Here is a 72,089-nt window from a genome sequence, read left to right as displayed (position 1 = left end):
ACGGAACACTTGGTCATCAACATCCCACAGATCAATTATGAATTGTAGTAGCTCGGGCTGAGCATGCAAGTAAGGCGTAAGAAAGAATTTCTTAAGCCCGCAGTCCCTTAGGGCATTCATGCACCCTTCATCCTCAAGGGCCAAAGCATCCTCGGCATCATGTTCTCGTTCCTTCCATTCTACTACCATTTTGCCTGCTTCTCTGCATCCACAAGAACATATAAATCACGATTAGATCACTGGTAAGCTTACAATCCAGTTAGATTTAAAATGCGTTGGGAAATCTTAAACGGAAAATTGAGTTGCGCGGTTGGCGCAACTGTTTCTAAAACAGTCGCGCCAATGAGCGCGACCCTTTTAGAAAAATCGCCCCATTAGCGCGGGTCCGTGCCGGATACCCGCGCCAATGGGCGAAGCCCTAAATTTTGCAATTCCCCCTTGCAGAGGCCAATCAGGAAGCAAAAAGCATAAAAAAATGTATGGAAATGGAGCTAAGGGAAGCACCTCTTACCTGGAACCGACGAAATCCTGAATGGTTGCACGGATTGGCCGTAATCACCGTCTGAAGTTCACTCCCCAAACAGACCACTGCTACTCTTCAGAGAGGTAAAAAGTAAAAGTGATTCTATTTTTACCATTTTCACCATATTTATAACTTTTTGACTTATACTTAGGTTTAAAAAGTTACTTTTTGAATATTTTAATATATCTTTGGTCGAAAATGGATTTTACGCTTGCTTTTTGTGCAGCGACAGGTCTTTTACGCAACTTCGATGGTGAAACGAGTTGTATTTTATACTTTTTCGGACTCAGTAAATACACGAAAAAGTCACTGTGGAGTCATCTTTCAGCTCTTTTCTAACTCGCTAAACATGAAAAGAGCACCGAGTTATCCCTCTTGACTCGTTAAACGTAAATAAGAGGTGGTCGTCTTTAAACTCTTTTCCGACCATGTAAAAACGAAAAGATCATCGGACCCTTGTCATTTCAGGTTTTTTAACGGTTACGAAGTGACGTGGTTTCGATCGCTTTTTTACTTTTTGAGGTCGAAATCACTACTTATGAAAAGTACTCCTCGATTGTAATGGTCGGGCGATTCTTTCGAGCATTTTTTTATACTTTTTCGGGCTCGAGAGACACAACTTTACGAAAAAGGACACCCTTGGAGTTTTCTTTTCTGCTGTCTTTTCAAACTCTCTAAACATGAAAAGACGTCGAGTTCTTCCTCTGTCAGACTCGTTAAAACTTGATGACATTGGAGTCTGTCGAGATGACGTTACAAGCATATTCTATCCCCGTCAATCTTGTTAACAAAAATAACTGGGGTACTCGCCAGAAATGGTGGGGGGAAAATGGAACCATAATTATTGTCGTGTCGGCAGTATGTCGCTCTTGAAAATGGCACTTGTCTGCTTTTGTGTCTGGGTGGGGACATATCATCTCGTTTTTCACTTGCCTCTGTGGATTTGGGTGATCCTGTTTTACCTCTCATCTGCTCATTGCCTCATCCCCATGACCTTTGATCCATTGATGTCAAATACTGCCAAGTTCACTGTCGTGCCGCCGATATGTTTAAGAGAAGTTGACCTCTGCAGAATAACAACCTCCCTCTGATAGCTCACATAATTCTGATTTTCCACAACATCCTTCCTCTGTCTCGTGTCGATGATGTGGGAAACACTATGGCCCACCTTCGATCAAGGTCACCTCCTGTCGACTTCAGCTCATTATCCAGGAAGTTGATCTAGAGACTCCCTTCTGGTGCCTTGGAGCCTGCATGCCTCAATGGTAGGTTCTTCATGTTCGACATGAGGTTTTCATCATTGGCCTCCGATCAAATGATTCTACGGGTGTTCAACGCCAACTCACTGATTCACATGCCATAGATTGTACCTATAGTACCTTGAGGGCCATTGTCATTATTGGTGGTACCTCTCACGTCTGTTAACAGTTTTCATTATTGACTGGTAATCAGACAATGTTCATGCATGTTCGACTTCAACTCATGTATTCACATGCTTGAACTTGTACTTTTGTTCGGGTCGAAATGGAGCGCAAGACCCTGGATTTTGTCTGTTGGAATCTAGGCTGCGATTTTGTGGATTATTGTTACATGACTCATTCACTGGATGGCTGGGACCATGCCTGAGTCTATTCATCGATCCTCACCGGATGGCTGTGCCCATACCTTGGATCTAGATTATCATGTACTCTGTTATGGATGGCTGCGCCCATAACACATATATCATGTACTTGAGCTATCAGTTGTACCTCTCTATGCAGATTCTCCGGCGGCAGCTGCATGTGTTCTTGTAAAGCATTTTACCCCTCTCTCTCTCTCTCGGGCCTCATGCTTTAGGGGGCATCTATTACACAGTAATTTGTCACCATTTGTCACCGTCCTTGTTACCCCTTTCCCGCACTTTGGAGGACTCATTCCGGGACCTGTGAGGAGTGACATAACTTAAAAACACTTGCATTATGTTCCCCTAAGTATGGACTTCATATGCCTTGAAGACATCTCCTGCAGAATATCCTTAAAAAGTCCCCTTTTTCCATTAGCGCGGATCCACAGTGTATTACCCGCGCCAATGGGGGAAATCCTCCAAAGAGGGCGTGCCAGTTGGTGCTCTGTCTCAGAGTTATACCCGCGCCAACCAAGTTTGGAAAAGCTTTTTAATAAATGCACGACCGAAAGTTTTTTCCTTTCGACTCATGAAGCTTTTTAAGGATAATGCCAATCTCATGGATGTCGAGATTCATCGTATCTCCCTTTCCTCTATCCATAATAGCTTTTTGAGGATAATGCCAATCCCATGGATGTCTGGATTCATTGTATCTCTTCCTCCTCCTCCATCTATAAAAGCTTGTTCTGTTGCATTTGACAAGCTAGTTTTGAGCATAGGGAGAATTATACTGTCAGAAGTCTGAGAGATTGCTGTAAGAGTCTTCTTTGCATTCATAATCAAAGAGAGAGAGGCTTGTTCCCAATCCCGACAAGCTTTGCAAGACATATGTAGCTGATCATCCAGCCAAAGGAGGATTTGACGTCAGAACTATGGTTGTATTCTCCTTTGTTGATTATCAATAATAGATGACTATCATTATGGTTCCATTCTTGTTTTTCATTGTGATGATGTTGGAGTTATATCTTTTCCGACCGATATATAATTGCATCTATTGGATTTTATGCTTGTATTCGTGTCGTTCTTTGCATGTGCAGGTGTCCATTCATGGAGATCATGAGGATCGTGACCGGCCAGAGCAAAGGAACGGGAGTGTCAACTCTTCTACAACACTAGCGTTGGAATCCAAGTAGGCTCTCATAATCCACCTTTAATTTGCAATTAGGAACTTGCGTGATAGCATTGTTTGATTGTTGCTAGACCCATTTTGGGCTAGTGGGGATCGCCTCTGTCCGCAGAGGGGATTTACCTCTCCAACAGTAGGTAGAAGAGGTTTTGAAATGCACAAGTTTGCTAGCTCAAATGTACCTTCATCATGCTTAAATCCTATGTTTCATGTGTAGGAGGAACTATCAAAGGAAAGAGGACATTCACAAAAAATTATGTATTACTTTGGGTATTTACCCTAAAATGTTCTATACGATTTTAGGCCTAAATACTAAAGCTCATTCACTAATTTCCCCTCATTTCACTCAACCCCTTACATGTCTAAATTTCCCTCCATTACCCCTTCATTACTTTTCATTCATTAATTTCCCCTTATTGATTCCAAATGACCCTTCCGTCTTCATTTCCCCTTGTAAAAATAACCCTTTCCCTTAATTTTAACCCTTTTACCCTTTGTTTCACACCTTTCCCTAGACATTACCCTTTAAAAATCATTTTCCCCTTATTAATTTTCCATTTTCCCTTAAAACCCAGGAAACCCCTTATCCTAAGTTTAAAAGGTTAAATATATTGAGCCCCATCGAAAACTCTCCCCGATAACCTTTTAACTCAACCTTTATGTTATTTTCTAAACTATAGTCCTACGTTATGTATATTAACCCCCCACTGTATAAATCCCCGACCCTCACTAAACCTTTGAATATATGTAACCCACCACATTATTTATCCCCAAGCCCTGTCAAACACACCCCGACTCCACCCTTGCAACTCCCTTGTGCGATAGCCCTCTGATCAAACACTCCTAGATTCGATGACCCATATCCATATCACGCAATCCCATTGCCCGACAGTTAAAATCTCAAAAGCATGCGAGATTTGCGGTTTTTCCCGAGCATTTTTTTTCTACGTGGCAACCCCATGCTATATCGTGTGCTCTCAAAAAATACCTCCCTTCACTCAAAAGCGGTGTGATATGCCATAAAACTGCCTCTCTGTGTAAAAGCAAACTGCCCACTGTTCATTTAATAATCTCGCGCCCAAATTTAACCACTGTTGGTTAAAAGCCAAAAAAGCCTCCTTTTCACCCTTTTCATTGTTATTTCATTGCAAAGAGCCTATGTTAACCAATTTTAACCCCCGAGAACTCTGTTCAACCGTTTAGCCCATTTGCAACTAGAACACGCTACAGACGCTAACTTGAAGTAGTAGAAAAGCCATTCAACCTTCAAAAACCTCCATTGATAGCACAGAACCCTGTCTGCACACCTAATCGTCATTTTTCCAAGTATTCTTGAAAGAACCAGAACCACCCTCTACTTAAGCTCTACACAGTAATTAATAAAAGGTTGATTAATTGAATTAATTAAAAATTGTGCCAAGCTAAAAGAAACCCACTATGCATTCAAAAGCCCTTTTCTGCACACTGTGTTAACCCTTCCCACTATTCCAATTCCCCTAACCCTACTCATAAATCTAGACAAAGATTAATTCAATAGAATAAACCAAATTATGGCTTCTCAAATCATTCTAAATGAGAAACCCCTGCAAACCCCTCATCTGGATGTTGAACACATCCCATTGTTTGACAGAGATTTCCAAATTAAAAACATAGTTTCCCCCAACCATCTATTGAAACTCCACTGCTAGAGTAAAAACAAATTCCTAAACCAAAATGATGACACTCATCTATGGGAATCAAATTTGCCCAAATATTTGTTCCCACAGGTATACCAGCTCCATGAGATCATCCATCTATGCCAAAACTATTACATCCCAAGCAAAATAGCCATAGTCTCTCCCAACTAGCAGATTTTGTTTACAATCACTGCAGAGTCAATAAACCAAATGTTGCATATCCAGTCAAACCAAAATGAAACCCCAGTTTCCATTGAAAACCTACTTGAACTCTACTTGAAGCTGGACCTTCCCAAGAGGACTCAAATATTTCAGACCTTCATCCTAGAAGAGTCTCATACTCCTACAGATAGTCCTCCATACTCTGCCACCATTTTCTCTAAGAGGGCTAGAAAAATTGTAACCATTCTCTCTTGTATCCTAGGATATACCACTAATGAGCATGTAGATGAGACAATACTTGATTTCCTCTCTATTTTTTTGCCTAGGCAAGCCTCTAGTTGCAATTATCATTTTTTCCCAGTGCTTGGAAAACAAGATCCATGATCAATTGACCAGAATACCAAATGAAAGAGTATTCAAATAATCTTCTGTATTGTTCCACATGTTCCTATATTTCCATTCAAACAAGTTTCCAGTCAACATCCAAAAGCTGGACACTAAGGGCTATCCCAGATCAATCATCTTTTGGACACCCTTAATCCAAAAGTATTCCACTATTTTTAGTTACAAAGAGTTCATTGATTGCTTTGTTCATCCAGTTGTAAATATTCTAAGCAGTAGAAATCAACCCAGGATCAGTGATGAGATCAAGAGAGTGTTGCAGTTATATAAGAACATTAGAATAAGAAACTGGTATATATACCAGGATCACACTAAAATTAGAATATATGGATGCCAGCTCACACCCTATAAGCTATCCAAATATCTTCCTATAGGATATTGCATTAGAATATATTAGGCAAATTATAAACTCACATGGTGTGAATTTCTTATCATCTAGGAACAAAACACAGTTCAAGATAAAAAACTAGCTTGGTCCTTTTATCTGTAATAATAGGGAGGTCAGAGAAGAAGTAGAGACGTTTTTATGGGAAATGAAGTTCAGTAGTAGTTTTAAATGGTATTATGACCCTTTAAGAGTCATAAAAAAACCAAGGCTCAAATTCAAATTGAGCCCTTTTATGCATGAGTGCATGGTAGACATTGAAAAATATGCCAACCAGTCATAGTGGTTGGAAAATACCTTTATAGATATGGAGAAACAAGCTGATACTATTTCCATTCTGCATTCTCTAGCCCTGTAGGACAAAATTACAAAAAGGACTAGGGAAGAATGTTCTTACTCAAGAATAGATACAACACATGATATATTTGAAATCATGTACAGGAAGAAGCCCAAGATAAATCCTATAAGTGAGAAAGAAGAGCAATAATAGGTCATTGAAATAGTTGAGACACTTCAAACATTGATAGAGAAATAGTGGTCAGAGAAAATATAGCTCCATTAGTTTCATAGGAAACTCATCATCCTTCCACCTCTAGTACTCATAACATTCATAAACAGCTAAGTATGGAGGTCTTATCATCAAAAAAAACAATGGATAAGGAAAAATACATAAAGGATAAGTATAAAGAGATCAAGTTGATAAATGAGGCATTAAAAGCTGAAACATATGCCCAGTATTTCAAACAGACTCTTAGCAATCATAATAGGTTAATGTTAGCTTTTGACATTAAAACTGGTAAAATGCAAATGACCTTTTTGCAGCCTACAATCCAGCAGCCTAAGACCTCAGCAAATTACAGGAAGACAAAATTTGAAGTTTTGGCTAGGGATGTTCATCCTATTGACCAAATTGAATTTCATAATTAGGCAGGAGAAATGATCTAATCAACAATGACCAACAAAGCCATGAGTGTTCAGAAACTACAAAATTCTCTAGACAACATCACAGTATATTTTAAGCTAGAGAAACCATCCTCACAGGCAAAGGATAACAAAATCATGTCAGTGGAAGACTTCGTTATTGAGATTGGATATAATCCAAATGACATCAAGGCTGCAGAAAAGCTCATAAAGAAGAAAAATGAAGACATTGCTGCACTAAAGAGGCAACTAAAGTTGCCTCCTTCTGAACATCCATAGACCAAGGAGGTTCTAGAAAGCCAAAGCCAAAAATCTGAAATGATGGACCTCATTCTTCAACTGAATGCTCAATTGAAAGAAATGGAGAATGAATTGGACAATTTAATATAGTTGAAACAGGTTAACATTGAGATGGATACTGCTACTATTATTCCTATAGTTATTATAGTAGTTCCTTCCACTTTGGCAACTTCATTAGCCCCAACAACTCCACTAGCTACAACACTTCCAACTGCATCAACAACTACATCAGCAACATGTTCAACAACAGCAACAACTCATCCTAGTGATGAAGCAACTAAACTGGTTAAAACCATGGAGGATATGTCCATCCAGACCACTGAAATAAATAGACTTAAGGAACAAATGAAAACTCTAGAGGATGAGAAGAAACTAGCTCAAATTATGCATAAGAATGAAGTTCAGAAGACAAACAGGTTGAATGAAAAGATAGGGAAGCTAGAGAAAGAATTAACACTAAAAGAGCCACTAGCCCAAGCAAAACAACTTTTATGGGCCAATATCATTGACTTGATCAATGATATTTGGTCGTCTATACAGGTAATATTTGAACAAAATGACTTGGTCAAAGAGGCTAGTAAGGCAATTCAAAGAGTTAGGGCTGAACTTGGAAATATGCCAGAAGAAGCCTCAAGAATAATCCAGTTCCTTAACTCAAAAAATAAATATGAATTGTAAGAACTTGGAATAGCTGACAAAACTGGGACCATACTAGAGGTTAAAAAGGTAATCACCAAGAGGAACCTTATGACACAACTTGAGGAGAAGTTCCAAACAATGGAGCTGGCAATAGGAAGGTTCATGGTGAAATTTGATGCTTTGAGGCAAAAAGGTCTACCTAATCCACTGGTAATTAATGACAGATTAATGCCACATGAAGACTATGATAAGAGAATTAGAGAAGTGGCAAAGGAAGAAGCCAACAATTCCTCCATGAAAGGGATGCCTATAGGAAAAGTTCTTTACCAGGCTTCTGAGAACCTCTTTTACCTCTAGCATGAGGAAAAACATCTTTTTGTAAACAAACCCACCTTTGCAAAATATACAAAAATCGATGAAGTCTGTAGGAGAATGGTAAATATTAAATTACCAGATGCAAAGACTTGGAAAAATTTGAATGATTTACTATAAAAATGCAAGGTAAACAGTGAAATACACAGCAGTTAAAGTAAAACACCATATCAGCTAAGTCAAATAGTATCAGATGAAAGAGTATCAGTCAAAAGCTAGAGTAAAAGGCCATCCAGTGTAGAGAAACAACAAAGGAGAAAAAACAGCAAAAGATCAAAGCATAAAACAACAAAATCAGTAAAATAAGGGATAGCTAGCCTTTTAGTTTCCTAGGTGTCTCTATCTTCTTGCATGAATATATTTATTTTCCTTGAATAATTCCTAAAACAGTTTAGGATATTTTGTAACTATTTTCTGTATAGATACTTCATAATTCAAAGTATAGAGGTGTGGATTGTTGAACATTTCTATAGTTACATTGATCTGAAAACCTGAGGGTTTATTGTAAAAAATTTCAAGTTAGCATACTGGACTGAGTAATAAAGGCATTGCATTACAGGATTCATGTGTTGGGCCACTTTAGTGAAGTATCTTTCATTTGTCAAATTTTTGTTTTCTTAAGTATTTCACAAACATACATGTTTTTTCCAATTTGAATGAAATAACTGGAATTTTACTTCAGAATTTGTTTAAGTACACTCTCTTGAATAGTTATTCATTTTTATGTTTTCTTCTGATATCCAGAGTAGGGAATTCTTCATTGCTCCCTAGTTTCGATTGACCTCTTTCATTTCCTTCATTATCTGGTTTGAGGAATCCTTAACTTCTCCTTAACCCCGATTGAAAAACCACTTCACCATCCAGCCTAAAAGATCTGAATTTACTCAGCTACCTTGCCCTATGAACACTATCTTTAGAACTTTGATTCAGTCATGTTTTCTTGACATTTGGACTCCATGGACCAATGGTAAAAAGACGCTTATCTATCCATCTTAATCACTGATTCCACCACCAAATCAAATCACAAACCAACCAAGCCTTAAATAACTAGCCTAAAATCAATTAACTCAACAATGTTAAATCATAAAGAGAGAGCCCTCTCTGAGCAATAGGAAGGTTAGATCCTGATCTCAAAAGTAGGTTTGTGGTTACCTCTATTATTTCTTTCATGACAACCCTAGGGAAATTTTATATTGATAACAACGCCTATAGGTGTGTTACATTCAAATAATCAAGGAACTTATGGGATTCCTCATCTAACCACTCCATATCCACCTTCACCTCCACCTCATACACCTACACCTCCACCTCCACTTCCCCCATTTAATATGGCTAATGTAGTAAAGATGCCTATTTTTAAGTGTTAGGGATCAGAGGATCCTAAGAAATTTTGGTTTGTCGCAGAAGATGTATGGAAAGTGCAACAGATAAATGATGAAGATATGAAGAAACCTCATCTTATCACAACACTATAGGATAGAGCGATGTCATGGTATATTAAGTACAATACATAAAACCTAGTTGCTTTGCTCACTGAGATAAAGAAAGCACTAAATGCAGAGTTTGAGAAACCAAAGTTGCAGCCACAGTGCATTACAGAGATAAAAGAGATTAAGCAAGTAGTCAACGAGACATCCTGGGAATTAGATCAAAGACTAAAATGTTTGTTGGGACAATTCAAATTTTAGATCTATGATGAGAAGCAAAAAGAGTGGTATATAGCTATGCTATTACCACATCTTAGATTATTGTTATCGTAGCAAAAGATTGCATCACAAGCTGAAGCATTATAAATTGCGATGAAGCTAGAAGCATCATTGGTAAAGAATAATCACATAGGAGTTTAATAGATACAAACCCAATTAGTGAGCTTACATATGGAGCTACAAGGATTGAAGAAGGGAAAAGAAATTTTGCCTGATACGCGCTCAGACGTTTGGTGCATAATGTGTAAAGTGGAAGGTCACTATAAGGACCAGTGTCTTGCCTATCGTAATTATCTGGCTGCTGGTGGTCCTAATACTCTTAAGCCAAAATATAATATGGGACCAAGTACCGGATCGAATGTTTGGTGTAGTATTTCCCAATTTGCAGGCCAACACCTAACTAACCACTGTTACCTATTACAGAAGTATGTGCAGGCGAAAAAGCAGTTATTTTGTAACTTCTGCCAGTCCGTAGGACATGATGAAAGAAATTGTCACAACTATGATTTAATGATAGAGAAAACTGTGACATACATAATGAAATATGAAGGTCACACTCAGGAAGATCATGGTTCACATTCGGCTCACAAAGGATTCCAGGGTCGAGGATGTGATCGAGGAGGGGAAGATGGACGAGGTCGAGGTTAGATTATATGTTATAACTATGGAGAAGCTAGGCATTTTGCACAGGATTGACAGAATCCCACCACCCCTTCTTGTAATTATTGTATACAGTTCGACCATTTAATAGAGGATTGTCCCGTTTTGAGGGCTAAAATGTGGGAAAATAATATTCATCATCCTATGCAGAACTTGCAAATGATGAGGGCTAAACCACATGAAGATGATCCAAGTGTTAACACAGTAACATGAAGTGGCGTAGCTACAGGATAAGATAAAATATAAGGAAAGAAGCCTATTGTGGATACATGGGTCAGGAAGGCTAGAGAAAAGAGTACCTGGTTAAATATGCAAAGGGAGAAAGAAACCTTCATGGAAGAAAAGAAGAGTTTCATGGGCCCAGGAGATTCAAAATCAAAGACACGGATGCAACTAGTACCACAAAAGAATAATCCTGAAGTGTTTACTATGATAAGAACCCTGATCCGACCATTTTAAAGTCCTTTCTCTAGACCTGTATGAAGTTGCTAAGGGATAAAAAAGTAGTGGAAGGATTGCAATAACTAATTGACAACTGCACTAGTAAAGAGAAGCCACATCCTGAAGAATGCACAGTAAACAAAGTCAACAAAAATAAGAAATGAATTGGCTGAGAAATCTGATTAACTACACAAATTGGAAAATTTGAAATGGATTAAGTAATTATGGACTTGGGATTGGATGTGAATGTATTAATAAATAATACTTGGGAGATGATGGGGCAACCAAAGCTACAATGGTCATTGATTCAGCTATGCATGGCCAATCAGTAGAAAATTATCCCGATGGGTCGATTTCGGGGCGTTGTTGTGGATTTTAAAGGATCAAGCATGATGGCATATTTTGAATTCATTGAGATCATGGATGACAATAATCCGTATATGGATTTACTTGGAATCGATTGGGATTGTTATATGGACGCCATAATCAATTTGATAAGGATAAGTATGATATTCGAGAAGAATGGTACCAGGGTCATTGTTCCTTTGGACCCCTATAGAACCTGTCCATGACAAATAACGCAATGAATATATTGACCATATAGATAAGTTAACTATGCAAGATGAGGATTAGATCAACCCCACCGCATATTGGAGGATAAGCTAGGAAAATGATAGTTCATGTGTGTCGAACTCTAATGAGGAATTGGAGAACTGGTAGAACCTGTTGCATGAAGTTTCTACTCTAAACTGTAATAGACTTATAAAATCTCTTCGTTGCATCTCAACAAAGGTACATAATTTTCCTTACTATGATGGGCTAGGTGATGTCAGCTTATTTCTTGATGAGTTTGAAAGGGATGTACTAGAAGAACAACAATTCCAAGGCTTGGATATAGCTTTAAGGGCTACACCTGCGTGATGGGGTGGCACACATAAAGATAATATAGGATATTAGAAGGAGTATAGCCGATTGATGAGGCTCAGGTTCGGTCATGCAAAAACATGGCTCATAGAGAGATACAATGGTAAGGATGATCCCTAAGAACACTTGTCTCATTGGACTATGGCACGGGGTGAAGAACCTCGACCAGAATGGGTACATACATTTGTCCACACTTTGGATGTGATACCGATGAATTGGTATCTTGAAACAAAGTTGCGCCATGGCACTTCCAATTGGTACAGTCTAAAGGAAAGCTTCATTTTGACCTTTAGCTTTCAAGATGGTTTTTAGTGTATCAGTGATGCCCTTCAGGAAATCATAGTAGAAATTTTTCGGACACCAAATGAGCCAACGAGTTAGTACAACCCGATTGGAACACGCAGTTACAACATGCAATTGCATGCTATAATATGACTACCGAGGAGGGAGAGGAAGATCCATGTTGCGACAGGTCCCCCTCAAGTCAATGTTTTGTAGTACTTTTTGTATAATTGTAAAATCTCCGCATTTTGAGGAAGCGGAGCACGAAGGTCGTAAGAGCCAAAGGGGGCTTTAGTCCCTTAGGTTGTTATCAGATAGGGAGTTTTGAGATGCGCCCATGGTCTACAGACCATGGTATTGTAAAATTGAAGGCTATATATAGAGGAGTCATAGAGAGTCTAGGAATTCATTGAAGAATAGAAGATCATTGTATGGGCAAGTGAGCTAAGGTAGGAATGTATGTTTCATGTACTTAGGCGAAGGGGAAGGCTCCTGTAGCTGATTGTGCAGAGACCTTGGTAAGTCTACAGTCTAAGTGTGGGTCCCGGCAGCTAAGTGCGCAGTGAAGAAGACTCAGTAACTGAAAGGATACATATAATAAAGATCGTTTTTATCCATAATCTGTGTATCTATATTTACTTCTGTAGTGTCTATATTTTCACTCTGTATATGAATTTATATGAATGAATGCTTAATTGATGTGTGAAAGTAGTAGATCAACTTAACTAATTGATGTTATTAAGGTTTAAAGGCCTCCGCGAAGGTATATATGTCATTTATACAAATTACTGCAATTAGGGTTCGCAAAGACTGGAATACGCCCTAGGAATCGCAGGAACCCATCACCCTGACCTCTAGATGTAGAAACATAGTTCTGTCATCCCCCAATACTGCTTTGAGTGAGACTGCAGCCTGCACTACATGGGTGTTGCTGAAAGGGCCAACAATTTAGAATTTTGTTCATTTGCTCAACTATTGTTGAACCTGGGTTAGGACCCATCGAGCCAACAAATGGTTATGTCACCATGACCGAGATCTATTTGAGGGATGTGTGATAAGTGGTTCCCCACTAAGAAGAGATTGAAAAGTGGATAGATTGGAAACTACGCGCATTTTCATCCCAGGAAAACAGGAATCTGCGCCTGTCAAAGGAAGAGTGGCTGAATGAATACCTATTCAGAAAAGAACACAAGTTATTCTTCTACTCTTTTCCATGTGAATCACATGAGTGGTTATCCAATTTGGCAAATATTCAAGGTATGTGTGTTATCAGGAAATCTATTGTCTATGCAGAGCTACTAGTCCCACTAAGGCTGGTAGCTACCTTAGAAATAAACAAATTAAAACCACTTTCGTTTCCCTTTATGAGAAGTAGATGAGAGAAGAATGAAGGAGACCAACCTCAGTCTTGCTCTTGGTTCCTTGCTTGATTCCTCTCCCTTCTGATAGATCTTTGCCACTCGCTTCCTTGTCTACCCAGCTTCAAAGAGCACCTGCATAATCAAAGCAGCATAACACTATCCAAGAACAGAGATCTACCATCATAAACAATATAGGACCAGATATATATTGACCACACAAATGCGTATAATATCAATCATACAATAATGTGGAGGAAAACTAGAATAGCTTTATTGATAATCAAGAAAGAGCAAAGAGGATTACAACCAATTGTTCTGACCCAGCATCATCCTCTCAGCAAGAAAGCCCTTCTTCACCTCATGAAAAGCTTAGATCACCCAACACTATGATATTGCACCAAGAAACCAACAACAATTCCTTACAAGATACAAAATTCCAGCCTCTGGATCTCTGGGATGAGGGATCCATATATAGATGCTTGCAAGGTAGGTGAGTCAGCTTTCGAGATTTGATTAGTGTCCTCTCTTTGATAGTTCTTGATTCCACTTGGAGATTGATGATCTCTTACTCATCCCTGGGCGAATGCAGAGAGGCAAGTGTCACAGGAGAAGTTTCTGGAAGATTCCATGTTCCTCCACCTTCCAGATTGACCCTGCCATTTGGCCACTCTCGCCCATCGCATCCCATAGAAGGGCTTTTCAACATGCATCGCACCTACTGTGTTTATTCAAGTGGGATGCAACGCACTTTGACCATGGAGCAGGTGAAATGGTCCAATTTTGACCAGTTCTGAGTAGTTTTTCATGGAGAACTTTTGGGAGATGTTGTAACCAGTTGACCTTGTTCTTTTAGGGGTTGGAACAACACTTTTAGAGACTTAGGAGCCCTTGTTTTATGGACATTTATGATTGGGGTTGCAGTGCCCAAAAATGTCTATAACAATTGCCCCCTAAAGCATGAGGTCGTTAATCTTTTGATGTCGGGTGAAATGCTTTATCCAAAGTTTTTTCAAGCTGGAAGGCGACCTGTAATAAGATACAATACAATACATTATCTTCATAATATTTTCAGGATCTAGCTGAGGCGGGCATTCCCATGCTCAGCTTTATAAATTCATTTTCATGTACATGAGACAGACAATCATATGAGTGTAGACTGATGATTCTGGTAGAGTCATCATCCCTTAGATTGGATGATTATCTGTGAAGCAATGATGTAAATTTGGTGTCTTTATTTTCCTGAATATATATCGCAGCCTAGATGGATGAAACTAGATCCAGGGTCTTCAATCTCGTTCGATCTTCACTCAAAGTACAAGTCGATCCATGTGAGAGATGTTCTGGAGTCGAACATGGAAAGACATCGCCTGATTACTAGCCAGTGATGTAAGTTGTTAACAGGCGCGAGAGGAATCACCGATAATGATGATGACCCTCAAGGTACTACAGTACAATTCACGTGGTGTGAATAAGGGACTTGGCATCGAACACCACGCAAAATCTTTCGGTCAAAGGCCATTGATGTAAACCTGTCGCCGGAAGTGAGAAACTTGACATTGAGGCATGAAAGCTTCAAAGTACTGAAAGGGTTGTCCCTAGATCGACTTCTTGGATAATGAGCTGATGTCGACAAGAAGCGATCCATCAAAGGAGGGCCTTATTGAATCTGACATCAATGACACGGAACGGAGCAAATGATTTTAATGGAGGTGAAAATAATATGATGACATAAGGTTCAGGGTGGCGGTCATGAAAGAATGGAGCATAAATGTATTGCAATGGGTGAGACATAGGTGAATTCTCTGAGCAACTTCTCTTGAACATATCGGTGACACTGACATGATGGATCAGTAGCATTAACCCCAAATATGGATGGTGTGATGGAACCATGGTGATGTGACCAGTGAATGGAACAACCCAACTCGACTCGGATGCGGAGTGAAAGTGTCATTTTCAAGAGCAACTTGCTACCAATAAAGTTTTCTTCAAGTTTTCTTCCTAATTTTCCCCAGTCATTGCTGATCAGTACCTCTTTATTTTTTTCAAGCCTGAGGAGGATAACATATGCTTGTTCTATAATTTTCCCTTCGGGCAAACCCATCGCTATGTTTTAATGAGCCTAGCGATAGTGAAACTCGTTCTTGTCTATTATGGACAAGTTTGTCGCTATTCGGTTTTAACGAGTTTAACGACAAGGATAACTCGGTCCTTTTCAATTATAGAGAGTCTGAAAAAGGGACATAAAGAAAACTCCAAAAAATCTTTTTTCATCATATAATCCCTTGAGTCTGAAAAAGTATAAAACAATACAAAAGGGATGAATCTTCGATACTTTTAACGAGCCGAACAAAACAAGCGCTCGATATTTTTGTGTAATAATCCCTCAAGTCCAAAAATATTAAAATCTAAAGGAGGGATAGCACTTCCGGTCCATTTAACGAGCTGGAGAGGCCAATTTCTCAGAAATCTTTTCATATTTTACGAGTTAGTTGAAAAGAGCTTAAAGGAGACTCATTTTTTGAGGAACGAGTGATAAATTTGGGTAGCAACTGATTCCAGGTAAGGCTTGGAATTTTCCAACCACGGCAGTGTCACAAGGATGGCTAACAGGATCACTCTTCGCAGTTGTTCCTCAAAAAGGGTAAACAATCAAATGGGGGTGAATGATCGGCCAATACAGAGTGGAGGTGAATTGGTTCATTTTTTAATGAGCTTAAACTCTGGATGAACATTTTCTCATTGCTTATGTTTATTTTTTAACGAGCTTGAATTCCACATTAAAATTGCTCTATCCAGTCATATAATAAGGATATCTCATCTAAGATGCCATTTTTTATGGAGCTTGCACCTTACAAAGATTTGCCTCGGATCCTTTCTTTATGCAAGTTAGGAAACGACCAATCCTACGAGTTTAAATGGATAGAGGACCAATAAATTAAAAAAAAAATGGTCGTTCTTTTCTTGCACGCCAAAAGGTTTGCATGCCCCCAGGTATAGCGAATTAGAGTTTCCAGGTTACCCCTCAATTTGCAGAAAAACATTTATTTTATCGGGAAAGGCCTACCTTTTCAGGTTACCCCTCAATTTGCAAACAAAATATTTGTTCTATCAGGAAAGGCCTACCTTAACAGAGGTATCTTATTCCAGTCTAATCCCATTTTCCAAAATGGACGGGTGTGTCAGGCCAATCCTGTCGAAACCTACCCTATACCCAAGGTTTTCCTGTCGAAACAAGCCAGGGTGCATGCCCCCTGGGTTTCAATCATATCTTCCAAATCACTCGCACTCATCGGGTGGACAGACTGGGGATTGATGAGACATTCCTTGCGTGAAAAGACCATTCAGGGTTGGTATATGACTATTTGCTATGTGTGAACCGGGGAATGAAAGCTGGTCTACGAGCTTGACCACTCTTCCTTCATGCAGAAAACACATTACTCGAAAGAGTGAGGAGACAATGGCTCCCATGCAATAAATATAGTCTTGTCCAAGGAGTAGATTATAATCCAGGGGTCCTTGGACTACCATTACATTCATGCGAACGGTTTTCCCTCTCAATGTTATCAGCACATTGGGAAGGATCCCTAACGGTCGACTGGTTCCTTTGTCAAAGCTTGTTATATTTCTCATCTCAGGCAAAAGTGATGGCGAACCAAGCACTTTCCAAGCAGTTGAGGAAAGGATACTCACAGAAGCCCCTTCATCTATGATGGTACCGGCCATGACCATTTTATATATTTGAGCAATGATTCGAAATGGTATGCTGGTCGGTAAACGGCGTCTGCCTAGTAGATTCTAGTCGAAGGAAACAACCAGGTTGCTTGGAGGTGGGACCGAATAGACGGCTGGATATGACTCTGACGAACTTCCTTCCTGTGGTAAAGGAACGGGTAGACTGCCCCCATGTTCATCGGAGTCTGTGCTTACGAAGAGAATTTTAACGGTGTCATTCTTGTTCTCTTCGGTGACTGTATCATCTGAAGATGGATCCTCTGAAGGAAAGACCGGGTCAACTGCCGCCTCAACCTTTTAACTTTCATCTGGTGTGGATTCAGATGGTTTATCTTCAATGATAGACGCTTCGGCCGACCACAAGGGCATGTCAGCCGGATTTTCAACTAGTGACGGACTCGGCAAGAGTTCCTTATATCCAGGAGGAAGTCGTAACGATGAAACCGGACGGTCGTTCAAAACTCTTTTAGCTTCGTCTAAGAAGGGACAACGATGGATGGCGTGATCACCTTCGCACAATTTATAAGGAAATTTATATTTTCCTTTTTTTCCAGGGGCTTCACTTTCACTAGTTGATGGTGTACTTCCAACATGATCATTTGAGGTTGATGACATTGGATTGTGCAAACGCGGAGACCAGTCCCTTAAAATTCGAGGGATGCAAGGATAATCTCAATGATAGTGGTCTCCTTTGCAAATGACACATGGCGATTTAGGCCTGGATAGTGCGGTGTGTGGATTTTCGCTAGACGATGCCTGGTCGCCCCTTTTCGCCTTTGGCTCCTTCTTCTTCTTCTCCTTCTTCTTCTCGGTTACTTGATTTTTGGCTTTACCAGCTTCATCAAGCGAAGAGGAAGGAGGAGAGGAAGAATTGGACGAAGTAGAGGGTTGGGGGGTGACTCTGGTATCATTTAGTTGCTGACTTGATTGTTCAGGAATCACGGTGTTCTGAATGACAGAAGTTGAGAAGAGCCATACGGGCAAGTCGATTGTCAATCCTAGAAGAGACAATGTGGCCATATGGGGTGCCCCAACATCTCCCCAAAGGAGAAGGGACTAGGATTTCCTCCAAGGGTAATTCCTTGGTTGGTAGACTCCATTTTTCTCAACTTAAGACCAACGTAGGAAAGGTGATGTTTATTCCGTTTAAAATAAATTTTAGACGCTTTGACACAACTTGTTTTTTCAATTTTTAAGAGTCGAGAAAAAACAAAATATGACTCTAGTCGCCTTCGATTTTTAATGAGCCTGAAGTGACAAGTGCTCAAATGGACCTTTTCCATTAAGGAGTCTGAAAAGGAATGAAAGGGACTGCTCTGGAAATCTAGACAAAGGGATTACCAAACCAATCGCAAAACTGTAGAATAATTTTTACGGTACGGCAGTCAATCTTCCCGAATGTTGTGTTCAGTGCATTGTAATCGATAGGGTGGCAGATGTGGCTTCCTATGGATAAAGGATATAGCCTATTATGGTATCCCAATATATACTCGACGGTACGTGGGAGAAAAAGTCTGTACTGGCACTTATCATCTCAAAGTGGAGGAATCACCCAACCAATAGTGAGAACAACAGTTACCAGGCTTTACGACGCCGAAATACGTCTCTAGCCTAGACTTCTAGATGTTGTGGGTTAGGTTCCAAAGCGTTTTTAGATTCATTAAATTTATTTTATAGTTGATATTGCTTAAGAAATTTTCCTTTCAGGTTCACCACATGATGTAGATGTACAATTCCTAAAATGCAATCTAAGATGATAAACAGTCGTTTAGTCTTCTTTTTGCAATGAAAATCCTACCTACTAAGGAAAGAGAGATGGTGTTCTTTCAATAAAGAGCAGAGAGCACACACTATATGCACTGTCCTAAATCAAACCAACAAATAGCATAAATGCAAATGCACGTGCATGTATTTTTTTTCAACCTTCTTAATGTGTGAATGATAAAAAGAAATCTAAGCGCAAATATGAATCGTTTTTCAAAGTGACAATTACTAACAAGCTTATTTTCAAAACAAAATGAGGACAATGACGACACTTTGCTATTTGGAATTGAAAACTTTCTTTCGACACTTGAAAAACTATTAATTCAAATCAAATACAAGAGTAATAGTGTAATCGACTATCAAGAACAATCAGATTCTCTTCTATGACTGAAAACGACACTTGTGACACTTTCAAATCAAGAAACGACAGTACAATTACACTACTTCTTTGTAAAGGATAACTGAAAATGACTCAAAATAAATAAAAAAATTTACAGTTCTTTGCACAATGGAGGTGGAATAATGGCAAGGAAGGGTGTTTCAATAGAGGTGTACTGACTAAAGGCAGCAAAACTCCTGAATAGAGCTGAAAAGAGTGAACACAGAAGCCAAAATCTAAGAGCAGAAGAGGTCTGATCAGCGCACCTGTAACACAGGGAAACTGAAATGCAATGCACCTACTACACTCGGGAAGTGCGATGCATTCAGGTTTCAAAGAAGACACAATGCGATGGACCAGGGACGAGACTTTAGCTGGGTTTCGGGTCACAGTTTGCAGCTCAGTTCAGGGATTTAGGCCGAGCAAGTGGTAATCAATAAATGAATCATAGGGGTAGATTTAAGGAAGTTACTAGAGCCACCACAAGGGCAATTAGAGAGTTTGTAAATCAATTGTTTAATTCATAAACAAAACCCGGAGATAGATTGAAACAACATTGATCTACTTTGCACTTGCATAGCAAATGCAGCTCAAAGGCTAGCGGGCTTAACTTTAGGCTTCGTCTGTAAGTTTATAAAGTAAACAAATGTAGATAAACAAACAATCTATTCGCTCCCCAGTGGAGTCGCCATTTTGTTATCGGGAAATCTAGTGTCTATGTAGAGCTGCTAGTCCCACTAAGGCTGGTAGCTACCTTAGAAATAAACAAATTAAAACCACTTTCGTTTTCCTTTATGAGAAGTAGATGAGAGAAGAATAAAGGAGACCAACCTCAGTCTTGCGCTTGGTTCCTTGCTTGATTCCTTTCCCTTCTGATAGATCTTTGCCACTTACTTCCTTGTCTACCCAGCTTCAAAGAGCACCTGCATAATCAAAGCAGCACAACACTATCCAAGAACAAATATCTACTATCATAAACAATATAGGACCAGATATATATTGACCACACAAATGCATATAATATCAATCATACAAGAATGTGGAGAAAAACTAGAATAGCTTTATTGATAATCAAGAAAGAGAAAAGAGGATTACAACCAATTGTTCTGACCCAGCATCATCCTCTTAGCAAGAAAGCCCTTCTTCACCTCATGAAAAGCTTAGATCACCCAACACTATGATATTGCACCAAGAAACCAACAACATTTCCTTACAAGATACAAAATTCCAGCCTCTGGATCTCTGGGATGAGGGATCCATATATAGATGTTTGCAAGGGAGCTGAGTTAGCTTTTGAGATTTGATTAGTGTCCTCTCTCTGATAGTTCTTGATTCCACTTGGAGATTGAAGATCTCTTACTCATCCCTAGGCGAATGCAGAGAGGCAAGTGTCACAGGAGAAGTTTCTGGAAGATTCCATGGTCCTCCACCTTGCGGATTGACCCTGCCATTTCGCCACTCTCGCCCATCACACCCCATAGAAGGGATTTTCAACATGCATCGCACCTACTGTGTTTATTCAAATGGGATGCAACGCACTTTGACCATGGAGCAGGTGAAATGGTCCACTTTTGGCCAGTTCTGAGTAGTTTTTCATGGAGAACTTCTAGGAGATGCTGTAACCAGTTGACCTTGTTCTTTTAGGGGTTGGAACAAAACTTTTAGGGACTTAGGAGCCCTTGGTTTGTGGACATTTATGATTGGGGTTGTAGTGCCCAAAATTGTCTATAACAATGTGGAAGCTTGACAACCCTTTTGTGTGGACCCTAGACCCAGTGAAACGATTGGAGGCTTCAGAAAACAAACTCGGGTGGGTTGTCGATTACTGGATCGATAGTATTCTGGGAGGATTCATTACTGAGTTCACAGTCGATACTTCCACCAGCTATAGTGAAGCAGAGTGCAGGTTTTTCAAGGGACCAAGAGGTAAGCACCTAAAATCCTTGAAAACCTAGATTAAAATGTTATTGTGCAAAAAGCAGGTTATGCCTTTAAATTGATGTTTAGGACTAGGCGAAGTGGGAGAGCATTTAGAAGGAACCTATATTCAGGCACTGAATATAGCCCATTGCTAGGATCATCTGATAGTGACGACGAAGGTAGTATTATGAAGACACCGTGAAGTGTGTTGCAGATCATGAGCCAGGGTATTAGAGGGATATTGCATCCATCCACTCCACCCCCACCTCCACCTCTACCTTATAGACCTACACCTTCACCTCCACCTCCACCTCCATCATTCAACATGGTGAACACGATGAATATTCCTATATTTAAGGGTCTGGGTACTGAAGAACCTGAAAAATTTTGCTTTGTAGAAGATGATGTATGGAAGGCACAATAGATCACTGATGAAGACATGAAGAAAGCGCAGTTGGTAATAGTGCTACAAGACAGAGTACTGAGTTGATATATCAATTTTTTCTCAGGTAAACCCAACGTGACTATGTTAGAAACACAATGTTATGAAACCAGCTCACAAAAAGATAGAAAAGATAGATCAACACCTTAGAATTCAGCCTCTTCGAGGGGGCAACCTCTATTGCATGACACAAATGAACAATTCTTGGATGATAAAAATGACAAGACCTCCTTTATATATATAGGATTCTAAGGGGTCATAATATAATCAGAGCCGACATAACAATAATAATGTAACGGCACAATAATAACAATAGTGGACTTCTATGGGGCACAAAAATAACAATATGTGGACTACATGGGCACAACAATACAATAATGGGGTTGTACTAATAATAATAAGGGGTTACACTAGTAGTATAGGGACCTAACATGCCCCTCTCTTTCAAAAAGTGTTGTCCTCAATGCTTGAGTAGTTCTTGATGCTTCTGTATAAAATTATTGTCCTCCCATGTGGAATCTTCAACGGGTAAGTTCTTCCACTTGATGAGATACTCTGAAATTGATCGATTTCATAGCTATTGGGTTCTTGTTTCTGTGACTTCTCTAGGTTCCAATATTATTTTTCCTTCCTTGTCGAGTTCTGGTAATTTTGTTTGAACTGGGATGTTCTGCAACTTTTGAATGAGTGGCCACACTTCTTCATGCTTCTTCCATTCATCCCTTGCTTCGTTTATCCAATCCGTTTAGATAATAGAAATGGCACAAAACAATGCTTCCACATCCTCATCTTTTCTTGAGAGTGCATCCGCAAAAACATTTTTCTTCCATTTTTTGTAGACGATTTCAAAGCCATAACCCAACATATTTGTGACCCATTTTTTTTGTTCTTCTAAAGATAATCTTTGTTCTAAAAAGTATTTAAGACTATCATGATCTATTTTTACCTTGAAGTGTCTTCCCATTAGGAAAGGTCGCCATTTCTTAAGTGCATGTAGTATTTCCAACATTTTCTTCTCATAAATAGCTTGCTTGAGATGTAGCCGTAAAAATACCCGATCACCTACATCAATTTTTTTTTCACTTCGATGTTGATCTGCCTATTGTTTCATTCAATTCTGCACCAAAGTGGTGTTATCCTTTAAAAGTTGGAGAACTTGTTCTTGATGCTCAATGTGATCTTTCACTACTTGAACCTTTTTCTTCTTGATATGTCCTTCTATCTTGAGAGTTTGAGAAGTGGTAATTTGTTCCAATGCATTACAAGATATGGTTGGATTCATTTCTTGATGCTTTATGTGATCTTTCAATTCTTAAACATTTTTCTTCTTGATATGTCCTTCTATCTTGATAGTTTGAGGAGTGGTAATTCCAGCCAATGCATTACAAGATATGGTCAGATTCATTTCTTCTTTCTCAATGTGATATTTCACTTCTTGAACCTTTTTCTTCTTGATATGTCCTTCTATATTGATAGTTGAGGAGTGGTAATTCCAGCCAATGCATTACAAGATATGGTCGGATTCATTTCTTCTTTCTCGATGTGATCTTTCACTTCTTGACCCTTTTTCGTCTTGATATGTCCTTCTATCTTGAGAGTTTGAGGAGTGGTAATTATTTCCAATGCTCTACAAGATACGGTTGGATTCATTTCTTCTTTCTCTAGGGTGGGCTCCTTGTGTATATCCTCTTCTTTTGATGTTTCTTGATCCTTTTCTTCCTCCTCTTCATAGTCTATGTAAAATAATTTCTTCTCAGCACACTTATGACCTTTAGTGTATTTGCTATCACAATTGTAACAAAGCCCTTTTCCTCTTTTTTCTTCCAATTGCTGTGGTGTAAACCTTGTAGGTTGTGGAATGCTAGGAGAAAAAACACTTCCATAATGATAGTCATGAGTGGTGGGATTCCTTGTTTCCTAAATTTCGCTTTCAATTTTTCTTGCCAACCTGAATGCCTTCTCTAATGAATCAAGTTCCCAAAGACAAACCTCATGTTGAATGTTATCCTTTAAAGTTCCTATGAAGACATCAACCATTTTCTTCTCTGGAATATCATTTACCCTTATATTCAGTTTTTGGAAGTCCTCAATGTGCTCTGCCATTGAACCCTTTTGTTTGAGATTTATCAATTGGCTAAAGAAGGTGTTTCTATTTGTATCCTCATAATGTGTTATCATTTCCTTCATGAAAATTGACCACGTGACAAGTGGTTTACGAGAAAAAAGCCCTTTATACCATAAAAATTGGTTCAATTCTAAATAATTAGATGTAATATGTACCTTTTGTAACAGTGGTACACCACGTAGATCAAAATATTTCTCCATCTGTAGTATCCAATTTACCAGATCCTTGCCATCAAACTTCCTCATCTCGCCAGATCTTATTGGGGGTGGTCCTGTCCCCCTGAAGCCAGAAAAAATCACCGGGTCAAGCATAGGAGTAACCTTATGGTGCTCTATTTGTCAAATCTCTGGAAAGTACATTATTGATAACTATCATCTCCTACAAACGTTTTTACAAACCCCATGATAGTTGTTTTTTACTTTCTGCAAATCGGTAGGACATGATGAGCACAACTGCCGAAGCTATGAACTGATGATGGAGTGAACCCCTACATATAGGATGCAGGTGGAAAATGGGCTTCAAGGTCAGGGAGTGGGTGTAGTGCACAGAGGATTCCAAGGTTGAGGAAGAAGGTGAGGAGGAGGAGCTGGAAGGGGTCGTGGATAGGTTATTTGTTACAACTATGGAGAGGTAGGTCATTTTTCACATGACCGTCAGAATCTGATGCACCCCTCCTATCAGTATTGCAGGAAATTTGACCATGTCATAGAAGATTTCCTAGTACTTATAGAAAATATGCAAGAAAAAATGCTCAAACACTCACACAAAATATCCAAATGATGAGAGTGGAGCCTCGTGAAGAGGATCCTAGCATTAATATCGTGACATGAAATGGTATAGCCATGGGAGAAGATAAGGGGAAGTAGCCAGAAGTTGAAGGATGGGTACAAAAGGCTGTTAAGAAGGAAGCTGGGTTTGATCTAAGCCACGCAAAGGAATCCTTTATGGCAGCTAAAAAGAGATTCACAGAAGCTTCTACAATAGGAATTCAAGAGAAGTCTGGAGGAAACACTAGTACACAAGGCGTAGACCCTTCACTGTTAGCAACATTTTTGAAGACTTGTATGAAGCTTCTATAAGATAGAAAGCAATAGAAGGGCTATAGGAGCTGATTGATAATTGTACAGGTAAGATTAAACCCCCCCCAGAACAACGTGTAGTACACAAAGTGGGAAAAATCAAGAAGCGAACAGGTCACGAGATGAGACTAACTATGCAAATTGGAGAGTATGAAATGGATCAAGTAATTCTTGATCTAAGATCTGATGTGAATCTTCTACCAAAGAAAATCTGGGAAATAATAGGGAGACCTATGCTACAATGGTCTTCTATCTAGCTACATATGGAAAATCAACAAAATATCATTCCTACAAGGTTCCTGTATGGGGTAACGATAGATATTGAAGGAGCGAATTTCCTAGCTGACTTTGAAGTGATCGAGATAGTTGACGATAATAACCCATACCCTGCACTACTAGGCATTGATTGGGCCTTTGATATGGATACGGTTATTAATCTCAAGAAGTGCAGAATGACGTTCGAAAGAAAGTAGCTCCGGGTTATTATTCCATTAGATCCAGCAGAAGGTGTGCGATATACTAAACCAGACTGTGACTATGAAGAAGAGGACAATTTGATGAGATCTATAATATCATTGTGCACGATGAGGACTGGATCAGCCCTACAATGGATGGATGGATCACATGGGATAGGGATAGTTCTTGCACTTCAGATTCGATGAGGACCTTGAGCATTGGTAAAATGACTTACATGAAGTATCCTCGCTGCGTTGTAACATGCTGACAAAATCATTTCAATGCGTATCCACTAAGGTATGGAATTTTCTTTATTATGATGGTTTAGAAGATGTTAATTTGTTTTTGGATAAGTTCAAAAGGGATGTGCTAGAAGAGCATCGGTTCCAAGCATTAGATCTAGGATTACAAGCTACGCCTACCTGTTGGTGGGGTACGCATAAGGAAAGCTTCGCTAATTGGAAAGAATACCGGAGAATGATGAAGCTTAGGTTTGGGTACGCCAATACCTCTATGACGGGGAAATAAACCGGGAAGGATGATTTGCACGAGAATTTGACGCAATGGACTAAATCATGGGGAGAGGAACCACAACCGGAATGGGTTCACATCTTTTGTCACACTTTTGATATCATCCCAATGAACTGGTATTTGGAAACTGACCTGCAACATGGGACGACCGAATGGGATATCTTGAAGGGATTCTTTCTATTAACTTTCAGCTTTGAAGATGGCTTTGAATATATAAATGAGGCGCTCCAAGAAATCAAAGTTGCGATCTTCAAAATACCTGAGGAGCCATTAGAGTGGATTCAGCTAGATTGGAATACGTAGTGGTTCCATGCGCTTGAATGTTATAATGTGATTGTAGAGGAAATAGAAGATGAGCCTAGAAATATCAATATTCCTGAGTCCTTAGGATAGCGTGAGGTCGACGGACTTAAGGCAACAATCCTTGACATATTGGAGCCTTTGAAGACTAAGCAAGTAAATATTGGATTAGATGCACAACCAAATTTTTCTAAGATAGGTGACTATTGGGACGAAGATACAGTTGATAAGCTTGTGGAGAGTATATTCACTTGTTTCCCACCAATTTCTCTGATCTAAAGGGGATAGTAGGTGATTTGGGCATCATGAATATTTATTTGAAGCTAGATGTGAAGCCTGTAAAGTAGTGCCCCTATCGATTAAATCCAAAATATAAGGAAAGGGTGTGTAATGAGTTGGATAAGATGCTGGAAGCTGGGATCATTAAACCTGTGGAGGAATAAGACTGGGTGAGTCCCATGGTAGTCCAAGAAAAGAAGCAGCATGATGAAATTTAGATATGCGTAGACCTGAGGAAGTTAATGATGTGTGCGTCCATGACCCATTCCTATGCCATTTACAAACAAAGTACTAGAGGATATCGGCAGCCAAGAAGCCTACTCGTTCACCGATGGGTTCTCGGGATACCATTAGATCAAGATCGCACCAGAGGATCGAAGTAAGACCACCTTCGTGATGGAATGGGGTTGTTTTCAATATACGGTAATGCCTTTTGGGTTGAAGAATGCACCTGCAATCTTTTCAAGAGTGGTAATTGCATCTTTTAAGGAATTTATCCACAAATTTTTAGAAGTCTACTTTGATGATTGAACTATGTTTGGGTTGGTAAAGCACCATGTTGCTAGTCTGTGCCTCATGCTGGATACCTGTCGAAGACATCGGATCACCCTTAATCTGAAAAGGTACATTTTCTACGTACCGTGTGGAATATAGTTGGACCATGTGGTTTGCAAGTAGGGATTGATGGTAGACCCTACCAAGATAGCAATCATTGCTAATTTGGAGGCCCCGAAAAATGTAAAATAGTTGGGTGCAACGTTGGGCCATACTGGATATTACAAAAAAATTATCAAGGCATATGTGCAAATAACTGTGCCAATGGAAATATTGTTGAAAAAGGATGCAACATTTTTCTAGGACGAAGATTTCCAGAGTAGTTTAGACATTTTGATGGAGAAAATGATCACCGCACCCATTCTAGTGTTCCAAAATTAGAAAGATGAGTTTCATGCTCATGTGGACGCATCTTGTATTGTGCTAGGTGCGGTGCTCACCCAACCGATGACGGAGACATTGATCATCCTATAGCATTTGCGAGTAGGAAATCGTCAAAGGTGGAAAATAACTACTCAATTATAGAGCATGAAGGACTAGCGATGGTGTACGTGCTACAAAAATTTCGGTACTATCTGTTAGGAGCGAATTTCAAAATGTATATAGACCATTCTTCTCTGAAATACCTAGTCAATAAGCCTGTGTTGGGGGGGAAATATTTGCAGGTGGTTGTTGCTATTCCAAGAATATGATTTTGAGGTAATTGTGAAGCCCAGATGCCTGAACACTGGTCCTGATCACCTCTAGAGTATTAAGACTAGCAATGAGCCTAAAAGTTTGGAAGAAGCATTTCCTGGTGCACAAATCTTTGTTGTTCGTGTCACAGACGATCAATTTGTAGACATAATTCAATTTTTGTCTACAGGAACAAGCCAAAAAGGATATTCTACACAACAGAAGAAAGAATTGGTGGTCCAAGCAGCTAACTTCTCTATGATCGCTGGACACTTGTACAACATGGGCTCCGATGAGATACTGCGTAGATATGTACCAAAGTATGAACAACCAAACATTCTTGTAGAGGTGTATGGAGGAGTAGCGGGAGGACATTATGCAGGCAGAGCGACTATGCATAAGATCCTGTGCGCAGGGGTTTAGTAGCCAAGGGTGCATAATGACTCAAAGATGTATTGTAGGGCATGCGATGTTTGTCAGAGGATGGGGAGACCATCACAAAGAGATGAGTTGCCATTAAATCTGCAAGTAACCTTGGAGGTGTTTGATAAATGGGTGATATACTTTTTGGGTCCAATTCAGCCACCAGGAATAAAGATGGGGGCTCGATACATTATTACAATGACTAAATACTTGACCCAGTGAGTGGAGGCACAACTTGTAAAGGATTGTAGCGTAACTACAACTGTGAAGTTTATCTTTGAGTTTATTTTGTCTCGGTTTGGATGACCTAAAATTTTAATGAGTGATAGGGGCACACACTTCTTAAATGAAAGAATTGTTGCGATGCTTGAGGAATTATAGGTATATCATCAAATGAGTATGCCCTATCACTCTCAAGCTAATGGCATGGTAGAAGCCTTCAATAAAATTTTGGAGAGCACCTTGATAAAGATTTGCAACATGAAGTAGAATCACTAGGATGTGTGCACACCAGTATTTCTTTAGGAATACAAGACCACTTGTAAAAAGTTGACAGGACAAACCCCTTTCCAATTAGTATATGGGAAAGAGGCTATAATGCCCATGGAATACATTGTGCCAAGTTTGCATATTGGAACATTAAAAATTATGGATGATTGTGACACTATGGAGGAGTGTCTCGTGCATCTGGTAGAACTGGAAGAAGATCATTTCCTAGTAGGATTTCAGCAACAGGTGCAAAAGGATCATGAAAAAGCATGGCATGATCACCATAACAAAAAACACACCTTCCAAATTAATGATCTAGTATTGTTATATGACAGTAAATTTACAAAATTCCTTGGGAAGTTTCAATGCATTGGCTGGGACACTTTGTTGTAAAAGAAATTATAGATGGTGGCACAGTTCAGCTCGTGAAGTTGAATGGGGAATTATTTCCAAGAAAAGTCAATGGAAGTCAATTAAAGTTGTACAATGGTGATACCTCCTTTGCGCAATGACTATATGATGGCGGGATAGTTTTAGTACTCTAGGAAGTTATAAGGAATTATGTGACAATAAAATACACTACCCAAAATTGGGAAAGCCAAAGCAAGGGATTTTCACGATGGATGGAAGTAGGGTGCCGAGGGGAGTTGTGTCGAAGAGGCTACACCACAAGACCTAGTGTCATGTGGCATGGTCAAAAAGTGACCATTGGAAGCACTATAGATGATTAGATGGTGAAATTTCCGTTGGAAGGGGTAGGGAAGACACATTTAGGAGCATATATTTGGAAATCTTCAGCCAAAGATGCATTAATGATAAAAAATTGAAGACAAATAATAAACCTCTGTAGGTCCCAGTGAGGGAATCACCGTGAAAAATCCCCACGGAAATCCACCAGAAGGGGAAGATGGATTGGTCTCAGTAGCTGACTGAGCCAATGGATTTGGAGGAAGAAGAACTGTGCGAAGGCGTAGAGGAAATTGATGCTGAGGAGTGTGAGCCGACGACTCGGCTGCCGAAGTATATCCCACCATGTAAGGCCAAATCTAAAGTGCCAAAAGATCCAGAAAAAGCAAAATTTATGGTGTCCACACCATTATTGCCAGAGAAGGTGGTGTTTGAGGGCATGTTGTTGGCCGCATACTGACACTAAAGATGGAGGATTGGAACTTAGGGGATCATTAGAATTTTCCTTAGTTGGTGCCAACCAAATACCTATCCAAGGTATACTATGAAGAATTAGAGGTTACATGGTTTGAGACGATGAAGTGGGTAGCTAGTGTTTGGGCCGCAGGGCTCCTTAACATGCTCTAGGTGCCATATTTCCATCACACCAACATAAACACCATTTGTGTGCTCCAATTACTCACACTAGTGCATGATGGGTGCCTCTGGCTAGGAGAACCCATCCTGATCACGGACTAGCTGATCCATTAGATCACATTGCTGCCATACCAAGGAGTGGATCCAACAGAGGAATTTTGGGGAAAAACGTAGGAGAAGAAAATCATAGACCAGATGAAGAGCAAGTTTGGCCCAATCAAGAAGTCGCGTGGATACTCTATCCTCTCTATTTCGGATTCCATAGTGTAGTTTTCCACACAGATACTGGCGAGGAAGATAATGTGTAACATCCGTGCGGAGCAAGTTCTGGCACCAACCATTTCTTTGGCTTCGTAGTGCACCAAAAGAGTCTAGTTGGCCCTCACCACTTTAGATCCGAGGGGTTCAGTGAAGGGCAAGAAGGGGAGGAAGTCGATTAAATATGTGATCCATAAAACAGGGGAGTTATTGTTGAATTTGGGGAAGATGAGACAACTCATGGATTACTTCCCCAAATCTGTCCCTCTTTTCTAATGAAGATCATCTCCTGGAATATCTCGTGCTTCAATAGCGTAGGTAAGATCTGATCCCTAAAGGAAAATATTGCTAAGTATAAGCCATAAATTGTCATTTTACAAGAAACAAAAATGAATGAAGATAAACTTATTGAGAACAACCAACGATGTTGGAAGAATAGTAAAGCAATGTCCATAGAAGCAATCGGGGCTGTGAGGGGTTTCGAAATTATTTTGGATCCTCATAAATTGATAATCGAAGATTGGGTCGACTCCTATTTCTCCCTATCTATGAATTTCATATTGATGGGTGCAGAAGTATGGTCAATTCCAACTTGTTTTGGAGAATTTGGTATCTACGAATAAATACTAATTCCCTATATATGTAGCCATATCTAGAACAATAGTTTAAAGTGTTTTAGTCTTTTCCTATAAGCAATAGATAATATGAGAAGATGAGAAGACCTACATGTAGTTTTGCTTTCCTCTCATCTCCATTGTATTGATCCTGTTGCTCCTTCTCGTACTTAATACACTTGATAAGTACCTGTAAACACAACAGAAAACAAAGAATCGATCAAAGAAAAACATCTATTGAATATAAGTGAATGGAATTAGATACATTTCACACATTAAGCATTATAAAACAATACAAACATATGGGAGAATTGTTCAAACACTTTATTGAATAGAAGAAGGAATTGCAACCATTTGTATCTGATTCAAAGCCATTCCTCCAGCTTGGATCCCATCCACATCACATCAAAAGCATGACATACTTGTAGCAATACAATACTTGCTTCAAAGCCAAATCTCATAGCAACATTATCTCCTTACAATTCAACATAATCCAACCCCTGATCACTTAGATGAGTGGTCAATTTATAGGAAGATGAAGGAGGTTTTGTCATAAATTGTGGCATTGAATGGCCTTCCATACTTAGAATTAGTTCCATGAAGGGATGAGAGGATAGGATGCATCTTCACTCATTCCACATCCATTTTCAAGCTCATAAGAGTTGATAAGTGAGGGAACCTTGTAGATGACTCCAAAAGATAAGAATATTCCCCAAACCCTATGTGAATTTATCTCAATCTCGCCCAGCGTAGGTGAAAGGAAGCCTAAGTGCTCTATAGAGCACCCTAGCATGGACTTAACTACTCTACAGTGCACTCTTACATGGGCCTACCTGTGTTGGTCCCTCTAAAGGCTATTTCTTGATGTCTTCAAGTCATGAAACTATCTGGGAAGGAGGCATTCAAAGGGATGAATTGTTTAGGGAATGTAGCAACTGAAATTAGGGTTTGATTGGCCCTAAAACACTAATCTAGATGACAGGATTGATGTGCCCAAATGGATCTGTAACAACTTCCCCCTAAAGCATGATGTCGGAAAAATGTCAATGTCGAATGAAATGCTTTACGATGTGATGAGGAGGTATCGAAGTGGAAGGTGACCTGCATCAATTACAATACATATATCATGATATTTGATTTTACATGAATCACTGAGGGATGGTATACCCATGCTCAGCTTATAAATTTTTATTACATGTACATAAATAGTCGTCTATAGATATAGATCCATGATCAAAATGACCATCAATGTAAAGCCATTGTACATATGATTTAGTACTCCTGAAATCGCAACTTGGATGGGTGAAAATAGATCTGGGGTCTTCTATCTCGTTTAATCGTTTGCTCAAGTACGAGTCTAACCATGTGAATATGCGATTTGAAGTCGAACATGGGAAGACACCATCTAATTACTAGCTAATTATGTAAGGTGTTAACAGATATGAGAGAAATCACCGATAATGATAATGATCCTCAAGGTATTACAGTGCATTCTGCATGGTGTGAATGGATGATTTGATGTTGAACACCATACAAAGTCTTTTGGTCGAAGGCCATTGATGTTAACCTATTGCTGGAAGTGAGAAACCTGCCATTGATGCATGCAACCCTCAAGGTATTGGAAGGGTGTTTCTAGGTCAATTTCTTGGATAATGTGTTGATGTCGACAAGAAGTGACCCATCGTAGGAGGGCCTTGATGTATCCCACATCAACAACACGAAGCGAGGGCAATGATTTTGGAGTTGGAATTTGACTGTTGACACAAAGTTCAAGAGTGGCATTCATGAAAATGAAGGTTTATGGTATTGTAAAGGATGAATTTTGACTGAATGACTTCTCTTGAACATGTCAGCGACACTGAAATGAATTGGTTGCATTGACCCAAAACAAAGTGATGGATGGTATGATAGACCAATAGTATGATAACCATCAAGCTAATAACCCAACCCAAATAGTCATGGTGATGGAGTGAAAGTGTCATGTTCAAGAGCGACCTACTACCATAAAGTGGTTTCCCCTTTTCCCATTTTCTCCAATCATTGTTGACCAATACCTCTTTATTTTTATCAAGATTGAGGAGGATAACATATTCTTGTTGTATAATTCCACCCTTTGGGTGAATCCATCACTATTTGATGTTTTAACAAGTCTAGCGAAGGTGAAACTCGGTCTTGTCTAGATGGACAAGTTTGTTTCTATTTGATGTTTTAACAAGTTTAACGACAAAGGTAAGTCGGTCCTTTTCATGTTTAGAGAGTTTGAAAAGGTACAAAAGGAAAACTCCACAAGTTATTTTTCATAAATTAATCTCTCAAGCCCGACAAAGTGTAAAATAATACAAGAGAGATATCATTTCCAATAATTTCCAATCCGTTAATGAGCTAGAAAGGACAAGCACTCGACAATATTTTCATGTTTAGAGAGTCTGAAAAGAGCTTAAAGAGGACTCCAAGGGGGTTCCTTTTTCGTTTTTAACAGAGCTCAAAAAAGAGATAAAAGTGTGCTCTGTGGTCAAAGGTACAATTTATAATTGAGAACGTCGAATTTTGTAAGTGAGTTGCAAAACCTGCTCAAAATACCACCAAATGGATTAAATATACCAGTTTCATAGGAAAAAATAGGCAAATACTAATGTTTACTCGATTAATGAACATGAAATAAACATAAAACAAGTTTTTACCATGACATTTTTACCATTTGGAACTTACCATTCAGTTTTGTGCTCTGAGCTAGTTTTTTACCTTGAACTTCATCAGTTGATTGTGAGAGATTCTATGGACCATTTCTTGAGCTGTCTAGACCAAGTAGGAGCTTAACCTCTCTTCTTTCTTTTCAGGTCATTCTTTTTTCATTTCATGCAAGTTTTAGGGTTTTTTGGGGCCCCTGGGGTTTCATTTTTTCACCCTCGGATTAGTGCAAGCTTTCACATCGAAAACTGTGCTAAAGAGCACCCGAATAGGGTTGCATGCTCTGCAGCGCACTGTCTCTGTGCCTGGGCTGCGCTGGGTGAGTTTCCCAAGTTTGATTTAGCTGTTTGCTCCAAAAAATTTCCTGCTTTTTGCATGGAAAGGATCCTAACTAAGATTATGATTGTGTTTCAGGCTTTCATTGGATCAAAATTTCGATTACATGGTGAGAAAGAGAGCACGAAGAACAAGGCATGGTTTCCCTAAACAATTTGGGTACAGTTGAGGCCCTCAAAAGCTGTGGGTTAGTCAAATACTTCAAGTTATCCGAAATGAGGAAACAAATAGAACTACTGCAGTTCCTTGTTCATGCATGGGATCTGATAGATCAAAATTTTCACATTAGGGACAATATGGTCCCTATTACCATTGATGATATTTACTTTCTTACCAGACTATCGAGGCCAGGTGCCCCCATCTCACTTTTTGGATTTTCCTGTGGAGGTGAATCGGTGAGAGATTATATTAGACAGTTTTGTCAGCCAGGTACACAACCTAGCAAGGATGGGAAAATAAACATCAGGGATGTAGGTGATTTTCCTTTGAAAACGATTCTCTTCACAATTGCAAAATTGGCTAGTAATGTGACACTACATTTGGCAAACAGATCATATATGCAGTATGCACGGAAGTGTATAGAGCCAAAAGTTTTCAATTGGTGTGAGGTTGTGCTTTCTTCACTGAAAGAACAACTAACCAAGGTAAAAAGTGGTAAGATAAATAATTTCTACTATGGTCCGATCTTAATCGCTTTTACCTTATAGAGAATCCCATTGATGCAACCACAACATGTATCACTGGGTGTAGCTGGTCCTAGAGACCCAAGTATGCAGAGGTGGGTTGAACCAGTAGCTGGTCCTAGAGATCCAAGTATGCAGAGGTGGGTTGAATTGATGGCTCAACATGTGGGTCAGTCAACAATAATTTTTTCCACTGCATTCTTCAGTTGGCTCGAGAGACAAAACCATGTCATCGAGGAGCATCCATACTCAGGGATGGATTTCCGTGGCGATCTAGATTTGATTCTACCAGTTGGAGTACAATGGGGTGCTATGGGTAAATTGTTTGACCAAAAGTGCTTTTTGATTTTTTCAAGTTTCTACATGTTTTTTGTGTTTTTAATGTTTCCAGGACTAAACTAAAATCATTCTTATGCATGCAGTTGTAGGTATTGTTCGACCTGTGGGGCACCAATAGGTTTTAGGTGGGCCAGTGCGGAGAAACAGTGGGAGAGCAGTTCTCTAGGACTTCGATTTTTCTGAGACCTTAGCAACGTTGCAAGATCACAAAGAGGGATTAACCCTTGGTATTCTGGATGTCCGGATTGAGGAGTTACCTATGAGGCTGCAACACCACACTATTGGTGTTCCTAGCCATTAGGCAAGGCTTTTGCGCATGATAGCATAGGTTGTGACCTGTTATCATGAGCACCACTAGATCTACTTAGGATATTTGGCATGCATTTGAATTTTTGGGTTAGATGACTGAATGTGTCTTGGACGCAAATTTTGTAAAAAAATTTAAAACACCTATCTATTTTACTTTCAAAGTTTTTTATGGTTATATGCAATCCTATTCAATTAATGATGTGAATTGAAAATATTACTTTTACATGTGTCGCAAGTGTCTATTTAACACATAATTTGCTAGAGAATCAGTTAATGTGTTAAGGTTTCTAGAAATATGTTGATAATTAATGTGTTCAAAATGCCTTTCCAAAATATGAACTCTAAGGAACATACAAAAAATTGTTGGATTTCAGACAGTATAAATGTTTGTTATTTGTAGTACAACGAGTTGCGAGTCTAGCCTAATGATGATTCAGTGAATGCCAAGTGAAATGGTGTTAGATAGAAGTTCAATCAATGCGTTATACTCAGCGATGTTGTTCGTCGATCGACCGATACAAATCCCGTGAAAACTCACAAAGTTGCCACTTGGACTGAAAATAGCCCATGTTGCAGAAGACAAATTTTGCGTACTACAACTAGCACCATCAGCGTAACCAGCAAAAGGTTTCGACGACTCCAATATCTGCAACAAATGAAAATCGGATTACTAACTAGATAAAAACTCTAAAAGACACACACACACACATGCAATGAAAGCATATATACAACGAGTTTTACTATACTCAATCAAGCATAGTAACGTTTGAGGTACAACACATATCGGGGCTGCGAAAATGAAATCCCATCATAATCTACTAACTTGTAGGAACCTTTTGCCAAAATGTGCTTGACAATATAAGGACCCATCCACATTAGTTCGAATTTCCTAGCTCCAAGTTAATCAGCTTCCTGATCATAAAGCAAGACCAGGTCTCGTTCTAAGAAGATACGAGGCCTGAATTTCTATCATATTGTGCCTTGATTCGTTTCTTATGCACTTCATTAGCCAATGTGGCATCACGATGGGTTTCATCCAGATGGATTAATTCCAAGAAACATGCTTCTTCTTCAGAAGTGTCAGGTAACAGGTCAATCGTGAGTTTGAGAGATGAAATTTCGCATTGTATCGGTAAGATTGTTTCCAAACCATACACCAACTGAAAGGGTGTGAATACAGTTGCATTTCTCACTGAGGTTCGATATGCCCACAAGGTAGAGTACAAGATTAAGTGCCAGTTTCACTTATGAACCCCTATCATTGTCTACAACATCTACTTCAGGACTTTTTTGATGGCCTCAACTTATCCATTCACTTGCAGGTAATAAGGGGTAGAACTATCATGTGACAGTCCTATCTTAGCAACCAACTCAGCCATCATGTGATTGCGAAAATGTGACCCATGATCTATAACTATGGCTTGTGGTACACCAAACCTGGAAACCACATGGTTAAAAAAGAAAAGAGCAGTTTTTTCGCCACTGTTGTTCAATGTTGGCATCACCTCGGCCCATTTGGTAAAATAGTCAACGACAACTATAATATATCCATGCCCCCCGGCCGAGGTGGGGTTACATGTCATGAAGTCAATGCCCCATTTGGCGAATGGTCGAACAACAACTGGATGCAATGGTGCAGGTGGTAATCTGGTTTTTCAATCATACATTTGGCATGCATGACAACATCTGATAGCAATAATACAATCTTTGAATATAGTTGGCCATAAGTAACCAACACAGAGAATTCTCTGTGTGGTTGCATATCCAGATAACTGTCCACCACAGGCACCTGAATGGCAATCATTCAATGCTTTCTCGGCTTCCTCTTGTGTGAGGCACCTCCATAAAATCGTATCGACACCATGACGGTAAAGAGTGTCACCAATGATCAGATAATATTTGGCTTGGTATCGAATACATCATTGTTGCGAGCGAGAGGTATCAGGTTGGAAAGTTTTGGTCTAGAGATAGATCAGTATATCTCCATACAATGCATCAAATGATGATAGCAAAAACAAAGACTCATCCAAAATCGATGGTTCAGATGTTGAATCAATGGAGGTCAAGGGAAGGTCGCAAAGTAACTTTGCAAAAACTAGAGATTTCTTTGATTTGGACATGATGAATTCCAGATCAAACTCCTACAAAATGACTATCCATTTTGAGTATTTTCCCCCCAGTAATTGACGTGACAAAATGTATGTCATAGGGTTGCAATCTGAAATGACGGTTGTTTTCCGGAGCAGGATGTAATGGCAAAAACCTTTAAACAGCTTGAACAGCTGCCAAAGCTAGTTTCTCGACATAAGATTACTTACTTTTTGTATCATTTAGATTGTGGCTCAAATAGTAAATCAGATGTTCAATCCCATTTTCCTCTTGGTCTAAAACCATGCTAATGGTTGTATCTACAGCGGTGAGATACAAGTAATAGTCATTTTGATAATTTGGAGAATACATTAATGAAGCTTTAATCAAGGTATCTTTAAGAGCATCAAAGGATCTTGTGCAACCTGATCCCAATGGAATGGTATCTACTTTTTCAAAAGATGCGTAAAACCTTTAGCCATCTCAGCATAATTAGGAATGAACCTCCTCAGAAAGTTAGCCTTCCCTTAGAGTCTCTGTAACTGTAAAAGATTTGAAGGTGGAGGAAAATCAAGAATTGCTTGAACCTTTAATGGATCGAGTCGAATCCCCTCTCTAGACACTACAAATCCAAGAAATTGACCAAAACCAACACAAAAAACACATTTGTGGATTGAGTCGTATCTTGTAGTGTCAGCACCGTAAAAATATTGTTCTCAAATGTTGTGGGTGATCAGTTCGTTTTCGTGAATGAGCAAGTAAATCGTCAAGGTAAGGTTGAACAATGTGCTTGATGTCATGGAAGGCATAGTTCATTTCCCTCTGAAATGTGGCCCATGCATTCTTCAAACCGAATGGGAGTTTCCTAAATGTGCCCCATGGACAAATAAAAGTTGTTTTAGATTGGTCCTGTGGGCAGATATTGATTTGATTGTAGCCAGAAAAACCATCCATAAATGAGAATATTTCGCATCCGACACATTCGTCAATAATATGGTCACTAAAAGGAGTAGGATAATTGTCCTTTGGACATGTGTGATTTACATCCTTATAATCGAAGCACACTCATTTTCCCTTGTTTCTTCATGACAAGAACAATATTGGAAACCCAGTCAGTAAGAGGTACAGGGTAAATGAAACTAGCACGCAAAAGTTTTTCAACTTCTGCTTTAATTGTAGCGACTTTCTTTGGATGAATAGGTCGAAGTCGTTGTCTTAATAGCTTGACATCAAGGTACATTTTGATTTCGTGTTCAACAATACTAGAGTCAATTCCTGGCATCTCCTCATAAGACCATGCAAATATATCTCTAAATTCACAAAAGAGAGTATGGTAACTATTGAGTTCTATTGGAGAAAAGGATTTTGCCAACATGATGTTCTCTAGAACATTAGGCTTGGTCAAAATATTAATAGAAATCATTTCTTCAATATTTAACAGGTTCTGCTTAGATTCTACTGTGTCTATGGAAACTGAATTCGAAAGGAAATCAACAACTGAAGGGTGGTTTAGTTCATTTGAATGATCTTCGATGTCATCTGGAATATGGGAACGATGATGATAATATTCCCAAGGTTCTTCTCCTATCATCATGATTGGACGATTCCTTCATATGTAGAATGTATACATGAGAAAGGATCCAAAGAAGTACCATATTCTAATGAACAGTATACCCATACAATTGGTGAATGTGGATTTGAGTTTGCCGCACAAGCCCGAAAAATTGATTGCTATGCTAGCTCAATGGGGCTTAGCAGCATAACCTCAGTATATCTATCAACTTCAGAATTGTTGGTAATCCTCCTTAAACCAGATGAGGTGGAAGAAATCATGTTTCAAGTCTCTACTCTTGCCACTTCTACCAAATCAGATGGTGACGGTAGTGTAAAAGTACCCATTAAGGAAGGATCTTTAAAGAGACCTATTCCAACACTTTGATGTGACAGCGAGGGTCTGTGTACTAACAGAATGTTTCCTGTAGCCTGTGAACTATTGACAAAGAAGGCAAGCTGATCAATAACTGTGATTCCACCCTTATGAGGGAATGTAATAGTACGAAAGTACGTGGAAACCACAGCAACCATAGCATATATCCATGGCATTCCCAGTAAAATGTTGTAATCGAGGGGTCCATTAACTACCTCAACTTCAACAATAATTTTTTTGCCCCCTAGTTCGATTTGCAGGTTACTCAAAATCCCACAAGGAGTATATTTCGTCTATCAAAATATTTTAACATGGTTGGTGATTGTGACAAAGGCAGTGAACCAAGTGTTTTCCAACAACTCATTGACATAATGCAAATAGATTCCCCCTCATCAATAATAGCTCGGTGAACATTCTTATTGAGAGCTTTAACTTGTATTCGGAAAGATAATTGCACCGGTAACTATGGTGTATATCCCACATGGTTAAAAACAACAAGATTGGAATCTGTAGGGTCTATTTCGCCAATTGCTGACAGTAAAGCCTGCTTCTAGGAGGGACAGTTTTGTAACACCTCGAGTGTCGACATAGCAGAATGTGATTGAGCAAGATCTTCCACTATGTTATAGTTTTGATCTGCTCGAGCTTGAGGGTTAAATTTTGATTTATGCATAACTCCCTTTGGTGGTTTTATTGTCAATTTTGGTGCAATAGGTGGTTGAATATGTTCAGATGAAGTCGAAGTCAAAGGATTAGGTTGATCAGTGGCCTGATTATTCAACAATGATGGTGGATTTCCATAATATTTGTTTCTCGGTGACAACAAAACTTTGTTTTGTGGCTTTGTGATGGATAACATGAGTACTTGGGATGTGAAAGCATGGTCTGTTGCAACCAAATGTGTCTCCGGGTTAGGAAACGGATCGGTCAACACTGTAGATGTGTTAGAAGTCTTTAGAAGTTTAGAGACTTTTGAGCGGTGTGGAAAATATCTTGTAAAATGCTCATCATTACAGATTAGACATGGATAACGAGGTTACCTTACCGAATTAGAGGAATCTGATGACTTCTCTTAAGGGGAATTATCTTGTTTTTTCTTGCTTTTCCCCTTTTTCTTGCCTCCTGGTTACTTTTGATTTTTTCCTTTTTCATATGACACAGCATTAAATTCAGAAGAAAGAGTGTTTTCTGATGCATTGGTAGTTTTATTGGTAATGGCAAGAGTTTGACCAGATGGTCTTCCTGCCATTTGCGTGCTTGAAGAACCAATCACACCATTGTCGGAATAAGAGTCCTTAATCGAATGTGGAGGAAGAGGAAAAATGAAAGAGGGTCGAGGTGCATTGGTAATTTTGTCTTAGAGTGTGCTGGATTGTGTGTAAATAAAATCCAAATAGTGGGCACAAGCAATTACTTGCTCTTCTGTGACAACTCCACCTTTTGCAACATCCTCGGTGATTGATGGAAACAAGGTATTTATGAACCACTCAGCCAAAATTTTATCATGAACATATGTCTTAACCATTCAATGACGACGCCACCAGTCCTGAATATGATATGATATATGGGTAGCTATAGTCTATTTAAATTTGGTTAGGAGTTCCGTTCCAATCTCATATCTGATAGGTAACTAGAAGTGGGTTAGAAATGTGGTGGCTAAAGTTGTAAAGTTGTTGAAAGAAGCTCTTGGTAACTCAATGTACCATTTAGCAGCCGGACTAGTAAGTGTTCTTTGGAAAAGACGTAGTCTAACTGAATCATCACGTAAGGAGTTTGATGAACACCACAAATGAAATGTCATGACATGATTTGATGGGTCTTCTCTGGGATTTCCATTGAATTTCAGAATGTCAGAAGGTAACTTATGCAGAATCACCGGCCACCAAGGTGGATATAAGATTGGATCATTAGTGAGCCGATTTAAATTTGATAATTTTAAAGTTGCTACAAATGGAAACTATCGATTCAGGTCAAGTTCAGCATACCCAGGATATGATGGAATTGCCTAAGCAATAGGTCTTTGCATACCAACATTGGGCATCTACATTTGGTAACCTTGATAAGGTTGTTGTTGAACAAATTCGGCATAAGGTGATTGTTGATAACCAGGTTGAATTTGTGGTTGTCCATAACCTACAAAGCCTTGTTGACCAGGACCTTTATAATCTTGAAATTGTCCAAACCCAGGTTGAGCCTGTTGGGCATGTCCAAATTGGGGTTGGAATTGCTATAATTGAGGCTATTGAAATTGGGGTTGCTACGGTTGTTGAATCAACTATTGTTGTTGTTGGTATAACTGTTGTTGATTTAATGGTTTTTGTTTCCCAACAATGAAAGGTTGGCCAGGTTGTGAATAAACTATACCAGTGTAAGCTTGAGTCAGTTTAGATAAGGGTATACTAACATGAGGTTGTTGCAGCCCAGACACAAATGGTTGTTGTATGATAGCCTGAGAAACTTGAACTTCTTGAACCGAAACTTGTGGTTGCGAGGTAGAAGGACTAGTTTGTACCGGTTGTGATACAACATTTTGAACTTGTGACTATAGTACAATAGTAAAAACAGTTGTAGTAGGAATAGTTGACACAGTTTGCATTGGTTGTGTTGGATATAGAAGCCTTGGTTGAACTGGAATTGTTGGTTGCCATTGACAAACTCGAATTCCAAGCTGACCTAAATACTACAGGATACTACCATATGATAGTCCTCCATAGGGAGGATAAGGTGAATAAGCATAATTCTCTCCATATGGTGGCAATCCAGTATTTAGTTGATACATAGGTCTTTGTTGACTAGATTTCCCAGCTTGATATTGATATGCAGGATCAAAATGTTGAGTTCCTGTTAAAGAAGAACCAGGTAGAATTCCGATTGAGGACATGGGTGATGACCATGGTGTAGAAGCAACCCCTAAGTGGGTTCTAGATAAATATTGGTAACCAACTAGGATGGACGGTTCACCATGTAGGTGTGACTCAGGTGTGGTAGAAAACATCGAAGAGATTGCAATAGAAGATTATGCCTCAACTGCATCAGATGATACAGTCTGGGATGTTGAAGATTGTTCAACCATAGTTAACTGACCCAAAAGTTGTCCTAAAGAATCGACAGGTACTTGAAAGTAAGCAGGATCAAATGGATTAGTAAAATGAGGAGTGTGAGGGTAAAGATAAAGCCTAGTTCCAAAGTGGAATGGGGTTCCAGGTGTAGAATCTTCTTCCAATTCTTCCTCGACAACAATTAAACCAAGTGGAAGAACTTCACTGTCCAGTCCGTAAAAGATTTCTGGTGTTGATAAAGTGGAAGTTTTAGTAGTTACTGATGTTTGAGGGGTAACTGGTTGATCATCTTTCAATAAAGTAACAACTTCTGAATGTTCAAATTCGAAGTCTAGATGTTTGGGTAAAAGAACAATAGTTTCAGAAAGAGGTTCCTGAACAACTTTAGTTTCATATGTAACTTCTGTTTGAACTATGATAGGTTTTGGATTAACTTCTAGTTGAACTAATCCAAGTTCGGAAGTAATTTCTTGTTGAGCAACTTCAAGCTGAGGATCAACCTGTTGTTGAACAACTTCAGTTACTGTTTCACTAGGATCAGTGCTAATGTCCTCAGGTAATTGTGAAACTTCTTCTTTAGAAACAGATGTACCAGAAATGGTTGGAGTAACTGGAGTCTCAGTACTTACCAAAATAGATGTTTAAGGTAATTCAGATGAAGAACTATGAGTTCTTGATGTACTTGACTTAGTTAAGCGAGACCGCTTTAACCAAATAGGTGTAGCTTTGGGCGGCAAATGCAGTTTACTCGCTGTTCTCCGCAAACGACGAGGTAATGGTTGATTTTCCTCCATGATTGATTATTAATTTTATTATCAAAAAATAAATAAACAAAAAGGGGTAAGCTAGGCAAAAGGTTTACCAAGCAACTGTGAACTGTATAATACCTCCTGGCGAAGCAAGAAGTACAAGCAAGTAATCTCCCCGAATGCTATGTTCAGTGTATCACAGTGTACAAGGTGGCTGACTTGGTTACCTAAGGATGGATAGCAACCTAGTGTTGTCCTCCCATATATACCCAAAGGTACATGGAGGCCCAGTCTGTATAAGTGCTATCTAATGCAAAACTGCACAGTGAGAGCATTCCCATATACTTTACGTACTATAACACCACCCTATATACCCGAAGGTACGTGGACGAGCTACAATATACTCATGTACGTGGAATTAGGTATCACACTCGAGATGTGTTGTAGACAAGTTAGCGACAACTGCTTTGTTTTATGACACCAGAACACGTCTCTAGCCTAGAACCACTAAATGTTTTCGTTAACGACAATTCTCCATTAGGTAAATTGATGTTAATTTTAAGTTGATCTTGCTTAAGAATTTTCCTTTCAAGTTCACCACATGATGTATTCTGAAATTACTAGGAATGAAACTATCATGATAAGCATTCTTTCCATTCAATTTAACGATGAAAATCCTAGCTACTTAGGGATAGAGAAATCCGATTTCTTTCAATCAAAGAGCAAAGAGCACAATCTAATGCAATTTACCTACACTATTCCTATGAGCACACACAAACTTTTTCAATGCAACATGCATGCATTTCTTTTCGATTTCCTTAATGTGATTATGAAAAAAAGGAAATATGCACATACAATCAATCAATCTTTCATAAGAACAAAGAATTTTATGACAGTTCTATTCCGAAGGAAAAGAAGACTTTACGACAATTTCTTTCGAACGAAGATTAATCAACTATATTCTAACTTTGACTATAGATTGATAATGACAAAGAAAACATTAAAGAAACATTAATCAATCAACTCAAAGTAGGGCTATACAAGGAGATAGAAACTTTTTCTCCGAGACATAACATTCATTGATTAATCTACAAACAAACAAATAGAGAAAAGTTGGCAAAAACACTTTCCAAAGGTGGGAAACTAACCCTAGGAGGATCAGCGTAGCCCTAAATGGGAGACAGTGCACTTCAGAGCAATGTCCCTAAGCCAGGGGTGATCTACAGTGCACTGTGTCCCTCACAAGCTTGCGTTGGTGATAGTGAGCCATTTCAAGAGGCAATTTGACACAATTTTGACCAAATTTTCAATGCAAAAGTGCTGAATTAAAATCTATGAACACAAGTAAGGTCTGCAAGGATTTCCTAGGAGGTGGATAAGCCACTAGGAAAGAGGATCTTCCCTAGTGGAATCACCAATTTTTTTTGGAGAATTTGGTATCTACGGATAAATACTAATTCCCTAGATAAGTAGCCATATCTAGAACAATAGTTTAAAGTGTTTTAGTCTTTTCCTATAAGCAATAGATAAGATGAGAAGCTGATAGGACCTACTTGTAGTTCCACTTTCCTCTCCTCTCCCTTTTATCGATCATGTCGCTCCTTCCTGTAAATAATATGCTTCATAAGTACCTGTAAACACAACAGAAAACAAAGAATCAATCAAAGTAAAAGATCTACTGATATAAGTGAATGGAATCAGATACATTTCACACATATAAGCATTATAAAATAATACAAACATATGGGAGAAAGGTTCAAACACTTTATTGAATAGAAGAAGGAATTACAACCATTTATGTTTGATTCAAAGCCATTCCTCCAGCTTGGATCCCATCCACATCACATAAAAAGCATGACAAACTTGTAGCATTACAATACTTGCTTCAAAGCCAAATCTCATAGCAACATTATCTCCTTACAATTCAACATAATCCAACCCTTGATCACTTAGATGAGTGGTCAATTTATAGGAAGATGAAGGAGGTTTTGTCATAAATGGTGGCATTGAATGGCCTTCCATACTTAGAATTAGTTCCATGGAGGAAGGGATGAGAGGATAGGATGCATCTTAACTCATTCCTCATCCATTTTCGAGCTCATAGGAGTTGATAAGTGAGGGAACCTTGTAGATGACTCCAAAAGATAAGAATATTCCCAAAAACCTATGTGAATTTTGCTCAATCTCACCCAACACAGGTGAAAGGAAGCCTAAGTGCTCTACAGAGCACCCTGGCATGGACTTAACATCTCTGCAGTGCACCCTTACATGGGCCTACCTGTGTTGGTCCCTCTAAAGGCTATTTCTGGATGTCTTCAAGTCCTGAAACTGTCTGGGAAGGATGAATTCAAAGGGATGAATTTTTTAGGGCATGTAGCAACTAAAATTAGGGTTTTATTGGCCCTAAAACAGTGATATGGATGATGGAATTCATGTGCCCAAATGGATTTGTAGCAGCACTACATTTTATGGTCCCTCCACACCACAAGATAAAGACCTATTTCTCTCCCAGCTGTGAGGTTTGAGTCGCTCCTGGGAAAAAAAGGATTGGATTATTGGAGGGGACTTTAATATGATTATAAATATTGAAGAGGAGAGGTGAAGTCTAGATATTGGATGCCTCTTCCTTGGTATTCAATGATGCCATAGAAGATCTCCACTTGGTTGACATTCTCCCCAAACATGGCCTTCACACCTGGAATAATAGACAAGGTGGAAAGAGAAAGGTGGCCAACTGATTGGATCAATTTATCCTTTTAGAACATCTTATTTCATAAGATCTAAATGTTGAAATTGAGATCTTACCCTCCCTTGGATCGGACCAGTGGTTTGCTAGTCTGGTGATGACTACTGTGGTTGCTCCTCAGAGAAAGCCCTTTGGATTTGAAAGCTTCTAGATATGGCACCCAAATTGTTTGGATAAGCTTGAAACCTGGTGGACCATGATGGAAGATCCTCTGGGAAATAAGCTGAAATCCTTCCAAAAGAAACTCCATGTGCTGAAACTCATAAAAAAACCTGGAACCGCAAGGATTTCGACAATATTTTTGAGGAGAAACAGAAGCTAGAAGCTCACTTGGCGGAATTTGAGAGGACAATAAAATGGGATGGCCAGTCACTGGAGATGGTGGAGGAAGAGGGGCTCCTGATACGAGATTTAGAAGAAGGAAGACATCAAGAAGAGATCCTATGGCATTAGAAATTGTGCATTTAGTGGCTGCATGAGGGTGAGCGCAACTCTAAATTTTTTCATAGATCCATGATCAATCATTGCTAATGTAGCCAAATTAGTAAAATTCAAGTATCTACTGGCACTTTCTATGAATGATAAGAAGATATTGAGAAAGAGTTGAAGACCTACTTCTCCTCCTTATTGCTAGATTAAGGCTATGACAGGTCAGAAGCCATTTGTACCATCATGCAGCATATCCCTTCCCTGAAATCTCCTGCTTAGAACTATGCCTTGATTAGTCCCATAATGCTTTCTGAAGTGGAGAAATTAGTTAAGGCCATGCACTCCAATAAAGATCCTAGTCTTGACAGATTCACTACTGAATTCTGTAAAGAGGGTTGGCCTTTCTTGAGTTAAGACATCCAGGATCTGGTGGAGGAATCCCATTGTCTTCATCAAATCTAGTCGTGTCTTAATGCCACCTTCCTTACACTCATTCCTAAAGCCCAGGTGGCCCTATCTCCCACTGATTTTAGACCGATCTCCCTATGAAATTTCATCTATAACATCTTCTCCATAATTATGGTCAGACGTTTTAAACCTATCCTATATAATAGTATCAGCCAGTAACAATAAGTTTTTGTTGAAGGTGTTGGGTTGTGTTATATTCTTTCCACATAGTTAACATGGGGTTTGAAGGGCACTCGTAACCCCATTTTATGGGGTCTGGGGTAGCGCCCCAGGAAATTTTGGTTTTGGACCCTATGTTAGGTTGGGCGGACCCACCTATGGTTTTGTGCATGATTTTCGCACATGTTTTTTGGACGCAATGGTTTTCGGTCCATGGTAATGCACGCGATGGTTTTCGGTCCATGGTATTGGATGCTTTAGCATGTATAAATATGTATTGTAACATTGAAAGGAACATAATGAAAAATCAAGCTGGTAGTCCTGGTTTTGGGATCCAGGGGAAAATCTCTGTGTATATGTGTTTTAAGTGTTATGATCTCGCATTGTTTATTTTCTATGTTTTAGAATTCGTATGCAGGTAATTTTTGTATGGGGTTAAAACCTACATTTGGTATCAGAGCTATTTTGGTTTCAAGGGGACGCCTTTGTTGCTAAGGGGTTTCGCTCGGGCCTGTGGTAGACCCTGTTCAGTGGGAGATCTGCAAGATCGGTTCTGGTGGTGAAAGAAGATGGTGAACAGTGGAAATATAGAGATTGAGAAATTTAATGGTCAGAGTTTTGAGTTGTGGAAACTCAAGATGGAGGATCTGTTGATGGATAAAGACCAGCGGATCACGGTAGATCTGGGTACTAAACCAACGGGAGTGTTTGATGAAGAATGGAAGAAGTTGGATCGGAAGGCAAAGAGAACAATACGATTGTGTGCCTCAGATTCAGTATTGCTGAATGTATCAGGGGAAGCTATGGCGAAGGCTTTGTGGGACAAGTTAGGGACTTTGTACCAATATAAGTCTTTGGTGAATAAACTGTTCCTGTGGAAAAAGCTGTATAACCTAAAGATGAAAGATGGAGACTCGATGACAGAGCATCTGAATTCATTTAATAATGTAGTGAGTCAATTAGCATATGTTGATATTAAAATTTCAAATGAGGATAAGTGCATCAGTTTGTTGTGTTCTCTACCAGATTCATGGGATAGTCTGGTTATTGCAATAGGTAGCAATGCAACAACCTTGCAATTTGATGAAATATTCTCATCCTTGCTGACGGAGGAGATGAGACGGAAAAATATGGAGAGCCAAAATGGTGATGCCTTGTCTGTATGAGGGCAAATCTAGAACAAAAACAAAAATAAGTCATCGAGTGGGAGATCTAAATCTCCAGGAAAACCTGTAAAGGTGGTGTGCTGGAAATGTGGAAAGGAAGGGCACTACAAAAGGGACTGTAAATCTAAAGCTCCTAACAAAGGAAAGGGATCTGATGAGGCTCCTTCTGCAGAGGAAAAAACCACCTCAGATGAAGGTGGGGATGTGTACTTGGCTTCTTCAAGTACACATGTAGATCATGAGGCACAGTTGATTGACTCAGGTGCATCCTTTCACTTCACTCCCCATAGAGAGTGGTTCTGCGAGTATGAGAAATATTATGGTGGTGATGTCTTCTTGGGGGATGACAGGAAGGCTAGAATCGTTGGTCACGGAAAAGTAAAGTTGAAGTTGCAAGGTGGAAGGGTTAGAATGCTTCCAGGTGTTCTACATATCCCTGCATTAGCCAGAAATCTAATTTCTGTTAGCAAGTTGGATGATGCAGCTGTAAAAACAGTGTTCGAGAAGGATACCTGCAAGATGGTTCGGGGAGCACTGGTATTGATGTGGGGAGTTTGGATTGGAACTCTGTACATGATGCAAGGTAGCACTGTTATTGATGGGTGCAATAGTTCTGTGGTTCCTGAAAGTGGAGCAGAAAATCTAGTGGTCTTTGGAGAGAAGGCCATGCTATGGCATCAAAGGCTTGTACATATTGGATAAAAGGGCCTTCGGATACTTCATCGTAAAGGTATGGTAGAAGGTATGAGTAATAGCTCTCTGGATTTTGATTTCTGTGAAAATTGTGTATATGGTAAGAATAATTGGGTGAGTTTCCCCTCTGGTTGTAAGAGGGCGAAACATATATTAGAACTTGTGCACAGTGATGTGTTTGGACCTGTGAAGGTTCCATCACTGGGTAAGTCTATGTACTATGTACCATTTATAAATGACTTCTCAAGGAATACATGAATATATTTTCTTAGGAAGAAATCTGAAGTCTTTGACAGGTTTAATGAATTTAAGGCTCTGGTGGAAAACCAAACAGAGAAGAAGTTAAAGGTGTTGAGGACAGATAATGATGGAGAGTTTTGTAGTAAGGAATTTGAAGAATTCTATAAGAAGTGTGGTATAGCACGACAGAAGAATACTCCATATACACCTCAGCAAAATGGAGTTGCAGAAAGAATGAATAAGACATTGATGGAAAGAGAAAGAAGCATGCTCAATGGTGCCATGTTAGGACAAGAATTTTGGGCAGAGGCGGTGGATACTGCATGTTACTTGGTCAAAAGGTCACCTTCATCAACGTTGGAGGATAAAACTCCACAAGAGGTATGGACTGGTAAGAAACCCTCTCTTTCACATCTGAGGGTATTTGGATGTGATGCATATGTACATGTTCCAAAGGAGAAACGAACCAAGTTGGATAGTAAATCTGAAAAGTGCATCTTTATTGGGTATAAGGGTGATTTAAAGGGTTATAAGCTTTGGAACCCAGTCACACGGAAGGTTGTGTACAGCCAAGATGTGGTGTTCAGAGAGATGAAAGATGTTATTAAACATGAAGTCCAACAAAACGAACCTGAGAAGATAGAGTTTGAGCTAAAGGAGGAAGAATCATATGCTACAACAGAGGAGGAATCAAAAGATGAAGAGATACAAAATCTGGCTATGAGAAGATCAATTTGAGAAAGAAGGCATCCTGAAAGGTATAGTCCATCTGCTTTCTATTCAAATTTTGCTTTATCTATTATTGACGATGATCCTAGAACTGTGAAGGAAGCAGTAGATTCAGAGGATGGAAAACTCTGGAAAGAGGCCATGGTTGATGAAATGGCATCTTTGCACAAAAATGAGGCTTGGGATCTGGTGGATTGGCCAGCTGGAAGGAAACCCATTGGTAGCAAATGGGTGTTCAAAAGGAAGACAAATGCAGAAGGAAAAGTGGAGAAATACAAAGCTCGGTTGGTAGCAAAAGGTTATTCCCAGGTGCCGTGAATTGATTTTGGTGATGTTTTTTCTCCTATTGCCAAGGTAACTTCTATTAGATTACTTTTATCTATTGCTACTATTTTTTATTTTGAGGTAGAACAGACAGATGTAAAGACAACATTTCTTCATGGGGATCTGGAAGACGAAATCTACATGAAGCAACCTGAAGGCTTTGCAGTGAAGGGTAAGAAAGAATTGGTATACAAGTTAAAGAAGTCTCTATATGGGTTAAAACAATCACCAAGGATGTGGTATCAAAAATTTGATACATTTATATGGGGACTTGGCTTCACCAGGAGCAAAGCAGATCACTATGTATATTTTAAATTAATTGGTGACCGTGTTATTTATATAGTCTTGTATGTGGATGATATGTTGCTGGTTGGAAATGACAAAGAAATTATCCAGGATTTGAAGACCCAATTGTCCTCCAAATTTGACATGAAAGATCTTGGTGCTACAAACTATATTTTGGGCAAGGAAATTAAAAGAGATCGGGCAAAGAGGAAGCTCTAGTTAAACCAAAAGAAGTATGTTGAGACAATACTGCAGAGGTTCAATATGCAGGATAGTAAACCGGTGAAGGTTCCTATTCCTGTAGGTGTGAGGTTATATACTGAACAATGTTCCAAGACATAAGAAAAGGAAGAGGACATGTCCCGTGTTCCATATGCAAGTGTAGTCGGTAGCCTGATGTATGCAATGGTCTGTACTAGTCTAGACATTCCACATGCAATGGGAGTATTGAGCAGGTTAATGTCAAAACCAGGAAAGGAGCATTGGACAGTAGTGAAGCGAGTTTTCGGCTATTTTTGTGGCTCTAGTGATTATGGTCTGTGCTACCAAGGAAGACCAGGATTGGACAGAGTGTTGGATATCCTTGGTTTTATTGATGTAGACCGGGCTGGAGATCTGGATCAAAGAAGATCCACAAGTGGGTATGTGTTTAACCTATTTGGAGGTGCAGTCAGTTGGATGAGTAAGAAACAATCTGTAGTGGCACTATCAACTACAGAGGCAGAATACATGGCAGCCAATCATACAAGCAAGGAAGTAGTTTGGTTGCAGAGATTGTGTTCAAGTATGGGGTTAGTACAGGAAGCTATAAGGATAGACTGTGATAGCCAAAGTGCAATTTTCTTGGCAAAGAACCCTGCATATCATTCAAAGACAAAGCAAATTGATGTTCAGTATCACTTTGTGAGGGATATAATAGAAGACAAAAAGGTGTTGCTGGTAAAGGTGGACACTTTGAAGAATACTGCAGATGCATTGACAAAATTTGTGAGCTCTGAGAAGTTCTCTTGGTGTAGAGAGACAATGGGTATTTCAGGGCTGGGAAAATGACTAAGCTCTCTTGTGCCCCCGTGTGGAAAGAAAAAAACAAGTGGGAGAATGTCGGGTTGTGTTATATTCTTTCCACGTAGTTAACAAGGGGTTTGAAGGGCACCCGTAACCCCCCTTTATGGGGTCCAGGGAAACGCCCCCAGAAATTTTGGTTTTGGACCCTATGTTAGGTTGGGCAGACCCACCGATGGTTTTGTGCATGATTTTCGCACATGTTTTTTGGATGCGATGGTTTTTGGTCCATGGTATTGGATGCTTCTACATGTATAAATATGTATTGTAACATTGAAAGGAACATAATGAAAAATCAAGCTGGTAGTCCCGGTTGTGGGATCCAGGGGAAATCTCTGTGTATAGGTGTTTTATGTGTTATGATCTCGCATTGTTTATTTTTTGTGTTTTAGAATTCGTATGCAGGTAATTTTTGTACAGGGTTAAAACCTATAGAAGGACACTAAAATTTGAATGGCATTTTGTTAGCCTATGAGACCATCCATTCCTTGTAGGTCCAAAAAACAAGAGGTATGTTTCTAAAACTAGATCTATCAAAAGCCTATGACCACCTGAACTGTGATTATCTGTTGGCAATCCTCTGGGCCTTTGGATTTGCCGATGAATGGATCCATTGGATTAGATCCCTAATCTCACCCCTTTATTCTCAATATTGATCAATTTATCCCCATTCGTGACCTTCATAACTTCGAGAGGAATCCGTCAAGGGGACCCCATATCCCCATTCCTCTTTATCATTGCAGCAGAGGGCCTGGAAAGAATGATAAAGGTTGCCAAGCAATAAAACTTGTTGGATGACATCCACCTGCATAGAACTAATGTTCATATGATACAAAAATAGTTCATGGATGATAACATTTTATTAAGTGAGGCTAATATCAGGGAAGAATCCTAGTTGAACAAAATTCAGATGGACTTCCAAGATGCTTTAGGTATGCTCCTAAAAAAGGAAAAATCGATTTTTTATTTCTTCCATTCTCCCAGGCTAGTTCAATCTTTCCTGGCTAGAGTTATGGGCTTTACCATTGACTCTCTTCCCTCTAAATATATAGGGGTTCCTCTTATATTTAATCCCCTTCACATTTCTCCCTAGAAATACCTCTTCTCCAAGATATCCAAGAATCTCTCGAACTGGACCTTCTGTGTCCTTAACCTGGCTGGAAGAGAAACCCTTTTGAAATATGTACTGCAAGCCATGTCGATGTATCAAATATCCACCCTCCCTACCCCCAAATGTATATACTCGGAGCTAATAGCAATATTCAGATGATTCCTATGGAGCAGAGCCTCCATGGACTGGAAATGGTCACTTGTTGCCTGGCATAAGCTCTACCTCCCCAAGGATCTAGGAGGCCTCATTCTAAGAGACCCTGTAGTACTCATCGCCACCCTTGGGGCCAAGTTATGGTGGATATGGATCTAAGGTGGAGATGAAATTTAGAAAAAAATATGGACCCAAAAATATAGATAGGGGAAATCCCAGGAAGCACCCATCCGTGAACCTCTTCCGAGTACACGTTTAACAATTTGGAATCTTTCCAATAATAATAATCATTTGATCCGTGACCATTTCTTTTGGGAAGTCAATAATGGGCAGTTGTCCTTCTTTTTGAAGGAATCTTGGTAGTAGTTCCCTTGCCTCGATCAAGATCAGTCCTTTTTAGATCTGAGGTCCCTTTTCCACTCGATCTCAACCACTCGAGTGGCAGACTACTGAATCGAAGAGCCTGATGATTAGGGATGGTAGAGATGGAATTCAGATGCAGAGTGTCCTTCGAATATTCCTCAGGGGTCCTGTGAGTCACTGGGTGCCCATATTTCACAATGACATGTCCATGTATCACAACAGTAGGATAAGTTCATATGGGGCCTCTCTACGATTGGATTTTTCTATGTTAAGAAAGCCTACCTCATCAGGCTAATGCAATGATCCATTCATATAGCCTTTTCTAGCGACAAATATGGGGCAATAATTTGTGGCAAAAGGTAGCTCACTTTCTTTGGCTAGTTGGATACAAGTGTGTACTCACCTGGGATATACTCCAGAAGTGTGTATTTGTCGGTTTGTTGATGCGTCCTCTATGCAAGTAGGTGGAAGAATCCCTGATCCATCTCTTTAAGGGATGTATCATCACACGTGAAGTATGGGACCAAGTCTCCATTCTTTTTGGCCCAATATATTGCCACCCAGAAGACATTCGAGAGCTTCTTGAAGGCTGGCCAACTCATCAGTTTTCCAATCCTATGGTGAGTCGAGCTTGGTGGCTCACTCTTTGGCTACTTCTTTGAAATACCTGGAAAGAGAGAAACTGAGCCATTTTTGAAGAGAAACTACCAACCAATGCTCATATTTGGAGCCAGACGACTTCCAACATTTGGGAAACCATACTAGCAGAAAAATGGGATCCAATAGATTGGGATGCAGGACCTCCTGAATCTCAGATTCTATATCTGTTGATTTTTTCATTCAACTTGGTTTATCACAGACCTCCTACTCACAAACCTTCCCTTGACCATTCCCCCTCCAGCTTCCTCCCACCCTAGATGGTTGTATCTAATTTAATTTCAATAGGGCTTCTAAGGAAAACCCTGACCCAGCTAGTTTTGGAGGTAGCCTTCGGAACTCCTCTGACTCCCCATGTGTAGTATACTTAGGTTCCTAGGGTGTAGCAAAAAAAATGTGGTGGAAATGACTAGACTCGAGGTGGGAATTAGCCTGGCCTCTCACCTTCGCTATGGGAGGATCAAAATAGTGGGAGACTCATGCCTTATTGTTTATATGGTCCAAAGAATTATCAACAACACCACCCCCCTTAAAGTGGCCAAAATATGGCACCTAGAATCTCAACTTGCCCACATACAGTGAACGTTGACCTATTTTGAGTATGTCACTACCAACCATGTGCTTCGGGAGGGTAATAAAGTAGCAGATTGGTTGGCCAAATATGGCACGACCACTCTACAAAGAGAATTCAGGATGACTTGGGCAAATATTAAATCAAAATCTAATTTGGACCGTGGAGAACTTTAGGCCCTTCAATCATTGTTAAAGGTTGATCTTGAAGTCCCCGATGGGGGTGATCATTTAGGGGGCTAGTTGGTGGTGCCTTGGATCATGGAGCTAGAGGGGCCTCCACACACCACACATATGCAATGAATAGCCTTTGGAATGTATACCTCGCTCCCCACAAGTTGTGTTTAATACTACACAAGAATATGTAGGAGGTTATTCATTGGCAATGAGGAGAGAGTGTTGTTGGGCCTCCAAATTAACCTTAATTTTCACTCCATTTTCACCTTTTATCCTCATTTTGTCATCTCATTTCACCATATTATCATTACATAACCCTATATTTCCATTACCATATGAGTTTATATTCTCATTTTCCAAAGTTATTAATTTCATGTATTTAGAGTGAATTTATGATTAAAAGTTAGAGAAATAACATGTATTTGCTTATACCTAAAAGTGGCTTGAGTTTGATGACATGTGTAGATCATTTGGAAGCTTCCAAGGCACCCTTATGTGGCCTCCCAAGATCAAATTCGAATTTCAACTCAAGAGGTGGACCATATTCCAAGGAGGAAGATCATGGAGATTTTGATGTGTCATGGGATTTGTATCTAGTATTTAGGGATAAGCTAAGACAAGTGTGGGTCTAGTAGATATTTAAGGGATCTACATTTATTGAGTAGATATCCCTAATTCATGTATAAATAAGAGGAGCATCCTCCAAATCATGTAATAAAGGAGGAGGAGGGAGAGAAAACAATTATCAGTTATTCATTAGCACCAAATTTATGATTGTTCATTCAACATGAATAATATCATTTTCTCCAAATCATGAGTTATGAGCACGTTGTTTGACTCTTAAGGTGTGATAGTTGCTCATGTGTGCTCATTGAGGAATTGAAGGATCCCCATACTAAGATAAGTGAACTTTGTTGTAAAGTAGTTGTGAATATACTAATCTTAATTATGATGTTCATCTTATTTCTTTGTTGTAAATAATTGTAGATAATTTCAATATGAATTCATGATATGGCCATGTTTTGTTGTGTGAAGGTTGATCTCCTTTCAGTAGCTAGTTTTGATGTGAGAAGGACAACCAGAAACTCCTAAGTTAGGAGTCTCTTCTCCATGAGCTAGATTAAATTGAAATAAGATTTACTTTCTCATATGCTTTCCTAGATTACATTTATGTGAATATTGATTCCCTTTCAGTATCTAGAGATCAAGTCCTCCTAAGTTAGGAGACTCTTCTCCATAAGCTAAGAATTGAATTGGAAACAATATTTACTTGCTTTCATTTATATGCTTTCCTTCTTGCTTTCTTAGGTGTTTGGAAATGTTATTATAGAAAGATGGTAGAAGGACAACCAAGACTCTTGAACAAGAGACTCTTCACTATCTTCTAAAGTAAAATAATTCCATTGATCAAACATTATTTTTATGCTTTCATAGAATAGATCTGATAGTTTAGATTTGTAATATGCATTTCCATTCTAAACAAACTTCTTACACCTGTTTCATCTAAGGTCCCATATATATTGGTTTGCTTCTAAGTTTATGATTCCCCGGATTGATAAATTAAATGACAGGGATTTAGCAGACAACTAAATCACCCAACATTTTGGCGCCGCTGTCGGGGAAGCAAACTTAGATGTAAACTAGTTAGGAAGATTGTTTAGGAAGAATTTGTATTTAGGATCATTTACGGTTAGTTGCATTTTGGAATTTTCATTTAAGTTTATTCTCATATAGAAAACATAGAAATAGAACGCAAATCAAAAACCCCCCATTCACTAAAAAAAAAAAACAAAAACACAATAAAGATCCATATGTATATATGGAAAAACGATGAGTATAAGTTTGGAACAACTTGCTCAGATCCTAGCAAATGTTAGGATCTCCTCTTCTTGCGAAGAAGAGATCTTGACAGCAGCCAAAAGCTTAACTACTCCTCTAGAAGAAAACAATGAATTAACATTTGAAGAATCATCCTGTATATCTGACGATGAACCATTGTTTGAACAGGAGAATGAAGAGGACGAAGAGAAGTTGCAGCATGATCTGAATGAGAATGGAAATCACGCCTATGAAAGCCTTATCGACAAGTGGTTTTGATGTTTCAAACAAGTACAAGGTTAGATCGATTTTGTTTTTATTTCATTAGATCATACTCACAAAAACTAGATTCGATCATCCCTGTATATTTTCATTTTAAAATTGCGAAATTGAAAATGAATATATTTTTACTACTATTGCGTGAATGGTTACACTGGAAATTTAATTACACGTAATAGTTTGTAATCTTCAATTAGCATAGAGTAGGTAGGATCATATTTTATGTTTCGAATAAGTATGCTCTCCTCCTGCTCTTTGTACGATCTCGAGGATCAGAAAGTAGCATGTTTATAAATGTTTTCGGGGTAGCAATATACTTTTCTCCATTTGCTTAAAAAAAAAATCATCTTAAATCAATAAAAACAATCCTAAGTTTTTTTTTAGGGTTAGAATAAAATTTTAATTTAAAAAAAAATTGATTTAAAAAAAATAAAATTAATTTCTTTTATTTAAAAAAGAATTGATTTTAATAAAAAATAGAATAAAAATAGAATAGAATAAAATTCTTTAGAAATAAATTTAATTTTTTTTATAAAAATAAATTTAGAAAAATTTTTAGTTTTCATTTTTAATTTAAAAAAAAAAAAAAATCACATAAAATTTCTTAGGAATAAATTTAATTTCTTTTTACTTTTATTTATTTATTTTGATAGTACCTAGGAATAGAATTTATTTTATTTTTTTTTTAGTTTAAAAAAAAAATAAATTGGTTTACTAATTTAAAAAAAAAACAAATAAATCAATGTTATTTTTTTTTTTAAGTTAGAAAAAAACATTAGGAAATAAATCAACTTAAAAAAAAAAAAAAAAAAAAAAACAAACAAACAAACATTTCTTAGTAATAAATCAAATTAAATTTCCATTTTAATTTAAAAAAAAAATAACAAAAAAATTAAAAATAAGTATAAGATTTAATTTTTGTAGTTTTTTTTTTACGCAATATAAAAAAAACAAACCCAAGTCCATTCACAATCATGACATTATTGATAATTTCTTTGTTGATTATCTTTCCTACGTGGATTTTGAGAAGAAGGTGAAAAAGGGTCATTCGCCGATGATCGATCATATCAGCGCTGCGCTGAACGGGGGCAAGATGAATAGTGGAATGCTGAAGATGTACCAGGCTGAGCTTCTGGAGAGCATAATCAAATAGAGTTTTTTTGAGAAAATTTATGATGGCACAAGACACTGCTCGACATGATAGGAGACCCTCCTATGGGGTTAGTGGCTCTAAGAAAACCCTCGTCGTTGATCGGTGTAGTGGCTTGGCTCTATCTTGTAGCTTCCCGTTCGCTGGTGGGGCTAACTGACTGCCTCCTCTTTCTCTCTTTACCAAGCCAACCAGTGTGTGTTGTATCTTCCTGGAATGGGAAAATTTCTTCCATCGTTATGACCAATCTGTGCAACATGAAAAATTGATTATATCAACAACAATGAAAGATAGACAGGTATATAGAACGCAGTTGGGAAGATCCCCTCTTTTAGGGAAATCATGGGCTCAATCACGGAGAAAATCTCGAGCATGAGGCGTAAATCCGGCATGAATAATCTCGAGAATCGATGATGTATGTGAAGTTGCTCTGATCAATGAGGAAAATCAGGGTTTTGTTAGTAAAATAGGGAAAATATTGGGCCAATTCCTCATGAAAAAATCGAGCTTTGGTATTGATTGAGATTCTGGAGCCACGTGTTTTATAGCTACAACGAACGGGTCTCCAACTGCAGTTTTGAAAACTGCGTGAAGAGGGCATCTTTCGTTGGAAACATATTTTGTAACGAGGGTTTTGACCAGACAGTGAGAATGACCGTCGCCAAGATTGTGATGGTCGTGGTTCTTGTGGCGGCAGTGATGAGTGAAATGGAAGTGGGAACATCAGGTGCCATAGATTGTGCCACAGTGCTACAAGCTCGGGCTCCATGCTCCTTGTACCTGATTTTCAAGGATCTTACACCGGCGTGTTGTCTAAATATTCAGAGTATTTTCAAACAGGGCTCTTTTAATGAAGTCTGTGCTTTATCAAGGACAGAGTCCTGAGGAATTGAAGCATCTTCCAAGATTCTTCATTATTTTCCCATAAATTTGTACTCCCAATCTTGCAGTGCATCTAATTTAAATGGACCAAGACCTTCAGTATGGCCGGTTAAATCCTTTTCTTCAAAAGACATCTTTGCCAAGGCTCGGCTAGCATCTTTTCCAGCAAACAAGGCATATGGACCACCTGGACCATAAAACATTCTGGATTGGGACACATCATAGATCTAGCCGTTGATGGCCATCGGCAAGGGCTTCTTTGGATCTGAGCCATCATAGGCCTTCAACTCCTCTTCTGTGACTTCACCCAACTGAACTGGAGGGGGGAGAGGTTCCATGACCATGGATTCCCTGCTAGCATGCCGTGGAGGCGCCGCAAACAGGCCGCTTAGAAGGTTGTAAACATCGACTAACACAGCCACAAGTGTGAAGAATGTCACTGGTGAGAGGCCTGTATATGCAGGAATAACTTCCATCAAGGCTCCCCATAGACCCATTTTGCCCAAGATCCAAGAAGGGATGATTCAGAAATGCTTGTCCAATTATTAACGATTTTCAAATTTTGAGTGGAATCCGATATGTTAGCAAGAGCCTGAGATCGTACACGTGGGAGTGATAGACGTTGTCGCCGCTGGTTACCGGTGGCGTCAAGGCATGGAAATGCAGGGAGGCGCAAATTTGACCCACTTGTGATGGTGTCGAACTGCTCCTGAACCGGAATTTTAAATCCAATGGGCGGTTCGTTGCCTCGGGTGCAGATTCGGAGCCGAGGCAGGGATTTGGTAAGGGTTATAAATATAAGGCGTGATCCGAGCAAGAAGAGTTTCATTGTTCTGGGTGCAAGTTAGAGGGCGGAGCAGAGTATTGAGGCATCTCAAGACAAGGCGATTGACAGCTTCTGCATACGCAATTGCGTTTCAGTCTTCCGGAGGCTACATAGATCGGCACTCCTCCACGGCAGGTTTTTAAGCGGAAGGAGGTCTCGGCCCTGAAGCTACATTGAAAATTGAAATTGAGCTTGAGATTTGCTGCAGAGAACAGGAATTTAAGGTTGCATCGTGAATTTTATGTGCTGACATTGTGTGATATAAGTAGTTTGAAGATATCTATGGCTCTTGCTTCGAGAGGAGGTTCCGGTTTGAACTCGGACGCTCTGCTCTATATTCCCGCAGCATTCCATCAGGTAGAGGATTTCTCTCCCGAATGGTGGAACCTAGTTCAATCCTCCCCCTGGTTCCGTGACTACTGGCTCCGTGAATGCCATGTAGACAATGCCGATGGCCTCAGCGACATGTTCCCGAACTTCTTGACGACATCGATGAATTCGCCGAACTTGAACTCCAGCTAGAAGAAACCGTCCTTCGAGGCATTCCTGAAACTGAAGAGGGTGATCAGCAGAATGAAGAAAACATGGGAAAATATTTCACAGAGAAGAATGAAGGGAATGAACCCGAAGAATCGAACTTGAAATTAGCTGCAGAAAGGACACTGGGCCTGAGGAACAGTGCTCATCGTAAGGAACCTCAAAGTTATAACTAGTATTTTAATTTAGACATCATTCGTGAACATGGAACAAGAGATCACTACTATGTTATTGATATCAACTATTTTCCTGGCTATGGAAAAATGCCCGGATATGAGCACATTTTCACGGACTTTCTTTTAAGCCTAGTACAAGGAAAGCATCGAAAGATCACAGGAGCTGGTATCTGCAGCGTGGATAATAATGAATGTTAATGATACTGCCTTAGAATAGTAATTCAAAAAAAAAAACAATTCAAATAAAAATAAAATAAAACCATCAAAACAATGCAACACATTTATTTTATTTTATTTAACCATCCAAAACAAATTTTAATAAAACAATTAAAAAAATCAAAACAATTAAAAAAAAAAAAAACAAATAAAAAAATCAAAGCCATTAAAAGAAATATTAAAAAAAAAAAAAAATTAAAAAAATCAATTAAAAAAAAATTTCAAAATAATTAAAAAATTTGCAAATGGACATTTCATGAGAGCTGAAAACGTTTTATGCTAACTTGTCTTGTTAGAGTTAGGAACTAGCGCGCAAAGGCAACAGGTAAAAAATTCATTTCATTTTATATTGGTTGCTAAGCATTCATACTCATACTTGAATTTTATGTTCTTCAAAAAGCTCTCACAATTTTCATGCAAGATTTGAACTAAGCTTTGACAATTGCGCGATGATCCAAGTCCATGAAGATGTGATTTCTCGAAATCACATTCATTATTGAAGCTTGAAGGAGTTAATTGCAAATGTCATGACATTTGTGGCTACAGAGAAATGTTTTGTTGTCATAATTTGTTTCCCACACTTCTCTTTCAAAGCCTCATCAGTCATCCATGTTAAAGTCCATTGATTCATTGCCATATCCATCATGACTTCATACATGTCTACTTTTCTAAGTCGCATACATTTTTTGCCTACCATTCAGTTCATCCTTTTCCCCTCATGAATAAACCATCCATATCTCTACGTTGCCTTGCTTTCCTTGCCATAAAAACTTTTTGACCATAACATCTTGTATCTATAGTCCTACCAATCATTTGTACGAACTCGCGTTGACTGATGTGGGATTCCTTAAGGCCCACCTTTCAACAAGTCTTGACCCATCGACCTCAACACCTTATCTGGGATAAAGACTAGAGTCATTATTAGTACCTTGAGGCTTGCATGCCCTAATGGCAAGTCTTCTCGCCAACGAACAATGGGAATACATTAATGTCTCTTGTTTGTTGGATCTTGCAAGTGGCTCGACATCAACTCATTCATTCGCACTTTGCAAGATGTACTTGGGTACCATGGCACTCATTGACATTAATGGTGAGTTTGCCTCGCATTGGTTAACGACATTCATCAACGGTCGGTAATCCAATGATTTCTTTCCATGTTCGAAATCGACACATTCATTCACATGGAAAGAATTGTGCCACGATATGGGACGAGATGAAGACTATATGATTCAAGAGAAGATTCAACAGGTTCAGTAATAGTAATAAAAGATCCACATTCGCGACTTCATCCCTCATATATGCAAACAAGACACAAATCACATTCTTGTATTCTTCATTCCATGATTCAACAACAGAAGCTACACTTTTCTACATATAGACAGTTTGTCCACTCAGGTAAGTAAAGGTATGTTCTTTCCCAGCGAACGGGAAGCTGCACGATAGAGCCAAGCCGCTACACTGATCAACGACGAGGGTTTTCTTAGAGCCACTAACCCCATAAGAGGGTCTCCAATCATGCCGAGCAGTGTCTTGTGCCATCATAAATTTTCTCAAAAAACTCTATTTGATTATGCTCTCCAGCAGCTCAGCCTGGTACATCTTCAGCATTCCACTATTCATCTTGCCCCTGTTCAGCGCAGTGTTGATATGATCGATCATCGGCGAATGACCCTTTTTCACCTTCTTCTCAAAATCCACGTAGGAAAGATACTCAACAAAGAAATTATCAATAATGTCATGATTGTGAATGGACTTGGGTTTGTCTTGATAGGACTATGGAAGTCCAATGAAGAATTTCTAGTAAAGGTGTGGTTTGTTTGCGTCCTGGATAAGGATATGGCTTGGGGAAGCAAAATAAGATGAGACCGTTAAATGTGGCTAGGAGGAGAATTTTCACCTACATCAAGTATGGACATGGGATTAATGGGAATATTTCTCTATCTAACATGACGCGTTATTTGGTTTCAGGCCTGGATTGTGTGGGTCGGGAGTAGACACATAGTTTCCCTTAGTTCGACTTTATCTTTGGTTCGAGGAAGCTTCACTAGATCATCATTTTTTTGGGAGAGCGACTTCAAGTGCCACCTCTGGGGATGTATGAGCTCTACGGACTCCGACACCTATGGCATGCCTCCCTACTTATTTTCTACCCATGGTTATGGTGCTGGTCCTTGGGACTTTGGGCTCTTTCCTAATTCGATAATATTTTCTAATGACTCTGGTATAGTGAGTGGAGCTTCACTTCAGTATTATCAATTCAGTATTTTGTGGTGTGTTTCTCTGGTCAAGCAGTATGCTTCCCATGGCAGTGTAGCCGTGGTTGTGGTGTTGGTAGCATGCCTCAAGAGTGAGGGTGTGCCTGCAGGGGGGGTGTCGATCAAAGTATGGATGAATGCCAATAGCATGGAGAGCCTAGATTAGACTCCAAGTCAACTGAGAGCCACCACTCTGCTACGGATATGGCCCTGCCTCCAGCCCACTCCCTGAGCCATGTAAAATCTCTGGTCACCTTGGATTCCATCACAACCCAGCTGAATAAAATACAACTCAACATTGATACACTGAGGGTGCAGAGGTACGAGGACATGAACAATTTTTTTGCTTATATCAATGACCTACAACATATGCAGATCCAGACCCTGGACTCTATGGAAGGTCTCCGATGTCAACTCCGACTCACAAATGACCATCTCCGCACCCTCGAGATTTTGGTGGAACACATTGATTACCATATGCATGAACGTGCTGCTCTCTTTGCTGCACCTCCTGTGTTTCCTCCTTATCCTCCTCCTTAATATGTAATTCTGAGACATGTGATTTTTCTCTTCTTTTTCTAGCAATAACCAAAGACATCAACTGTCTTGGCTTCTCTTCAAGCTTCCTGTTGTTTAAAGCAAGGCTTGTGCCAACTCTTAAGCCTGTGACACTATATTTTGTTGCAGTGGTGATGTATTTTGTTGACACTTATGCTATGATAATATAATGAGTGTTTTTGACCGACAAAAAAAAAGAGAAGTAGAATTTTTAGAAAATAAGAGTTTGAAGTTTAGTGTTTAGACTAGAAAAGGGCTTGAAGAGGAGAGAGTTAAATTTTAATTTTTTTTTTCTAACTTGTTAAATTTAAATCTTATTATTTGAGTTAACTTATATTTGAATGTGTCAAAATAGTATTTTCATCCCAACAAAATATGGTGTTGGCATACCTTAAGGTAACTTAATATGATTTTTGTTAAATATGTTTAATTTAAGCTAATTTCCACGTGTGTGTTTCCAACACATAAGAAGACACATTTTACAATATAAGACAAAAGGAATGTGTAGTAGAATGATTTATTATAGAATATATAGAACTTGTCATAATAAAAAAGTATAGTGTTAAGAGAGGATGCTAATAGAGAGTTGATGGAGAACCTCAGAAGAATGAGGAATGAACTCAGAAGTCGTAATTTTGAGAATGAGAAGATTATCAGGACCAATGAAAAGAAGAAGGAAGTTAATGTTATGAAATTTTAAATTTCATTAAATTTGCAATTAAATAGGTAGCATGAATAAATTTCGAGTTATATGGGCATGGATAGGTCCAAATAAGTCCATATGAAATCATGAAATATGGGCCAAGGAATAGAAAAAAGGAAGGAAGAAAATTAAGAAAGGGGCACATGAGTGTAAGTGAGGACACTTCAATAGACACCTCAAAGGATGGGACTGATAGGACTTACAAGATGTCCAACACAAAACCAAGTCAAGGATACATAAGAAGAAGAAGAGGGATAAGAATAATATATTTCCTAAAAAGTTTCAAAAGGAAAACCCTCCCACTTTTGATGTCGAAGTGAGAAAAAATCAAGAGGATGAAGTATGGCTTCTAGGCCTAAGGAAATATTTGAGTGCATAATTACTCTAAAAAAACGCATTCATGAGTGACAATATCCAATTCGAGAGGAAAGGTTGACATACTGCGGGAAGACATTAAGAATACCAAGGGAATTCGAGAGAAGAAGTTGACCTGAAGTAAGATTTTATGGAGAAATACTTGTTTGAAAGGTATTATGATGGAAAAATTAAATAATTTCAAGAGCATAGGTTGGAAAAACTTACCATGGTTTCTTATACCAACAGATTCATAGAACTGTCGAGGTATGTTCCTTACATCAAAGATGAGAAGATACAGATCTAGAAATTCTTCATTGGACTTCCATAGTCCTATCAAGACATAATAGAATTCAATTAACCAAAGATGTTGGAGGATACCATCCACAAAGAAAAATATTTTATGATTAGTGCAAGCATAGGACTAAATTTGGAGTAGAACGGAAAAGGAAACAATAAACTAGTTTAAGAAAGAAAGCATCATGGTCCTCACACCATAGGAAGGCTTGGAAAAGTTTCAAATTCAACATATCTTCCAAAAGCGAGTTCCAATAGAACTTTCCAACTCCAATTAGGAGAAAAAAAAATTATCTAACAAAGGAAGAGGCCGAAGAACCAAGGAATGAGCCAATAAAGTGATAGGGTTGTAGAGAAGAGAACTTGCTAAGATATTGTCAACTTCAAAAGCGAGACAGTAAGAAGATAAGAGACCACATGTTAATAATTTCATCTTTATAAATGCCTTCACCTTTAGTTACATTCTATCCTTGTCTAATATATCAAATCTATGTTTATTTCAATAAAGAAGTGTGAAGTTGGATCATATTTGACTGTGCTAAACATTTTGTACTACACTAATAAATGTATGTCATGACATATTCTTTAAAATTCAAACTAAGACAACATCACTTAGGCATTATAAACACTATAGTTTAGGAATCATTTCGCACCATTTCACAACCACATTTATCTTATATATTGCACACCATTCCTTTGTAATCTTAAAACCCAATATTTGAAGAAATCCTAAAATTGCTAATCTTTTCAATTAGTAACTTTTATTGGACATAAAATTCTCATACAACTTTAAAACTATGTGATACGAACCTAGATTTTAGAATCCTATAAAATATATATGAAGTAATTTAGCCAAAGTTCAATTATGGAATTCCTGTAAAATATTAATAGAATGTCCAAAAAAAACCTTTATGCCTTTAAGTGATGCTTTATGAAAGTTGCAATACAAGAGAGAAGAGTTTCCTCACCACTACAAGTATTCTACCAAGTTTTTCCTTAATATTTGTATGTTTAATTTACTAAAAAATTACTTTTTATGGATGCTTTAGTTATTGTCATCTATAATATTTAAATGAATGTAGGTCTCGAACATGCTCTTACAAAAATGATGGTTAGAACTCTACCATTTTCAACTAGAGAAATATGTATTGAATAAGTTCAAAAAATCTCATACGAACAACATTTAGACCCAAACCATAATCAACTACGAAACATTTAACATAATAAGGACCTATTTGACATTGTATAATTAATGGAATATTACATATGTCTAAAAATGTGTAGTCACCTAAAAGATGCATGGATAAAAAAAAAATTCCCTAACAATTATTAGACAACAAAGGGAGACTCTATTTTTTTATATTACTGCCTAGTCAATTGCCCCATAAATTGACACTATTCAGCAGGAGAAGTAAAAGTATGAGCCATAAATCTATCCAATAAAGGATCTATCAAAAATATAGATAATCAAATTTAAGAGAGTGATATTAGCACTAGTGCCTATTCAGTTCTTACTGGAATATTAAGGTCATGTATGATGACTAGGCACTACTAGGTCCCTAGTAAGAATTTGAGAAAGATAAATAATATGTATAGAAGGTAGAAGGTATCTCAACAATTTCTGAGAATGGAGTGACAATTGAACATATAGCTAAAGTAGTTGATACTCATGGTGGTTTTGGGTTAGAAGAGAAAGAAATACTAGTAGTCACTTGCATTTATGTCATCACATTAACATTTGGTGAGACACATCATCTAATAAATTGATCATTTACAAACACCCAAAAGGTCCAACTATAGATCAATATGATTGAGGTTTCAGAAATAAATAGATTATTGAACCTAAACTAAAATTTTAACTAGGGACAAGATTCATGAATATACCAAGTTTCATATTTTGTGGCTAAATATGTGTTATAGTATAGGTAATAGTTAACTAGCATTATTAAGAAATGATCCTCTTTTAGGTGAAGAACTTATATGTGGAGTACAAATATTAGACTAATCATAATTGTATTTATCTTAATCATGGCTGGTAATCAAGCTTACTTGAATTAGGTGTCAACTAATTAGGTGACTAGGAAGCTTGTGGTAAGTACAAATCTTAGACTAATCATAACTGCATTTATCTTAACTATGGTTGGTAATCAAGCTTACTTGAATTAGGTGTCAACTAATTAGTTGATTACATGAACCTGGGCTCATTAAGAATAGACCATAAAGTGGGTGGTTTGAAGTTGTTATTTTCTCTTTATCTGTTGTTACACTTTTGTAACTACTACTCTACCCAATATTGCCTATAGTTGTCTCATCCAAAAACCTACATTAGAGTACGTGTTTTATTTTGATCTTCATAATTTTAATTTTACCAAAAAAACCATTTTTTTCCTTGTACTAGTTGTTATCACTTATAAAATTATAATAAACCTTATTAAAGTGTTAGAATTGGTTCCCATATGCTATTATAGCTTTACCTCCACAAATCATGATTTTTTAACTATTGTAGCAATTACATGGATGGGAAACAATATGTTTTATCCAAAGGCTTGTTATTAAAGAGAACCAAGGTACTTTCCCAGGGTGAAAGGATGCCATAATAAATTAAGTGAAAGTTATTTACCCAAGAATATTCCATACCAAATTTTTTAAGCACCATGAGGTGTGAGACATCATTTATTCTATTTGATAATGATATTCTAGAACCCACAAAATAACTTTCATTAAATGAAAGTTCAAGGTATGTGCTTACCTTTAATGATGATTTTAGTATAAGCATGTGGGATTTTGTTTTAGTATAAGGATCATATTTTTGTACCTTTATGGATTTAAATATTATGGCTAAACTTTGGAAATGTTTGGGTCTCCATTGACAAATCTGCTTTTTTGTTTTTTTGCTACAAATGAAATTTTTTCCATGTACAAGCTAAAAGCAATGATGTGTCTCTTTTTATTTTAAAAAATGTGAAATTTGTTTTGTTTTCACTACCAAAATGTTGAAATGTTATTAATTTTAAAATATTGATGGATAAGGTCAACCAAATAGATCCTACCAACTATTGATTCAAATGGATAGGGTTGATCCAGGTGGATGTTGGTGGCCACCCACTATCCCATTTGGACCCCCACAACTGTCTCTTTCAGTTTTTTCAGTTTCCTAAATTGTAGCATAGTTTACTATTTTTAGCAACTTTTCGGGTCCTGAACTTCCGGAGCCGTTTTGAGGCCCTAAACGATGTTTTTTGGGAAATCTGGGGGCAACATGTGTCCATGGATGTTGCTCTTCCCAAAGTGGTAGTGCTCGGATAGATCTTTCTAGCGAGCTATTGTACGCATCAAACAGAGATCGTATGCCAAAGTTACGACCCCGGGAAATTGATGTACCAATTTACCCAAATGGGGCCCACAATTTGGCGTTTCATCTTCTAGGGTTAGGTTTTGGGATGTTAAGGGTTTTCCATTGTTTCTCAACAATAAATAGGCCTTCGAGCCTCATTGTAACACAGTTCAGAGCCATGTAGCCACCATATCTCTTCTCAGAGATAAGCTACCATCGCAATAGCTGTTTATTTCCATTTTCTGTTTATAAGCATATCTCAGTATTTTACATTAATGAAATGAAGTATTATTTCCACTGCATATTTGTGTTTATGGTTATCTCTGTAATTTGTTGTGTTCCTATTTAAATCTGGATCAGTGGTATCAGAGTGGTCTGCTTTTTCTCTGTTTTTCTTTGCATGTCCCCAACGAGGTCGGGATATAAGGATTTAGGGCTTGAACTGGTTGAACCTTTACAAGACCAGCCTCGCAAATCCTGACGGCCTCCCATGGCGGATGAAAAGAAAGACAAGGGGGTAGGAGATCCTATCAAAATCTTGCTTGAAGAAGCCCTCGAGTGGCAAAGGAACACAATGATGGATAGCTTTGCACAGATCCTTCAGCGGCTACCCAGAGGTGACGCATCGGCTTCCAAAAACTACTCTGGAAACGCCACACCATTTAAGGTACAAGTTAATTTCAAAATCCCCATATTTGAGGGTCAAATAGATGTGGATGCGGTAGATAAATGGTTAAATCTGCTAGAAGGGTATTTTTTTGTTCATGAATTTTTGAGTCGGGAAAAGATTGTTTTCGCTCTTCTCAAAGTAGCCCCCCACGTCAAGGATTGGTGGGAAACCTACTGCGAGCAGAAGAATGAAAGTACGGGCTCACTATTTTTAGTCGCACCCACTTGGGATTCATTCCGAGATGCCGTCAAGGAGCAGTACTACCCTGTCAAAAGCTATGAGGACAAATACATCAAATGGACCACGCTGCGACAGGGAAGGGACCAAGATGTGCCAGAGTTCACCAACATTTTTGATACCCTTCGCACACAGTTGGGTATCAAAGATTGTGATTTGCATCTAGTACTAAAATATCGCAGCTACCTACATAGATATATCCAGGAAGAGATGGAGTTCCTGAACATCTCCTTGCTCAGCACGACATACTGATATGCTGTCAAAATCGAGCAAAATTTCAAACAGAAGAAGCAAGACTTTGGATCTGCGAATCCGAAGACCAAAGGACAAAGCCAAGGTGGGGTGACCCAAGACAACCCGTCGAAGTCGCAAGAAAAGAGTAACACCACAAAGTCGAAGAAGGACATAGTAAAGTGGTGTGAGTTCCACAAGAGCCCCACTCACAACACAAGTGAGTGTTAGACCAAGCAGTCGCTGGTGGTCGAGTTGAAGGCTTCCGAATCAGATGCATGTTTCGACCCTGAGCTAGAACCTGACAAGGGGAATGGCAAATGGAAGCAGATCATTGATTCAGATCCCAGCGCCACTGTTGCCACCACCAAGATCTAGAAGAATGAACCCGAAGATCCAGAGGAGGGGGGACATCTTTTCTGCTCACAGATGTGGGTGAAGGGTTCGCCGCTGCAATCCATTGTCGACAGTGGCAGCCAAAAGAACCTCATTTCAGCAGAGGTCGTGAAGCGGTTGGGCCTACCGACTACACCACACCCGCAATCGTACAGTATCGGGTGGCTTCATGAAGGACGAGATCTCAAAGTTCGCCAGCAGTACCGCCTTCCCTACAGCATCAAGCCCTTCACAGATGAGGTATTGTGTGATGTTACACCTCTGGATGTTTGTGATGTACTATTAAGCCAGCCATACTTGTGGAGGCAACATGCTGTGTATGAGTCAAGGCCTCGTGCTATCATTATTTCTTTGAATAATTCATTATACAGGATACCGTAGGTAGCCCCACCTATTGCCACCTCTTTGATCACTGCCAAGAAAGGCAGCAAGCTCATCTCACAAACTAGGAAATTTATTTTCTATCTGGTTCACTCCCAAAGTAAGGGGAAGATCATCACCACATCCATGACTCCCGCGAAGGGTTCCTCCACGCAGTAGCAGCAACAAAGGAATACGGTCATGACAGAACAAAGGAACAACTTCTCCTCACCCACAGGGGTACCACACAAGTTTCAGGTGGGTGAAAAAGTTTGGTTACATCTGCAAAGAGAACGCCTTACCAAAACCCATCAGAAACTCAGACCACTCCGACATGGTCCTTACACCAGTACCAAGGCTACAAGCAACAATGCTTTGAAGCACAACATTCCCCCATTCCTTTGCTTGCACCGAGTGTTCAATGTGGACCGTCATCAACCATGCTTCTCACCATTTCTGGACACATCAGAGATTGCAGAACAGCTCACCAAAGACCCAGCTCAGCAGAAGCTTCCTCATCTCAGGGAGGAACTCAACGCAATGGGGACCATTGCTTCCTAAGGGGGGAGGAATGATCCAGGTGGACGTTGGTGGCCACCCACCTATCCCATTTGGACCCCCGCAACTATCTCTTTCAGTTTTTTCAGTTTCCTAAATTGTAGCACAATTTACTATTTTTAGCAGTTTTTCGGGTCTTGAACTTCCAGAGCCATTTTGAGGCCCTAAACGACATTTTTTTGGAAATCTATGGGAAACATTGGTCCACCAAAGTGGTAGTGCTCGGATAGATCTTTCTAACAAGCTATTGTACACGTCAAACGGAGATCGTATGCCAAAGTTACGACCCCGAGAAATTGATGTACCAATTTACCCAAACGGGGCCCACAATTTGGCATCTCATCTTCTAGGGTTAGGTTTTGGGATGTTAAGGGTTTTCAATTGTTTCTCAACAATAAATAGGCCTTCAAGCCTCATTGTAACACAGTTCAGAGGCATGTAGCCACCACATCTCTTCTCAGAGATAAGCTACCATCGCCCTAGTTGTTTATTTCCATTTTCTGTTTATAATCATATCTCAGTATTTTACATTAATGAAATGAAGTATTATTTCCACTCCATCTTTGTGTTTATGGTTATCTCTGTAATTTGTTGTGTACCTGTTTAAGTCCGGATCAAGGGTAGTTCTAAAAAGAAAAACGAAGGAAAATTGTAGGATGCTAAGAAAAACTTAATATGGTGATGCTTGAGGAAAACTTTTAAAATATATGAATTTGTTTCTTGCAAAGGAATGGATTTTCTCTTATGACAGTGAGACTAAAAATGATAAGGAAGTGAATTGGGATAAGTGTTATGTGAAAAATAGGGAACCAAACCCACTTCCTAAGTTAGGACAATAATTTTTGTGTTGATGGGAAAACATATTGAATGCACCATCTAGTTTAAATAGATTGGGGATCTTTTAAATGGATGGTGTAAATATTCCATACAACAAAATAGTGCATTAATGTACTACGTTGGCCTAACATAAATTATAAACATTGGGTATGGCTAACCAAGTATATACTATGTTTGCAAAGATATGGAACTTGTGCAAATTATAACAAAGTTAGAGAAAATAATTAAAATGAAGGAAAATCTACATACTTTGGTGGAAGGGAAAAACTTAAGGAAATGTTGTGGGGTTTATAAAAAATTGTGTCCTTGAAGAATGAACAAGATATTAGAATGTATATTTGAGGGACATGTATATTAGAATGGAAATAAAGTTGTGATTTGTGAAACAAAGTGACTATCTGAAGGGAAAAAGTTTTTGATAAATTACAATTTTAATATAATTAAGGAATTCAACACCCCCTTCCACCCCCTTGGATAATTCCCAGAAAATGGTTGGTGTCAAATCAAGCTAAATTGACCTCCATAGTCCTGTCATGGAAGTAGGGTCACAAAATTATTTAAATTTCAACTTCTATGAAACTAAAAACTAACATTGCTATTGCACCTAGTTCATTGAGATATTTTCAACAATCATGGAAAATTTTAGGGGCTAATATTTGTAGGTGGGCTAATTTGCATGATTTTTCCAAAAAATTGATTCACCAATTTCCATTTTTTCCAAAAAAGGTTCACCCAAATTTTACAATATAAAATTAGTTTACCTTAAAAATCACCAACATTATATAGAGACTATATATAAAATCATTATAAATTTGAATAATTTTACAAATATATCAATAAACATTTTATAGTTTGCATATTAGGGACTAGTGATTTTTGCCATTGTTTTTAAACTTCAAGATAGTATTCCATCCTTGAAATTTTCTCTCTCAGCGATATAAATTTTATTGTGATTCGAGCTACGAATAAAAATTTATGGCCATTTGAACTTGACCCTTTTAAAACCATGCCATGTGAT

At 38.7% G+C, this 72,089-nt stretch overlaps 2 pseudogenes; one reads left to right on the top strand and one right to left on the bottom strand.

Annotated features, from left to right (window-relative positions):
* Positions 1-58,543: 58,543 nt before the first annotated feature.
* On the bottom strand, positions 58,544-59,037 carry LOC149222132 (membrane steroid-binding protein 1 pseudogene; annotated as a pseudogene).
* Positions 59,038-59,229: 192 nt separating this feature from the next.
* On the top strand, positions 59,230-60,181 carry LOC149222131 (uncharacterized; annotated as a pseudogene).
* The last annotated feature ends 11,908 nt before the right edge of the window (positions 60,182-72,089 follow it).

Source organism: Pinus tabuliformis, chromosome Q (genome assembly GCF_031772625.1).
Source record: "Pinus tabuliformis cultivar Carrire ecotype Pingquan chromosome Q, CPIR1, whole genome shotgun sequence".
NCBI classification, from domain to species: Eukaryota; Viridiplantae; Streptophyta; class Pinopsida; order Pinales; family Pinaceae; genus Pinus; species Pinus tabuliformis.
The sequence above is the reverse complement of the archived record's forward strand: the minus strand, read 5'-3'. Positions and strand labels throughout refer to the sequence as shown.